This window comes from Zingiber officinale, chromosome 3B (genome assembly GCF_018446385.1).
Source record: "Zingiber officinale cultivar Zhangliang chromosome 3B, Zo_v1.1, whole genome shotgun sequence".
Lineage (NCBI taxonomy): Eukaryota > Viridiplantae > Streptophyta > Magnoliopsida > Zingiberales > Zingiberaceae > Zingiber > Zingiber officinale.
Genome location: NC_055991.1, coordinates 6,645,253 through 6,717,341, shown reverse-complemented (window position 1 = coordinate 6,717,341; position 72,089 = coordinate 6,645,253). Strand labels below are relative to the sequence as shown.

The 72,089-nt window shown below is 39.3% G+C and overlaps 3 protein-coding genes across 3 annotated transcripts; 2 read left to right on the top strand and 1 right to left on the bottom strand.

The window, feature by feature from the left end:
- Positions 1 to 36,295: 36,295 nt before the first annotated feature.
- LOC122054644 (putative pentatricopeptide repeat-containing protein At3g13770, mitochondrial) lies at positions 36,296 to 37,282 on the top strand. The gene has a single exon (XM_042616092.1). The coding sequence runs from the start codon at positions 36,296 to 36,298 to the stop codon at positions 37,280 to 37,282; it is 987 nt and encodes a 328-aa protein (XP_042472026.1).
- Positions 37,283 to 37,363: 81 nt separating this feature from the next.
- LOC122055702 (pentatricopeptide repeat-containing protein At5g40410, mitochondrial-like) lies at positions 37,364 to 37,968 on the top strand. The gene has a single exon (XM_042617255.1). It carries the CDS (start codon positions 37,364 to 37,366, stop codon positions 37,883 to 37,885), a length of 522 nt encoding a protein of 173 aa, XP_042473189.1. The 3' UTR covers positions 37,886 to 37,968.
- Positions 37,969 to 66,145: 28,177 nt separating this feature from the next.
- On the bottom strand, positions 66,146 to 66,756 carry LOC122054643 (spidroin-1-like). Its single transcript, XM_042616090.1, has 2 exons — positions 66,712 to 66,756; positions 66,146 to 66,655 (listed from the first exon to the last, which is right to left on the bottom strand). The coding sequence occupies exons 1-2, from the start codon at positions 66,754 to 66,756 to the stop codon at positions 66,146 to 66,148; spliced, it is 555 nt and encodes a 184-aa protein (XP_042472024.1).
- Positions 66,757 to 72,089: the final 5,333 nt, after the last annotated feature.

Genomic DNA, 72,089 nt, shown 5'->3' with positions numbered 1-72,089 from the left:
TGAAGGTCGTTCGGAAGTCCTTGAAGCTAGTGATGGATCCGTCCGGCAACCTCCGAAACCACCGTTGAGCCGATCCCGAAAGGGTTGTAAGGAAGACGCGGCACTTTACTCCATCTGTATATTGATGGAGTGTAGCTGTGTTATCAAACTTACCCAGATGATCATCCGGGTCTGTTGTTCCATTATACTCGCCGATCGTCGGAGGCACGTAGTGCTTGGGTAGGGGGTCTCGTAGAATAGCCTCCGAGAATTGGCGATTGATCCGCTCGGGAGATGAGTCCGCCCGAGGAGCTTTCCCTTTTCTGTCATCCCGCCTTGGCATTTCGTCTGAAGAAGAGCCTCTATCTCTCCGAGCTGGTACGGCTTCAGGGGTGCGAAATAAGGCCCGGTGGAATGCGACGGTGGCCTGAGGTGCTTCCGCTCGGCCACCCGATGCAGATGTTGCTTGTTGCTCCGGCCGCTCGGCCGCGGCTTTCTGTTTTTGCTCCACAAGTTTGGCGGCCCTCATCTCGACCAGAGCGTCGAGTTCTTCTGTTGAAAGCGCCACCGTGTGTTGTCGTCCAGCCTCATCCATTGTTCTTGTTCGAATGCAGGAGCGTTCCCACAGACGGCGCCAATTTGATCCTGTCCGAACCAGGAGTCAACGGACACTGGGCACGTGGCTCTCCCTGCTGGATCCTCGAGCGCTCCGGCGAACCTGCAGTAAAACCGAGCCGGGAGGGGTGTCCCGGCGACGGCCCTCCGACGCTCAAGTCAGGCGAGGAATAACGAATAGGTGGCCTCAAGATGAAGATTTGCATACCTCCGGTGAAGAAATGGAGGCCTTATATAGACCTCTCGAAGAAGCCTGGGCGCGCCAGTCGAAGCAACCACCTGCCTTTGACCATGCCCAGGTATGGGTCTGTCAGAAGGGCCATGCCCAGATATGGATCTGTCAGGAAGACGTCCATGAGGCCATACTGCTACTGTATCAACCTTCCCATGATGTGACGGCAAGATCCTCCATCGTGTAATCTTGTGTACGGCCTAATCATCAGACATGCTTCTGCTGATATCCCATAACCCGAGCTGAGCGCCTAGGCCGCTCGGCCACCTTTGTACCCTCGCCCCTATCCTGGCCGAATGGACCACCCGATCGGCCCTTCGGTCCCAGCCGAGCGGACTTCCGCGCGGCCCTTCGATCTTCCTGCCTTGGCGTCGGAACCCCAAGCCCATGGATGGGTTATCTCTAGCTCCGCTCGGACCATTACCCGCTTGGCCAGCCCTCCATCCGTCCTTAGGTTGAGACCCTTCAGAAGGTGGGCCCCGCATTCTTACCGCCGGATCACATATCAAATACAACAATAAACCTAACTTAAACCTTTGCCCAAACATCAAAACCTAGGGTCACTAGATTGCTCCAACAATCTCCCCCCTTTTGATGTTTGGCAAACCGTTTAAGTTAGGGAAATAATATATCAATAATAATGCAAATAAACATGCAATCTACACATGCATAAATCATGGAACCTAATCCTAGGCTCCCCCTTCACCTAAGCTCCCCCTTGAGTTAGGATTTCTTGCAGAGGTAAACTTCTCCCCCTTTGCTAATAAATGAGCAATCGCTCCCCCTTCACCTAAGCTCCCCCTTGAGTTAGGATTTCTTGCAAAGGTATGTAGGTTTCCCACTTAAACCTAAATTTCTCCCCCTTTGCCATACATCAAAAAGAGCTCCAACAATATCCCAATTATCGGACTCTTTGACCTCTAATGACCATAGACATCATGTATTAATTTCCCATAAGATTACATACATGTTCACCTCTCTTTTAGTCATTTTCTAGTGCTGAAAAATATTTTTAGACCGTATCAGTCGACTGCAAGAAGTACCAGTCGACTGCCCCCATGAAAACGAGCTTACAGAGACATTCTGTGCTTGTGAACAGTGTTACCAGTCGACTGGTACACTATTCATGAAAAAAATCAGCCTTTTCTGGCCAACTTCAGAAATGCGCCAGAAATTCCACAGACCTCCAAAAATCCCCAAATTTTGTGGAGAGGTCTATTATATCAATATCTACTTGGGAAAAATATATATAAAAATATATCTATCACCAATCCCAAGATTGATATAAAACACATAACTAGCTAAAAAGTTCAATTGAACCTTGACCTAAAGTCCTAGTTTTGGCTTCCTCTTGATATATTTGCCCATACTAAACCATAATGCATCACTAGAATTAGTTTATATGACATCTATACATCAAAAACTAATTTTCATGCAGTATGAACCCAATTCATATTTCTATGCATGAAACTCAACTCAATTGTGTCAACCCACTATGTTAGAGACTTAAGTCCGTCTCCTAACCACTTGGCACATTTGATAACCCATCTACCATGGGTCCCAAAGGCTCTTCCTAACCTTAGGAATCTTAACCTTAGTCACCTCCCTTGGTGACTCATCCACTATGGCTACGTCACTTCGATGCACCTCGGGTGACACTTGGCCTACTAAACTCACCTTCTTAACCTTAGACACATTGTCTTTGATAAATTTCTTCTTGTCCTTAATCTTGGACACCTCATCCTTGCTATAATTATATGCTACCCTAGCATATTCCTTCTTATTGGCCTTGGATGACTCTCCCTTGTCCTTGGTAACACCTCCTATACCAATGTCATGTGCTACCTTAACATTTGACGTCCTTTTGGTCTTGGAAAAGATTTTTATGTTTTAAAGGAGTAACTCCCCCTAAAAACATGGTTAAACTTCTATCATTGCACCAACAATGACTTGGGGTTCCTAAATAATTAGGAAAACCAAAACTTGAAGTTTTGAGGTTAAAAATTCAATAATGAAACTAACCTCAACCGAAACTTCACTTTGGTTTTTCTTAATCAAACCATACTTGTTTTCATCATGAAAACTCATGTAGACATTATTTAGAGTATACTTTATCAAGGAAAAATAGTTTTCTATGAAAATACTTCCTATTTTCAAAGATTGACACAAATTTGAAAACTCTTGAAAATTTCAATGTTTTCTCCTAGTTTGTATCTAACTTTCCAATGATGATTACTATCAAAAGATAGTCTTCACCAAGGTTTTTCAAAAGTATTTTGAAATCATTTTTAAAACCAATATCCAACCACGTTCTTTGGGCTCAATGCACATGACTTGTACATTAGCTTTCTCAATGATTGGAAGACACATAACTATGTGTTTTGATGAACCTAAAACTCAACAAGATGCACTAGATCAACATCTTGAGTTTAGTTCACCATCTTAACATCTCACTTGTATCTAACGTGTATTAAAACACATACAAGTTACCTTATAGTTCTTTGTGAGATGTATATTTGGTCTTGCCCTAAACTAAGGGATCATGCATCTCTATCTAGGCATTGTAAAAATCATGATCATCCATCTAGGATGCCACTTGATATAATCCCTCTTATTGGGATATTTACCATTTATAATAGATGCCATTTGTCCTTAAATAACAAGGGAATTAAAGTAATGCATGATGTTACATGGCATACATCAAAATAAGCAATTTTCAAAATGAAAAGCAAGCTATAGCTACATGATGTATGTATGACATGACATGGTATTTTTGTATTTTTCATAATAAAATATGAATGCTAAATATAAATATGATGTCATGACATATGATAGGCAAACAAAACATGGCAAGTTAGCATAAATAAAAATTTACCTAGATTACCTATCTAAGTATTCTTAACCCTAGCTAACTCAAAATTTAACCCTAAATTGCCCATGATTTTCCATGAAAATGCCAAAACCCAATTTTGACATTTATTTTTCCTTTCTAAATTTGTGTCATTTTAACTTAAACAAATTTCTCAAAGTATGACACATTTTACTCTTTCCAAGAGTAAATGAAATCAAATTAAAACTTAGATTTGCCTTTTACCTTTTAAGAAAATATCAAAACCCCAACTTGGCATTTCTTATCCTTTTCTAAATGTGTCAATTTAAATTAGATTTAACTCCTCAAATTTTGACACATTTTACTCTTTCAAAGAGTAACACTTATCATCCTTTTCATTTTCAAAGGTTAACAATCACCTTGAAAATTCTCTCAAGTGTCAACTTTCCCAAGGTTGGGTTAACTACCTTTCCAATTGGAGTTGACACTCTCTAAACCCATCTAGGGTGTAGAGAATATGTTCCTAGGAACCCAATACCTATTGGTGCTCCTTGGATGCTCTAGGTACTCACTAGGGATGACTTCCCTAGATACCTTCCTAAGGACCTTTCTTGGCTTCTTAGAAGCCTTGGTCACTTCCACTAGGTCACTTCTAGGGTTAACTCCCTTTGTAACCTTATTTGTGACTTTATTAGTCCTTTTTGGAGCCTTAGTCACCTTTATTAGATCAACTTTAGGGATGACCTCCCTTGTGACCTTCTTTGTGACTTTATTGGACTTCTTAGAAGTCTTAGTCACATTGGTCTTGCCAAAAATACTCTTAGGGATTCCTTCCCTAGTATCTTTAACTTGACCTCTAAACCTAGGGTTGGTCCCATAACTATATGGAACCCTATGAAAGGAAGTCACATCCTTCTTGGCTTTAGGTTTGTATCCCAAACCTCTATAGCCATTGGATGGCTCTTGTCTAGATTTTCCTAGGTTATGCTCATTTTGACCCCTAAGAATATTTTCCATTCTTGTTAAGGTCCTTTCTAAATTATCAAGTCTTGTCCTCAAGACTTGATTTTCACCCCATAAATCCCTAGATTTTGGTTTTTCATTGAATCCTTGAGCATTTCTATTTTTAGGCATATATCTAAAATCCTTGGTGTTATTGCCTAAGTTGTTATTTACCTTCCTAACCTTAGGTGTGGCAAATCTAGCATGAGGAGGAATATATTTATCCTTAAGGTTATCATGCCTCCTATTCTCATGATAAATAACATTAAGATGATAAGAGTTGTTTCTAGCATGCTTTTTATCATGTGTCAACGGAATGAATTCATTAAATGATACCTTGGTTTTTACCTTGGAAGCTCCCTTCTTCTCCCACTTCTTCAAGTACGCCAATTTCATGAGCTCTCCTTTCCTTGGGCACTTTGTGTGGTAGTGACCCCACTCACCACATGTAAAGCACCTAATGTGCTTCTTCTCCTTCTTCTTCTTCCTACAACTCACATTAGTTTCTAAATTAACTTTAGTGAGTTTAGGGTTTACCTCCTTTACCTTCTTGAGTGAAGGACACCTACTCTTGTAGTGCCTCATCTTACCACACTCAAAACATTTGATGCAGTCCTTTGTGCTCTTCTTGGTAGTTGAGGTGGAGGGTTGAGCTTCCAAGATCTCCTCTTCCTCGGATTTCTCTTCTTCCTCTTCACTTGAAGATGTGGATGATTCCACTTCTTCCTCCCTTGAAGATGTGGATGATACCTCCTCATCTTCCTTCTCCTCCTCGAATGTTGAACTTATGTCAACATTCGATTGGTCCTTCTCTTCTTGGATCAATGAGCCCTTCTGCTTGGGCTTCTCCTCTTCTTGGATTTGTGTAGGGTTCTCATGATGGACAATGATCTTTTTCCAAAGATCACATGCACTTGTGTATTCACCTACACTCAAAAGGATGTTAGAAGGTAATATATTTAACAAGATTTTTGTTACCTTCTTATCGGCCTCCGCTTGTTCCCGTTGCTCTTTGGTCCAATGCCGAGGTCGGAGGCGTTTACCCTTCTTGTCCGTAGGAGCTTCAACTGGGTCACTCAAGACAACCCATTGGTTCCAATCCATTTGGAACCATGTATCCAACCGCTTCCTCCAATAATTGAAGTCTTCTTTGTCATACGGAGGTGGAATTCGGATATCCCATCCGAGCGGTCCTTCGGACTCCATCTTCTTCTTCCTCTAGCTTCTTGCTCTCTTGGCGGTTAGTCCGTAGAAGAGCGCCCTCGCTCTGATACCAAATGTTAGGACCGATGTGCCCGCTAGAGGGGGGTGAATAGCGGCTCACCCAAATCGTTCGCTTCCTACGTTGTTAGCTTGCGCAGCGGAATAATACAAAAATAAACAAGCTAAACAAAATACAAGACAAGAAAGAATGCAAACCAAGCTACACGATCATTTACGTGGTTCGGAGATAAAGCTCCTACTCCACGGCGTGTCCGTAAGGTGGACGATCCCTATCCGTCGGTGGATTACTCCCCGGAAGACCTCCGGCTAGCTCAAACTCCTTGTGGGTGGAGAAACCTCACCACAAACTCACCAAGACCTCTTGGACACAAGGAAAACTCTTGAGCACTTGTAGACTACTAATTAGACCTTAACCAAGTCTAATTTCGTCAACTCAAACCAAGCTCCCAAGCTTTGGTTTTATAGCCCGCGGGTTGAAAACCCCGCCTACCAGTCGACTGCTAAAATATGCAGTCGACTGTCCTCTGTGGAAATTCGGCCGTTACACCCCCAACGGCTCGATTTCACACATTCTGTTCGCTGCCAGTTGACTGCCCCAGTCGACTGCACTAGTCGACTGCTAAAACATGCAGTCGACTGCTACAGTACTGCTACAGTAGCGCTACAGTACTATTACAGTAACTCTACAGTACTGCTACAATAAACCCTAATCTTGTATTTTACTCCGAGTACAATCTCTCAGCACTCGTCCCTGCCCGACCAACCTAGACCTAGCCTTCTAGCCTCCTCCATCAGCCTTGCGTCCCTCGGATGCTTCCCCATCCTTCATGTCTTGCCTTCTGGAGCTTCCATCGGCCTTGTCATTGTTGTCGGGTCTTCCTTTGCCAAGAGGTCGCGCCTCCGGGACTTTATCCATTGCCAATTTACACTTGGACTTACGTTGCCAAGACTACATGCTTGGACTTACACCGCCAAGACTCATCCTTGGACTTTCCTCCTTTGCCAAGATCACACTTGGACTTCCTTGTTGTACCTGTATCCTGCACACTCACAATGCATATCAAATACAACAATAAACCTAACTTAAACCTTTGCCCAAACATCAAAACCTAGGGTCACTAGATTGCTCCAACATACACTTCCACTAACCTTTTGATACACACAAGGTTCGTCTGGATTTTGTGAGAAATCAAACTATTTGATTGCCTTATTAAAACAGAAATTCCAACTCTTTGATACTTTCTTTAGTCCATAATTGGACCGTTGAAGCTTGCATACTTTATTCTTATTGACAAATGTGAAGCTTCAGGTTGTGTCATAAATACATCCCCGAGCAGATTTCTATTAAGAAAAGTTATTTTCACATCCATCTGTCATATCTCATAATCATGATAAGTAGATATGGCCAGGAGTATCCGAATGGATTTAAGCATGACAACAGGTGAGAAAGTTTCATTATAGTCAATGTCTTGCCTTTGACGATAGCTTTTCACCACCAACCTTGTCTTGTAGGTAATAATGTTACCATTCATGTCAATTTTATTCTTGAAAACTCATTTTCACCCTATAGGCGTAATGCCTTCAGGTGGGTCCACCAAGTTCCTGTTGGTTGCTACTCGGAAAGCCTAGAGGTTCCACTGTACAAAAATTTTGTACAAAGGTCTGAACCTTTTCCTAGCTACCATGTGTTCTTTTAAATTAAATTTTGGATCGCCTGCGGAACTTAACACGTTTGATCCAAAACTTAATCTATTTGTTCTTTTAGGTTTTGACTTGGATCTCCTGCGGAACTTAACACGTTCGACCCAAATCACCTTAAGTTATTAATTCCATTAAATATTAATTTCCATAATTGGTTCCCAGTACTGACGTGGCGAGGCACATGGCCTTCTTGGATATGGGAGCAACCACCACCGACTAGACAAAACCTTTTATAGAAATCTAATATTTAATTTCCTAAAATAACTTTAGGTTAATCGAAAAGAACAATCAAATCACAAGGAAAAATAAAACAAAAGAACACAACTTCGAAAAACATATTCGAAATACTAGAATCGTAAGCCTCTTGTATTTGGTATTATTTCCATAAATAACTAGCATGATGCGGAAAGAAAAATTACTAGTTATACCTTTTAGAAAGACCTCTTGATCTTCTACCGTATTCCTCTTCTAACCTCGGACGTTGTGTGGGCAAGATCTTCCGAGATGAGAAACCACCAAGCACCTTCTTCTCCTCCTAGCTAGGTTCGGCCAACACAAAGAAGCTTCACCAAGGACGAAGAACAAAACACCAACCAAGCTCCAAGGGATACAAGCTTTCTCTCCTTCTTCTTCTTCTTCTCCAAGTAGTATCCGGCCACCACAAGAGCTCCAAGCCAATAGAGAAGGTTCGGCCACCACCAAGAGGAAGAGAGGAAGAGAGGTTGGCCGGCCACAACACCAAGGAAAAGAGGGAGAGAAATAATAGAGGTTGTTCTCCATGAAGCCTTCTCTACCCCCTCTTTTATAATCCTTGGTCTTGGCAAATAAGGAAATTTAATTAAAACTTCCTTAATTCTTTTGCCATGAAAAGGAAAATTTATTTAATTAAAACAATTTTCCTTTTCTCAATTTACATGGTCGGCCACACCAAAGCTACAAACAAGGAGAGTTTTAATTAATTAAAACTTCCTAATTTGTCTCCAGAAATTTATAAAATTTCTTCAATAATTTAATCCCTTCATGATTGGTTTATAAAAAGGAAATTTAATAAATTAAAATCTTTCTTTTAAACATGTGGATAAAAAGAAAGTTATCTCTAAAAATTAAAATCTCTTTTAATCTACAAATAAGGAAAGATATCAAATCTTTTCTCAATCTTTTGTAGAAACTAATAAAAGAGAATTATTAATTTTAAACTTTCTTTTAAATCATGAACGTGGTTAAAAGGAAAGTTTTCTTAAAATTTAAAATCCTCCTTTAATCAACAAATAAGGAAAGATTTCAAATTTTAAACTCTTTCTTAAACATGTAGATGATTTACAAATAAGGAAAGTTTTTACCAAAAATTAAAACCATCCTTTTAATCTACAAATAAAGAAAGAGATTAATCTCTTCTCTTAATCTTTTGTAGAAAGTTATAAAAGGAAATTTTTAATTTTTAAACTCTCTTTCAAAATCATGATATCCACATAAGAAATAATTTTAATAAAAATCCTTTTTAATATTCTAGTGGCCGGCCACCTAAGCTTGGGACCCAAGCTTTGGCCAGCCACCTACATGACTCATCCACTTGGTCTTGGCCGGCCCTAGCTTGGGTTCCAAGCAAGCTTGGCCGGCCCCATTGGATGGGTAAGAAGGTGGGTATACGGTGGGTATAAATCTCTATATACTAGAGGCTACGATAGGGACCGAGAGGAGGAATTGGTTTTGGTCTCCTGATGAAATTAAACATCCCGTGTTCGCCCCGAACACACAACTTAATTTCATCAATAATAATTCATTCCACTAAAGAACTATTATTGAACTACCGCACCAATCCCAAATTACATTTTGGGCTCCTTCTTATTATGAGTGTGTTAGTCTCCCTGTGTTTAAGATAACAAATGTCCACTAATTAAGTAAGTTACTGACAACTCACTTAATTAATATCTAGCTCCAAGAGTAGTACCACTCAACTTCATCGTCATGTCGGACTAAGTCCACCTGCAGGGTTTAACATGACAATCCTTATGAGCTCCTCTTGGGGACATTCTCAACCTAGATCACTAGGACACAGTTTCCTTCTATAATCAACAACACACACTATAAGTGATATCATTTCCCAACTTATCGGGCTTATTGATTCATCGAACTAAATCTCACCCATTGATAAATTAAAGAAATAAATATCAAATATATGTGCTTGTTATTATATTAGGATTAAGAGCACACACTTCCATAATAACTGAGGTCTTTGTTTCTTTATAAAGTCAGTATAAAAGAAACTACCTCTAATGGTCCTACTCAATACACTCTAAGTGTACTAGTGTAATTATATAGTTAAGATAAACTAATACCTAATTACACTACGACCTTCCAATAGTTTGTTTCTTTCCATTATGGTCGTGAGCTACTGTTTATAATTTATAAGGTACTGATAACATGATCCTCTGTGTGTGACACCACACACCATGTTATCTACAATATAAATTAATTGAACAACTTCATTTATCATAAATGTAGACATTTGACCAATGTGATTCTTATTTCTAGATAAATGTTTATACCAAAAGTCAGGCTTTTAGTATACACTCTAACAATCTCCCACTTATACTAAAAGACTAAGCTGCCATATCTGCTGCCATACATCTGATTCCCAACCCTTCAACATGTCCATCAAAAGCTCTCGCCTTAAGGACCTTAGTGAAAAGATCTATAGGTCATCATCTGATGCATTCTAGGCAGCAACAACTTCTCCTCGTTTATACGATTTCTCGTATTAGGTGGTACTTGCGCTCTATTGTGTTTACTTGCCTTTATAGACTTATGGTTTCTTCGAGTTTGCTACTGCACCAATATTATTACAATAAATTGTAATAATCTTTGGACAAACTAGAAATCATATCTAAGTCTATCTTGAGGTTATTGAGTCATTCAGCTTTTATGGCTACCTCAGAGGCTTGCCATATACTAAACTTCTATGGTGGAGTCCAGAAAAACACCTATGCTTATCACTCTTCCATAGTTATGACTTTACCTCCTAAAGTAAACACAAAACCCCGAGGTTGACTTATTATTGTCCCTATCCGATTGGAAGTCAAAATCCATGCAACCCACAAGGACCAAATTAACTGCCTTGTAAGCTAGCATATATTCTCTAGTGCCTCTAAGGTACTTTAATATATGCTTTACTGCAATCCACTGTCCTTGTCCAGGGTTACTTTGATATCTGCTAACTATGCCCTTGGCAAAACAGATTTCTGATCTCGTGCATAGCATACATTAGGCTTCCGACAGCCGAAGCATAAAGAACTGCCTTTATTTCCTTTATCTCCTTTGATGTCTATAGAGACATATCTTTAGATAAAGTTACTCCATCCTGAAAAGGTAAGAAACCTTTCTTGGAGTTTTGCATGCTTAAAACGAGCAAGGATTTTTCTGATATATGAAGCTTGGGATAAGTAAAATATTCTTTTCTTGCGATCACTTATTACTTTGATCTTAAGAATATATACATTCTCCCAAGTCCTTTATATCGAATTGTTTGAACAACCATACCCTTACTTCTGACAACATTTTGATATTGTTTCCAACTACCAAAAATGTTATCTACGTATAGTACAAGAAATACCACCACGTTCCATCACATTTTTGTATACACAAGACTTATCCGGTTACTAAATCCATAGATCTGGATTACTTTGATAAACCGGATGTTCCAAGACCTTGAAGCTTTGCCTCAGTCCATAGATCGATTGAGCTTGCACACAAGATGCTCTTAGCCCTTTGTAATGAACTCTTCTGGTTGCTTTATATGGATGCTTTCTTCAAGACTTCCATTAAGGAAATCTGTCTTGACATCCACTTGCCAAATAGATAAAAGAATCCGGATAGACTTAAGCATGGCTACCGGTGAAAAGTTTCCTTTTTCATCAAGTCTTGCTTTGAAAGTTACTACCTTCCTGTCTATCCCTCTTTTCCTATTATAGACCTAATGGCTTTTACACCATTTGGTGATTCTACAAGCTTCCAGATTTTATTAGAATACATATATTCTAATTCTATTATTCATTACTCTTTGCCAAGATGCTGCATCTTTATCTTGGAGTGCTTCATCATATGACCGGAGATCAGGTTCATGTCCTCCAGGGATCGAGTCCAAAAACTCTCCCAAAATATGAATCTTTTTAGGTTGCCTAACAACCCTCCCACTACGACAAGGCACTTACTGCAATTGTGTATCATTTGTGATACGTGTTGCAGTTTTCATGTGGTATCTCATCTTGTACAGTTGGTACTAGGTTAGACATGTCCTTTATTATTTCCTTAAGAACAAATTTAGTTATGAGCATGTGGTTCATTATATAGTCCTTTTCTAAAAAATCAGTCATTGATGCTAACAATGACCTTCTGATTTTTAAGACTATAAACCTACTTTTGTTTATCTAGGATAGCTTACAAACAAGTGAACTCCTATCCAACTTATCATTGTCTCTCTTTAACATATGTGCTGGATTACCCGAATCCGAATATGCTTCAAAATAGGTTTTCACCTATTCAGCAATTCTATATGAGTAGAGAGTTCTAACTTGGAAGGTACTATGTTCACTTTCGTTTTCAGAGTTTATCCTTAAAACAAATTTGGTAATTTTCTGAATAACTCATCATCTATCTAATTATTCCATAAGAGTCCTTTACCTTATTTCTACTACACCATTCTGTTGGGGTGTACCAGATGCAGTTAGTTGGGATTGAAATCCAACTTCTGATAAGTGACTCCTAAAATCTCTCAAGAGGTACTTGCCACTACGATCTTCCATAGTGACTTTTTACTTTAACATTTCTCCGCATCAACCTTGTACTCTTTGAACTAATCAAAGTACTTAGTCTTGCGGTACATTAAGTAAATTTATTTGTATCTTGAATAGTTGTCTATAAAATAGACAAAATATTCAATACTACCTCTTGTCTGGATAGTCATAGGATCACACAAATCAGAATAAACCATTTTCAACATATCTTTGACTCCATACCCCTTGGACTTAAAAGCTTCTTGGTTATTTTCCTTCCAAGTAAGACTCGTAGGTTGGAAAGATTCCCACTACCAATGAACCCAAAAGTTCATCAGCTACCAATGAATCCTACTCAAGTATAACCTAGCTTTAGATGCCAAAGATATAATTGGTTCATTTCCGAAGGTTGCTTTCTCTTAAAATTAGAAGATGTGTTACTAATTTCCATTTGTTGCATCGTGGGAGTTATTGGATTATAAATTGTCAACCATCATACCAGAATAGATAACTTCCCTATTTTTCTTGATAACAACTTTGTTATCAAAATAGACACTATATCTATAATAGTTTAGAAACTGAAATCAGGTTCTTTCTAAACTTGGTACGTAAAGACAATTACTTAAAATCCATATTTTATTCTTATCAAAGGATAAACATCTCCCATTGCAACAGCTACCACTTTTACAGTAGTGCCCATGTGGACGGTGATTTACCTTTCATTTAGTTGTCGGGTTTCCTGGAACCCTGCAATGAATTGCAGACATGATTAATGGCATCTTGTATCTACACTCCAGGTTCTGGTAGATAACACCACTAAACATGTTTCAACTAATGAATTAAATACACCTAAATTGTTCTTAGTTCTTAGAAGACAGTCTACCTTAATGTCCAAGTCCTATTTCAAATCATTACAATTGGGACTACTAAGTCTTTTCTATAGTATGACTACTAGGGAATTGACAAATATTTAAATCCTAAGAATCACAAAAAAATATTTGGTCAAGATCAACTCCTTAAAAATCCCCATGAATTTTGTATGCCACGTTAGTGTGGACGTATACAAAATCAAAGAGGAGATTTTATCCATTAATTTTATTATCTTGTCAACTTTACTTTATGACGAATAAAATTAATAGTTGATCTGTCTTTGATCAAATATTTGGTCAAAAACTTTTGAATTTTTTTTTTAAAAATATTGATTCCTCAAATAATATTATTTAAATTCACCAACACCTCAAACACCGTGAATTTTGCATGCCACATTAATGTGGACGTATACAAATTCAACATTTGTAAAAGGAGGGTTTTAACCCATTAATTTTATTATCTTGTCAACCTAACTTTTTGACAAATAAAATTAATAGTTGGTATCATTTGGTCACACAAATAATAGCAGTGACTCTGATGGGGAGGATACTTTTAAATGTGTCTAAGTGTATACCATTACTTGACACTAAGTCCATTAATAAGATTATGCCCCTTCCGTTGGGGAAGATCACACGCTCTTAATTAACTTCCTATAGTCATCCAAAAATGGAAGTCTGTTCTAGTGATCCACAAACAAGCTCATCCGTTATGGAGGAATGCACTCAGAGCCAACGCGCAAGCTTGTTTGCATCACTTACAAACCAGTAATGGAGACCATGGGATTTACTTAAAAATCCCTCTCCCACTTAGTTATTTATAAATGAGGAATTTTAACTATGCTAGCCTACTAAATATGTAAACTAACATGCACACACAGCACAATATAAAAGCAATAAATAGAAAATCTAATTTTCAACTATTATGGCTTTTATCTCTAGTTGTCCTCCGTGTGTTGTCATCCCAAACTGCTGCCATATTTGGCCACTACCACCGGGTCTAGCCATCTTGCTCCTAGTTCCACTGCGCCTCTGGTCCTTAGAAGGTTCCACGCTTTGCAAGATTCGATCCGCGACATAAATAGAATTTTACATTTTGATCCTATATTCCATAAAAGGAATGTACATGTATCTAGATCAAAAATAAAATCCTAATAAAACTAAATACAGCTCCTGCTGTATTTTATAATACAATCATGCACATACAATAAAATGCCCTTGACATGTCCAAGGGTCCAATCACACACATAATAACTATAAGCCATAATAGTTGGATCCTGCATCCACAAAGTTAGCACATCCTACTATTATCCTGCCTAAATTATGTATGACATGTGCATAATTAAACTAATACCAAATACACAGAGGCAAAACCCTAGCTCTGATACCAATTGTTGGTTGCTACTCGGAAAGCCTAGAGGTTCCACTGTACAAAAATTTTGTACAAAGGTCTGAACCTTTTCCTAGCTACCATGTGTTCTTTTAAATTAAATTTTGGATCACCTGCGGAACTTAACACGTTTGATCCAAAACTTAATCTATTTGTTCTTTTAGATTTTGACTGCGGAACTTAACACGTTCGACCCAGATCACCTTAAGTTATTAATTCCATTAAATATTAATTTTCATAATTGGTTCCCAGTACTGACGTGGCGAGGCACATGGCCTTCTTGGATATGGGAGCAACCACCACCGACTAGACAAAACCTTTTATAGAAATCTAATATTTAATTTCCTAAAATAACTTTAGGTTAACCGAAAAGAACAATCAAATCACAAGGAAAAATAAAACAAAAGAACACAACTTCGAAAAACATATTCGAAATACTAGAATCGTAAGCCTCTTGTATTTGGTATTATTTCCATAAATAACTAGCATGATGCGGAAAGAAAAATTACTAGTTATACCTTTTAGAAAGACCTCTTGATCTTCTACCGTATTCCTCTTCTAACCTCGGACGTTGTGTGGGCAACGATCTTCCGAGATGAGAAACCACCAAGCACCTTCTTCTCCTCCTAGCTAGGTTCGGCCAACACAAAGAAGCTTCACCAAGGACGAAGAACAAAACAGCATCCAAGCTCCAAGGGATACAAGCTTTCTCTCCTCCTTCTTCTTCTTCTCCAAGTAGTATTCGGCCACCACAAGAGCTCCAAGCCAATAGAGAAGGTTCGGCCACCACCAAGAGGAAGAGAGGAAGAGAGGTTGGCCGGCCACAACACCAAGGAAAAGAGGGAGAGAAATAATAGAGGTTGTTCTCCATGAAGCCTTCTCTACCCCCTCTTTTATAATCCTTGGTCTTGGCAAATAAGGAAATTTAATTAAAAACTTCCTTAATTCTTTTGCCATGAAAAGGAAAAATTTATTTAATTAAAACAATTTTCCTTTTCTCAATTTACATGGCCAGCCAAAGCTACAAACAAGGAGAGTTTTAATTAATTAAAACTTCCTAATTTGTCTCCAGAAATTTATAAAATTTCTTCAATAATTTAATCCTTCATGATTGGTTTATAAAAGGAAATTTAATAAATTAAAATCTTTCTTTTAAACATGTGGATAAAAGAAAGTTATCTCTAAAAATTAAAATCTCTTTTAATCTACAAATAAGGAAAGATATCAAATCTTTTCTCAATCTTTGTAGAAACTAATAAAAGAGAATTATTAATTTTAAACTTTCTTTTAAATCATGAACGTGGTTAAAAAGGAAAGTTTTCTTAAAATTTAAAATCCTCCTTTAATCAACAAATAAGGAAAGATTTCAAATTTTAAACTCTTTTTTAAACATGTAGATGATTTACAAATAAGGAAAGTTTTTACCAAAAATTAAAACCATCCTTTTAATCTACAAATAAGGAAAGAGATTAATCTCTTCTCTTAATCTTTTGTAGAAAGTTATAAAAGGAAATTTTTAATTTTTAAACTCTCTTTTAAAATCATGATATCCACATAAGAAATAATTTTAATAAAAATCCTTTTAATATTCTAGTGGCCGGCCACCTATGCTTGGGACCCAAGCTTTGGCCGGCCACCTACTTGACTTATCCACTTGGTCTTGGCCGGCCCTAGCTTGGGTTCCAAGCTAGCTTGGCCGGCCCCATTGGATGGGTAAGAAGGTGGGTATGCGGTGGGTATAAATCTCTATATACTAGAGGCTACGATAGGGACCGAGAGGAGGAATTGGTTTTGGTCTCCCGATGAAATTAAGCATCCCGTGTTCGCCCCGAACACACAACTTAATTTCATCAATAATAATTCATTCCACTAAAGAACTATTATTGAACTACCGCACCAATCCCAAATTACATTTTGGGCTCCTTCTTATTATGAGTGTGTTAGTCTCCCTGTGTTTAAGATAACAAATGTCCACTAATTAAGTAAGTTACTGACAACTCACTTAATTAATATCTAGCTCCAAGAGTAGTACTACTCAACTTCATCGTCATGTCGGACTAAGTCCACCTGCAGGGTTTAACATGACAATCCTTATGAGCTCCTCTTGGGGACATTCTCAACCTAGATCACTAGGACACAGTTTCCTTCTATAATCAACAACACACACTATAAGTGATATCATTTCCCAACTTATCGGGCTTATTGATTCATCGAACTAAATCTCACCCATTGATAAATTAAAGAAATAAATATCAAATATATGTGCTTGTTATTATATTAGGATTAAGAGCACACACTTCCATAATAACTGAGGTCTTTGTTTCTTTATAAAGTCAGTATAAAAGAAACTACCTCTAATGGTCCTACTCAATACACTCTAAGTGTACTAGTGTAATTATATAGTTAAGATAAACTAATACCTAATTACACTACGACCTTCCAATGGTTTGTTTCTTTCCATTATGGTCGTGAGCTACTGTTTATAATTTATAAGGTACTGATAACATGATCCTCTGTGTGTGACACCACACACCATGTTATCTACAATATAAATTAATTGAACAACTTCATTTATCATAAATGTAGACATTTGACCAATGTGATTCTTATTTCTAGATAAATGTTTATACCAAAAGTCAGGCTTTTAGTATACACTCTAACATTTCCAAACTTGGTTTTCGTATATGGAATCCATTTCTAACTTCATGGTTGTAAACCACTTGTCCTTTTCTAAATTATTCAAAGCCCCTTCGTAATCAGTAGGTTCCTCATCCTCAATGAGTAACATATCATTCGATTCTCTTACAAGAGATCCATATCTCTCAGGAATATTGCATGTCCTACCTGATCTACGAGGAGGTTGTGTCATAATCGATTGTGGTTCTTGACTAGGCATCTCATTAGTGTTTATTAGAGTCTCTTGAACTTCATCAAGTTCAACCATACTTTCACTTACTTTCTGTAAGATAAATTCTTTCTCTAGGAAGGTAATATGCCTTGAAACAAACACCTTTTGTTCCAACGGATGATAGAATTGGTAACCCTTAGTTTCCTTAGGGTATCCAATAAATAAACACTTATCAGACTTGGCATCCAACTTGTCTGATATAGTCCTCTTCACATAAGCAGGACATCCCCATATCTTCAAATAAGATATGAGGGGTTTCTTACTAGTCCATACTGTTGGTTGCTACTCGGAAAACCTAATGGTTCCACTGTACAAAAATTTTGTACAAAGATCTGAACCTTTTCCTAGTTACCATGTGTTCTTTTAGATTAAACTTGGATCGCCTGCGGAACTTAACACGTTTGATCCAAAGTTTAATCTATTTGTTCTTTTAGGTTTTGACTTGGATCTCCTGCGGAACTTAACACGTTTGATCCAAATCACCTAGGTTATTAATTCCATTAAATATTAGTTTCCAAAATTGGTTCCCAGTACTGACGTGGCGAGGCACATGACCTTCTTGGATATGGGAGCAACCACCACCGACTAGACAAAACCTTTTAAGGAAAGCTAACATTTAATTTCCTAAAATAACTTTAGGTTAACCGAAAGGAACAATCAAATCACAAGGAAAAGAAAAAACAAAGAACACAACATCAAAAACAAATTCGAAATACTAGAATCGCATGCCTCTTGTATTTGGTATTTATTTCCAAAAATAACTAGTATGATGCGGAAAGGAAAAATACTAGTTATACCTTTTAGAAAAATCTTTTGATCTTCTACCGTATTCCTCTTCTAATCCCGGACGTTGTGTGGGCAACGATCTTCCGAGACGAGAACCACCAAACCACCTTCTTCTTCTTTCCTTCAAGTTTCGGCCAAGCAAGACTTTCAAAGGAAGAAGATCCTTTTCCACCAACCAAGCTCCAAGGGATGCAAGCTTTCTCTCCTTCTTCTCCAAGCTAAGATCCGGCCACCACTTGATCTCCAAGAGAAAAGAAGGTTTCGGCCACAAAGATAGAGAGAAGAGAAAGGGAAGGGCCGGCCACACCAAGGAATAAAAGAGGGAGAAAAATAATAGAGTTGTTTTCCATGAAGGCACCTCTACCCCCTCTTTTATAATCTTTGGTCTTGGCAAATAAGAAAATTTTAATAAAAACTTCCTTAATTCTTTTGCCATGAAAAGAAAAATTTATTTAAATTAAAAAATAATTTTCTTCTCATTAAAATAATGGCCGGCCACTAATCTCCAAAACAAGGAAAGTTTTAATTAACACAAGAATTAAAACTTCCTAATTTGTCTCCGGAAATTTATAAAAATTTCTCCAATAATTTTTCCCTTCATGGTGGATTATAAAAAGGAATTTTTATAAATTAAAATCTCTCTTTTAAACATATGGATGATTTACTAAAAAAGAAAATTTTTATCAAAATTTAAATCATCCTTTTAAAACATGTCTTCACAAAAAGAAAGATTTTAATTAAAACTCTTTTCCTTTTAATTCCATGTGATCACGTTGACACATCAGCATAGGCAAAGCTTCTCACATTGACTTAATTGGCAAGCAAAAACGTGAATTGCTAAAGCTTCTCACGTTGATTTAATTGGCAAGCAAAAATGTGAATTGCTAAAGCTTCTCACGTTGATTTAATTGAACGTGAATTGCTAAAGCTTCTCACGTTGATTTAATTGGCAAGCAAAAATGTGAATTGCTAAAGCTTCTCACGTTGATTTAATTGAACGTGAATTGCTAAAGCTTCTCACATTGATTTAATTGGCAAGCAAAACGTTCATAAGCTTCCCGTGAGTTGCCATTCTGTTCACGTTGATTTCAACAATGGGAAGCAACACCAACAACATGAACTAGAAGATAAGCTTGGATGGATAAAATTCTCTATATACAAGAGGCTACGATAGGGATCGAGAGGAGGAATTGGTTTTGGTCTCCTGATGAAATTAAGTTTCCCGTATTCGCCCCGAACACACAACTTAATTCCATCAATAATAATTCATTCCACTAAAGAACTATTATTGAACTACCGCACCAATTCCAAATTACATTGTTGGGCTCCTTCTTATTATGAGTGTGTTAGTCTCCCTGTGTTTAAGATGTCGAATGTCCACTAATTAAGTGAGTTACTGACAACTCATTTAATTAATATCTTAGTCCAAGAGTAGTACCACTCAACTTCATCGTCATGTCGGACTAAGTCCACCTGCAGAGTTTAACATGATAATCCTTATGAGCTTCTCTTGGGGACATTGTCAACCTAGATTACTAGGACACAGTTTCCTTCTATAATCAACAACACACACTATAAGTGATATCATTTCCCAACTTATCGGGCTTATTGATTTATCGAACTAAATCTCACCCATTGATAAATTAAAGAAATAAATATCAAATATATGTGCTTGTTATTATATTAGGATTAAGAGCACACACTTCCATAATAACTGAGGTCTTTGTTCCTTTATAAAGTCAGTATAAAAGAAACGACCTCAAATGGTCCTACTCAATACACTCTAAGTGTACTAGTGTAATTATATAGTTAAGATAAACTAATACCTAATTACACTACGACCTTCCTATGGTTTGTTCCTTTCCATCTTGGTCGTGAGCTACTGTTTATAATTTATAAGGTACTGATAACATGATCCTCTGTGTGTGACACCACACACCATGTTATCTACAATATAAATTAATTGAACAACTACATTTATCATAAATGTAGACATTTGACCAATGTGATTCTTATTTCTAGATAAATATTTATACTAAAAGCTAGGCTTTTAGTATACATCCTAACACATACCACATATGGAGCAGTTGAGATTACCTTCGTCGGGATTCTGTTTAGCAAGTAACAGCTGTCATGAATGCATAACTCTAAAAGGTCCTAGGAAGATCTGCATGATCCATCATTGATCTAACAATGTCTAACAATGTTTAATTACGTCTTTTCGATACACCATTATGTTGTAGTGTATAAGGCAAAGTCCATTGAGACAATATGCCATTATCCCTTAGATAATTAGAAACTCTTGCTTAAATATTCATCACTTAGATTGGATCAAAGTATCTTAATATTTTTACCATGTTGTTTCTCTACTTCACTTCTGAATTCTCTAAACTTTTCAAAGGTTTCAAACTTGTGTTTCATTAGATACATATACACATAACGATAGTGATCATCAATAAAAGTAATGAAGTAGCTATAACATTCTAATGCATGAGTTATCATTGGTCCACATACATCGGTATGTACGAGCCCAAGTAACTCATCAACTCATTCACCATTTTGAGAAAAATGTAACTTTGTCATCTTATCTTTTAAACATGAATCACATGTATCTAATTCAAATGATTCGAGAACTACAATCTTTTGCAATTCGGACATCCGTTTCTTGCTTATATGGCCAAGGCAACAATGACACGAGTAAGATATTGTTGACACGAGTAAGATATTAATTGATTATCTATTCGGGTGCGTTTATTGCTCTTTTCGATATTGAGTACGCCACTAGATATATCTAACGCGTAGATGCCATTGCATAAAGTTTCAGTGCCATAAATAACGCCATTTAAGGTTATATAACAATAATTGTTATTAAAGTTAAATGAAAACCTTTTCTATTTAAGCAAGAAATAGAAACAATGTTCTTGATTAATGCTGGAATAAAATAACAATTATTTAATTCTAAAACAAGTCCACTAGGAAGCTTTAACAAGTATGTTCCGATGGCAACTGCAGCAACCTTTGCTCCATTCACAACTCGTAGGCTTATTTCTCCCTTGACGAGTCTTTTGCTATTCCTTAGCCCCTGTATGTCATTACATATATGTGAGTCACACTCAGTATCTAATATTCAAGTATCTAAGGAAATAACATGACAGTTAATAATGAAAATACCTGAAGAGGATGGGGCATCAGATGCCTTATTCTTCTTCACAAACTCAAGATAGATCTTGTAGTTTATTCGCTAGTGTCTCATCTTGCCACAATGATGACATGTGCCCTTTTGTGTCGGTTCTACTGTCTTGGCCATTTTGCTCTTCCCTTTAGCCTGATGTTTTGACTTCCTCTTAGAACCTTTCTTAGAGGAGTCTACTAACATCACAGTTTTCTATTCACCCTTAACAAAAGGCTCCATAGTCTTGAGCATATTTATCATCTTAGGGATGGTCGATTTCAAATTGTTCATCCAATAGTTCATTATAAATTGTGAATGACTTTTCGGTAAACTATGTAGAATTAAGTCAATACTTAACTCATGATTCATTGTAAAATTGAGTGATGCTAAACGCTCTATGTAGTTGTTCATCTTTAATACGTATTGTACTGCAGACGAACCCTCCTGCATCTTTGAACAAAAGAGAAGCTTGGAGACCTCGAATCTTTCAGATCTAGCTTACTCATCAAATAGCTCACGAAGATGATAGACAATATCATAAGCATCCAAATGCTCATGTTGTTTCTATAATTTAGGAGTCATAGTGGCTAGCATGATGCAACTAGTAAGTATAGAATCATCCTTATGTTTCTGAAGGGCCAACAGTTAGTCTGTAGTTGCATCGACATCAAGACAGGTGGGAAGAGGTTGATTAAGGACATAAGCTAGCTTCTCAGCTTTGAGAACAATTCTCAAATTTCGAAACTAGTCCAAGTAGTTTGGCTCAATCAGTTTGTTCGAGTCCAAAATTGAATACAGATTAATATAAGTCATAATTAAATAATTAACCTAGAAATACAAAAATTAGAATGTATAAGAGACATGATTTTATTTATGTAAATAATTTACAAAAAAATCCGATTATTTATCAAATTCAAATACCTTTATTTTGAATTAGGGAGATGGTATATTTTCTCTAAGTGAGTTGATATCCACCGTAGATAAGAATAACCTTGACTTTGGCCAACAAGTCATTCTTAGCTATAGCAGTAGATAACATATTTATCGATTGCATATCACTTATATGCAACTATTACATTATGCTAGCAATTAATTGTTCTTCGCAAAAATATCGATTGTTAACACATTAACAAGTATACATCAAATGCACATCACCCAATTTCACCTCTATCCACATTGATCATGGCTTTGGCACAACAAATCAACGCTTCAAGTTTAAAACTAACCCGTTAATCATGAGATTGCATCTCTATGGTTTGAACATATTTAATTTTAAGTTGAGCTTAACTTTAGCCAACAACTCAATAAGAACTTAAACTCTAATTCTTACCATATTAACAGAAGGTGTAGATTTTAATATTGAGTAAGGTATTTAGGTCGCATCTACATCATGCAAAATTCTATCTACATGACATTACACGCATGACATAAATGATGACATGGCACGTCGCACGCATGACATAAATGATGACATGACACATCACACGCATGACATAGAATGACACATCATACATATGGTAAGATCTAAACACATCACACGCATGATTAAATCTAATCATGTCATAATTAATGCATCTATATAACATAAATTTATATATGTTATAATTCTATTTTACAAATAAAAATATGTTATAAATATGATTTTAATAAATAAAGATTTATCTATTCAAATTAGGAAATCAATTTTAAAATTTAATTTACATATCTCATCTAAAATAATTCTATCAATCAAAATCTTTAATTATTTTGGAAACAAATTTCCAATTAATTTCCTAACCATTTAAGAAATAAAGAATTAATATTTCTTAATTTATTATAGAATAATTCAAATCTAGATTTTGTTGTGATTTTTCAAATCTTTCCAAGTTTGGTATTTCCTCACAATTTAGGAAACTTTCCAAAAATAGAATATTTTAAAAAATCTAAAAATTTTAAAAAATATTAATTCTATAATTTAATTTAGAATATCTCAAATCTGGATTTTTTATGATTTTTAAATCTTTCCAAATTTGGTATTTCCTAACAATTTAGGAAACTTTCCAAAAATAAAATATTTTAATAAATCCAAAAATTTCAGAAAAGATTAATTCTATAATTTAATTTAGAATATCTAAGATCTGATTTTTTTTAAAAAAAATTCAGAATCTTTCCATATTTGGTATTACCTACCAAATTAGGAAATTTTATCAAAATAGAATATTTCTTAGAATTTTAGAAAATTTCTGAAATGACAATTTCTAAATTAACAAAATATTTATAAATTTAATTTTCTGAAATTATATCAGAAACTTTCTAAAAATAGAATTTTCTAACAATTTAGGAAACTTTCCAAAAATAGAAAAATCTTAATAATTCTAGAAAAAAACCAAAATTAATTACAACACAAATTATGAGCCATAAAATAATTTTACGATCATGTCGAAGTACGATCAGACTCTGATACCACTGTAGGCATATGCCCGATGCGATGTGTGCTAAAACATATTTCGTAAACATGCGTAGCGGAAAATAAAATAAGAATAATTTCTAAATTATTATATCACACGCATACAAGGATACAACATCCCAAACATGATAGTATAATTAAATTTTTATGGAAAGTAAATTTATGCTAGGTGTACCTTACGGATGACTTGTAACGAGAATGGCATCAACCATAGTAACGTTGTCGAACCTCGCCTCTATTCGTATCCATCCGAGCTCCTCAAGACAACTTCTTGAGTATAAGCCTCTCCTTCAGAAGTTACTAGCCATGAGTGAAGAAGAGAGATCAAGAGGAAGAGAAGAACACAAGGGAGAGTCATCTCCCTTGTGGTGGTCACGACAACAAGGAGAAGAATTCTCCTTGTTGTGGGTGGCGACAAAGAGAGAGGGGAGAGGGAGAGGAGAAGAGAAATTAAGTTAAGGTTTTCCAAAAACCTTACAAGCCAATTAATGATCTCATGTGTATAATTTTCTCTCAACTATATCAATATATAGCCCGAGTTGGATTAGAAAGTCCAAATCCAACATATTATTCCTTAACAAAAAATTAGCCCATTAACCCCTTGGTTTGGTTCACAACTAAACCAAGTTAGTTCATGACTAATTCATGATTAAACGAAAATATGGTCCAACTCTTCCATAAGAGATGTGGTCCATCCGTGTTTCCATTGAGACAAATATTTCCATATTTGTCTTATGTATGGTCCAACCAAGCATTTATCTCTTGATCTAAGAATCTTATTCTTTAACTTATTTTACGTCTTTTAGAGACTCGTTAGTGTGTGTGACTTAATAGGTTCTCGGTTTATCTTGGTCGTCTATAATTAACTACTTAATTATAGAACGATCATGAGTGGCAGCTAGTAGTACCTCATGATCCCGAATTAGCCGAAAAATTATAGTTGATCTTAGAATTAATTCTAAACCCTTCAGCAGCTACAGTGAGTCGTGCCTCGTTCCTTTTACTCGTCATATACCCACTTAGTTCGGGACATGGTCTATGTGTCTTGTCCTCACTAGGCTGACTATGTCACACCTAGCCTAAGTAATACTTCCTCGTTCTGCAGATTCAAATTACTTGTACATTGTACAAGAGTCTCGCACTCTTAATATGTGATGTTTTGGCCAAAAACTTTGAGTAACAATCTTAATGAGTGATCATAGGATATACGTCTCCTCACAAGGAGCGGTGAATCCTCTGTGGGCTATCCAAACACCTTCAGACACTTCAACATATACGCAATCATTTCGAGTCCACATCTCAATGAAATGTTTGCTTAAGATGTCAAGGTATAAGTCTCCATGACCAAGATGACTTGTATACCTCAAGTCGAAGGAAACTTGCACTCGTGTTGTAGTAAGAACTTCACAGACACATCTATATATATGTAGAGAATCATATGAAGTCTTACAGTGAGTCACTCCAATAAACTAGTTACCATAACCAGCATCCACGTTTAACTCTCGACATCTCAATCTCTTCAGCCAATGAGAAAACAACTTCTTACCCGAACTAAGGAGTATAACTCATGCTAGTCTTACATAATTGATGATGTCCGAATACATCAATTCAATGACTAGAAAAATTTCAATATACTCATAATTGCATATGTAGAGATAATCATTAGTTGCGATCCAATCACAAATTCTCTCATGTTATGAATTATATTACGGACATTCAGTAAATGAGTTTAAGATAATCAAACATATAATATGCACTCAAATAGTGAATATATATACTTATCAAATAAATAGAAAACCATAAAGTTATTACCTTAAGACATCCCTCAAATTCTAACATCAAGGTCTGTCGACCTAGAGAGAATGTACGGGGAACTCCTATTGGTAGAAGGAAGGTTCCGCTCTCAGGGAGTAGCAGACCACTGGAATATTCCCTGACATCTAACAGTTATTCTTTGACAGGAGGTTACGATTCTTTGACATTGTTGTCGCTTAGTGCTTTTTTTCCCGCCCAGGTTCAGCTACAACCAGCTCGGGATGACCGCTCAGATGTGCTACCATGACTGAGCCTTGATAAGCTATGGGCTTTATCTGAGACTGTGGCGAGCGACCCATCTTTTACGATTTGACCGCTGAAGAGCTAATCGGGAGTTGTCTTAGTAAAAGTACCAGGACCATTTATAAAGCCTGAGCTGGGGAAATCTGATCAGTCGGGAGCAGGCCAGGAACTAGTCCAAGCTTCATCTTATGTCTCAAATCTAGGGACCTGTCCTGCCTGTGACCGACCAGGAATTATGTGGATGATGACGTGAGGCGATCTAAATTCCGCCTTCCCTTGACTGTTAACTGTCATGTCCTCTTGACTATTGACTGTCACGTGCTCTTGACTTTTGACTGTCACGTCCCCTTGATTATTGACTGTCACATCCTTTTGACTTTTAACTGTCACATCCCTTTGACTTTTGACCTCCTGGCCTTATCAGGCCCCTCCATTATGCACCGTATCAATCATGAAAGCTCAACTTGGGACATTATTAGGTCGTTTGCACAAGAGGAAAGTGATCTTGATGCAGGCAGGTGGAAGCAAGAGGATTTGGAGAATAATGAGGACGAGGGGATTCATGTGGTAGATGAACTTGTGCAAAGTGATCTTGATGCAAGTAGGCGGAAGTCAGAGGATTTGGAGAATAATGAGGATGAGAGGATTCATGTGGTAGATGAAGTCGGTGAGGAGGAGTTGCGGGAGATGTGGTTTGGAGATTATGATGATGAGTCATGCATAACTACTGAGACAATTAATGCTTGCCATATCACCAAATATATCCCCAAATGGGAGGTTAAGAAGAGATATAAAGTCCTGGACATGTGGTGTTCTCCTGGGAAATGGTTCCTATGGCATGGTGTATGAAGGGATAAGCGAGTAAGTATCGATGATCAATCAGCACCTCTGCAACTCCTTGTTAGCTTATCTATAACTTAGATCTTTGATGCTATAATTCTTTTACTGCATGATTATGACGACTTGCATGATTATGACGACTTCCAGTTGGATATATGTTCATTAAGTAAGTTGGTTTTTGTGAAGAAGGCCTTTTTATCTATTGCATTTGCTTATGATTGTTTTAACAGAATTCATTCCATTCTTGATTTTTGTTAGAAATGTCCACACAGTTCTTCCTTTTTGTAAGTTGTGTTCAATCTTACATATTGATCAACTTACAATTTAACCCAATAGTTTGCTCACCAATCTGTCTATGACTATTATCGGGTCTAAGTGGTTATGAGTTATGACTATTTTCATGCCTCAGCATATCTTAGTTGTTTAATTTGAATTATCATGAGTACCATCTTGTTTGAATCATGTGTATTGACCCTTTGCTTATTTTCTATGAATTAGCCATGCACTTAGGTTCTTTTACTCATGTTTATGATTGTTAAGTTATAGGGTTAGGATTTTTTTGGAAAACGACTTTACTTTTGGATGTCAATTCCTTTTATATACCCATGAGATAGAAGGGTTCCCTTGTTCAATTTTCTTACATTCACTCATGATAAGAAGTTACTGGTAGAATTGGAGGCTAGTTTTTTAAAAAAAAATTGCAAACCAAATGGCAAGGCAAGTCAAGTCTTTCCTAAGCGCGCTATGCTGAGGTGCGTCTGAAGTAGTAATTGTGCCACTTATCCATAGACAGAGTCCAACACGATGGGAAACTGCTTTTATTTATGGGAAACTATGTACTTTGATAAAAAAAAATTACATGTTAATTCATTTCTATTTTTGTTTCTTTTTGGAGTAGTTGTGAAATTTTGGTAGCTTGAGACTTGCTAATATTTGACTGCTCTTTCAACATGAGCCAACTTAAAAATTTGAGTATTTGCAAGTGTATTTGGTTTTCAGATGCCAATTTTTATGTAAGAGGAGGTTGTAGGCATAACCTTTATCTCAACTTGCACTTGAATATTATTTTCACAATTTTAACTAGTTGATGGCCTTATCTTCTACACCAAAGATCATTTTCTTTCTCATCTACTCGGTCTCCTCTCTCCATCCAAGTCAAGGATTCTGTGTGGTTAATCCGTCTTTGTCTCTTTGTGGGCTTGCAATTTAGCTTTTAATCATCCAAATCTGGTTGTACGTTTATATTCCAGCAATGTATTTTTCAACTTGAGCAGGTGAGTGGATGCTAGCTGGAATCGACGTTTGTTTTCTTTTCTACGTTTATATGTTCTTCGTGGTGTTGAATGTAAGCGAAAGTTTACCTAACAATTCTTTCCGTGTTATCATTTTGATTTATCTTCCAGGAGATTGCACTTTTGAGCCAGTTCGAACATGAAAATATAGTTCAGTATTATGGCACAGACAAGGTATCCTGGTTCTCCAATCCTGCTCTTTCACTTTCTCAATTCTCATGATCTTCTCTTCTGATTGATACTTTGCATTAATAGACTAGTCAATGAACAGATTCATCAACAAAAGTTTCTTTTCTGAAAACTTTTTTTTTTTAAATCATGAATCTCATTCCTTTTACTTTGCCTTAATTATGAGAAGTATAATATTGCTGTAAGAAAATCATATTAGGTAGTGGAAATCTTTTTGATGCTACTAATCATATTAGGTAGTGGAAATCTTTTTTTTTTCTTCCCTTGATGTGGATAGGTCTTAAGGGCAGGGCAGGGCAGGGCAGAGTGAGAATTAGCAGGGGGAGGAGAAGCAATTTGGTCATTTCACTATTTAGGAATTAAGAGGGAAAGGGGGAGCCAGGTTGAAGGGGATTCTCCGCCGCCGTTCTCTCTTCCGCCTGAGGAACATCACCACCTCATGCACGCCGTCGCTGCCTTCCTTAGCTAGCCGTCGCCTCTCTCTCTCTCTCTCTCTCGCTTTCCCTCTTCACGCTGAGGCCACGCCATCGACTCCCCTTCGCCGCCATTTCCTTTGGCAAATGGGACCGCTGCCTCCTTCCTTCCCCGCGCCAACGACGCCGGATTGACGCCGCCATCGTCGCCAATCACGTACTATCGTCTCCCCTTCTCCTTGCCGACGCCATCGCGAGCAGCCTCCTCTTCTTCCTCCACGGGGATGCTACCGACTCCTCCCCCTTTCTCTTCTCCACGCTGCCGCTAGTACTGCTTCTCCCTCCCACTGGCGCCGTCGACCATGAGCGGCCATGGTTGCCTCATGTCGCCGCTCTCCCCCCTTTTTTACCGTTGCCTCCGTGCCGCTGGTCTCCAGTCAAAGCGCCGCCTCCCCTCTCCATCTCTCCTATTGTCACCTTCGTCACCCTACAAAGCACTCCACCCTCTCCTATGGAGATAGACATTGCATCCTCCGTTCAGCGCTACCTCCTACACCCCATGCTTACCGCCGCTATAGACGATCTAACCGTGTTCCACTTCCTCTGTGTTCCAGCCTCCGAGTCGTTGTTGTGTTCTGACTATCTCCAACCTTCGAACCATTATTTCTGTTCCAGCCTTCGCATCATTCTGATCTGCATGTCGTTGTTATATCTCAGCTTGCATGCCGATGTTGTGTCTTGGCCTGCATGACATGTCATATCCTGACCTACGTTCCAATGTCATATCCCATCCTGCATATCGATGTCTTATCCCGACCTGTATGCTGAGGTTGCATCTGGTTTCAGGTCACCGCGTCCAACTCCGCGTCGTTAGATCCAGCTCTTCATCCTGTTCAGTGACATCTACCCTTCCGAGTCAGGGCAACATGAGAAGCATCTCGACTAGCTCACCAATCCACCCAAGGGCGCCCCCCTGGGCCAAGCCCTCGAGCATCGGGGTACTAGGGACTGGGGCGACCCGATCGCTGGCTGCAAGTAACGTTAACCAAAAAACTTCTGACAACTTGGTCAACATAGAAGTCATCTCAGCATACCCCCCACCACCTCCAGGACATTGTGATTCAGTCAATATTCCATCCACCTCACCCAGCGGTCCGTCTGACTTAGATTCTGGACAGGATTAGTTTGGCGCCGTCTGTGAGAATCTTCTCCACCTATTCTGGAACGTGAAGATGGGCGACATCGGGAGGTTCTATATCGTTATCACAATCTCGGGGGATCCTGATGAACATATTATCTTCTACCCTCACTTCACGGGTATTCGGAAGTCAAGGGATTGACTTGGAGCTTCATCTGGCCGGCAGGTTAGTTTTTCTATTATATTTTTTCCTTAACTCCATGGGTATTCGGGAGTCAAGGGACTGAGAAAAACCCTCAGCTAGTTGGCATGGCTCCTCGATCAGGTATGTTACGGGCTCTGCTCCCTTTTTACGGTTATAGGATTTGCTATAACTCCCTAATAATATAGTAAGACCCTAGTTCCTTGATCAAAGACTAAGACCTTCGATCTTTGATCGGACACTGTGGGCTTAGCTCCCCGATCAGACATTATGGGCACAACTCCTCGAGCATACACTAGGGACACAGCTTCCTGATCAGTGACTCGCAGTACAACTTTCCGATCAGGATGTAGGGGCGTTGCTCTTTGATTACAGGCTAGGGGCCTTACTCTCTGATCAGGGACTAGGGGCCTAGCTCCCCAATCAGATGTGTTATATGCTCTGCACCCTTCACCATGGGGCTCTACATCCTCTTACTGCTATAGGCTTACCATGGGATTTTGCATTCTCTTACGTCTATAGGCTCTGCACCCTTCACCATGGGGTTTTCAATCCTCTTACATCTATAGGCTTTGCACCCTTCACCATGGGGCTCTGCATCCTCTTTGTGCTACGGGCTCTGCACCCTTTACTATGGGGCTCTACATTCTCTTACTGCTATAGGCTCTGCATCCTCTTACTGTTATAGGCGTTGTACTCTATTACTACTATATGTTTTACATCCTCCACCTGTTTTGCATCCTCTTACATCTACAGGCTCTGCTTCCTTCTATTGCTACGGAATCTGCTCCCTTATATGGCTATGGGCTTCACTCCCTTTGGCGGTCAGGGCTCAGATTATTCTCTCCCTGATTCCGCGAACATTTGGGAGTTAAGGGATCGACACTATTTTTCTCCCCGACTTCACGGACATTTTGGAGTTGAGGGATCTAGTCAGATTCTCAGACGGTTGACACCACTTCACGATCAGGTATGATAAAGGCTCGGCTCCCTCATATTGCTACGGGCTCCGCTTCTATGGACTTCAGGGCTTAACCTCCCTCGTTCAAGGTTGAGCGATCTGTACTGGTCTCGAACCAGCTTATCTGATCCCTTATCTCCCCCGATCGGGGTCGAGCGGTCTTCACTGGTCTCGGACCAACTTATCGGATCTCTTATCTCCCCTGTTTGGGGTCAAACTGTCGCCACTAATCTCGGACCGGAGTATCGCCACTAGTCTCGGACCGGAGTATCGCCACTAGTCTCGGACAAGAGTATTGCCACCGGTCTCAAACCAGAGTATCGCCACTGGTCTCGGATCAAAGTATCGCCCCCAGTCTCGGACCGGATATCACCACCGGCCTCAGACCGGAGTATCGCCAATGGTCTCGGACCAGAGTATTGTCACCGGTCTCGAATCGGAGTATCGCCACTAGTCTCGGACTAGAGTAACGCCACCGGTCTCAGACTGGAGTATCGCCAACGAATTCTCGGTCGGGATTCCAGACTCTTGCCCCAACGCGAATTATAAGTGAGCATACTCTCACGCCTCAGCACGAGTTATAAGTGAGTCTGCTCTCACGACCAACGACCTCACGGTCGGGACTCCAGACTCTCCCCCCAGCGCGAGTTATAAGTGAGCATGCTCTTACACCTCCAGACTCTCGCCCCAATGCGAGTTATAAGTGAGTCTGCTCTCACAACCAATGACCTCTCGGTCGGGACTCCAAACTCTCGCCCTAGCGCGAGTTATAAGTGAGCATGCTCTCACGCCTCCAGACTCTCGCCCCAGTGCGAGTTATAAGTGAGCAAACTCTCGTGCCTCCAGACTCTTGCCCCAGCTCGAGTTATAAGTGAGTCTGCTCTCACGACCAACGACCTCTCGATCAAGACTTCATACTCTCACCCCAACGCGAGTTATAAATGAGCATGCTCTCACGCCTTCAAACTCTCACCCCAGCGCTAGTTATAAGTGAGCAAGCTCTCACGCCTTTAGAGTCTCGTCCCAGTGCAAGTTATAAGTGAACATGTTCTCACGACCAACGACCTCTCCGTCGGGCTCCAGACTCTCGCCCCAGGGCGAGTTATAAGTGAGCATGCTCTCACGACCAACGATCTCCCGGTCAGGCTCTCACGATCAACTACTAGTCGGTCGGGTTACTTCGTTGTCAAGGGCTCGCTTCACTCGCCGCTCTGCCCGACACTCATCGTTCGCATTTCGCTCATCGTTGTTGCTCGGTCGACACTCACCGCTCACTCGCAGCTCTCCCTGGCACTCATCACACTCGCTTCACTCGTCGCTCTGCCCGACACTCACCATTGTGTTTCGCTCATCGTTGTTGCTCGATCAGCACTCATCGCTCACTCGTTGCTCTGTCCGACACTCATCACACTGGCTTCACTCACCGCTCTGTCCGACACTCACCATTCGTGTTTTGCTCATCGTTGTTGCTCGATCAGCACTCACCGCTCACATGTTGCTCTGCCCGGCACTCATCTCACTCGTTACAGCTTAACACTTGCGTCTCACTCGCTGCTCGGCTCAAGGGCTCTGCTCCCGTTCGCCTTCAATTTCATAGGCTTTACACTCGCTCTGCTCACGGGATCTGCTTTCGCTCACGGGATCCGCTTCTATTCGCCATTGACCTCTTGGCTTGACCTGCTCGGCATTCTCCCTATTGCCTGATCGACATTTTTCGGTCGCCTGATCCCGATTACTGTCGCTCGATTGACATTTTCTTGATCGTACGCTCAGCTTCGCTCGCCCGTTCTCATTCCACCCGATTGACGTTATCTTTGGTGCCTGGTTGGCATTTTCTCGGCCGTGCACTCAGCTTCGCTCGCCCATTCTCATTCCACCCGATCGACATTATCTCTGGTGCCTGGTCGGCATTTTCTCGATCGTGCGCTCGGCTTCGCTCTCTCATCGTTCCACTAGCTCAAGTTTCTTCCTATTGCCCAGTCGACATTGTTCGATTGGCCGGTCGCGATTTACTGTGGCTCAGTTGGCATTTTTCTCGGTCGTGCTCACGGCTTTGCTAGTCCATCATTTTCTATCTTGCCTAGTCGTGATTTATTGTCGCTCGGTTGATATTTTTCTCAATCACGCTCACGACTTTACTTGTCCATCATTCTCTATATTGCTCGGTCGCGATTTACTGTCGCTCGGTCGACATTTTTTTAGTCACGCCCTCGGAACCCCTTGCTTGTTGTCGTTCCACCAGCTCGGGTTTCTCCCTATTGCCCAGTCGACATTGTTCAATTGCCCGGTAGCGATTTACTGTCGCTCGGTCGGTATTTTTCTCTGTCGCACTCATGGCTTTGCTCGTTCATCATTCTCTCTATTGCTCGATCGCGATTTACTGTCGCTCGATTGACATTTTTCTTGGTCGCGCTCATGGCTTTACTCGTCCATCATTCTCCGTATTACTCGGTCGTGATTTACTATTGCTCGGTCGACAATTTTCTCAGTCACGCTCATGACTTTGCTCGTCCATCATTCTCTATATTGTTCGGTCATGATTTACTGTCGCTCGATCAACATTTTTTACATCGCGCCCTCGTAACCCTTTGCTCGTCATCTTTCGACTCGCTCGGCATTCTCCCTATTGCCCGGTCGACATTTTTGGGTCGCTTGGTCGCATTCTCCGATCACCTGGTCGACATTTTTCGATCGTTCGGTTGACATTTTCTCGGTCGTGGGTTTGACACTGCTTGCCCATCGTCTTTTGACCCACTCTGTGTTTTCCTTATCGCCTGCTTGGCATTTGCTCGATCCCCTGCTTGGCACTTGCTCGACATTGTTTTTCGCCGCTCGGTCGACACTTATTTTTCTCGTCGCTCTGCCAGGCACTCGTTGTTCGTCGTTATTCGTTTAACGTTATATAATAGGTCCAACGATTTGACTTTGCATTCGGCAGCAATTTCACTTTATGTTAGGCTTGGTCTAGTCTGTCGGACTTGCGCCTCCTTCGACTAGACTTGAGGGGGAGGCTTGTGATGTGGATAGGTCTTAAGGGCAGAGTGGGAATTAGGAGGGGGAGGAGGGGCAATTTGGTCATTACACTATTTAGGGATTAAGAGGGGAAGAGGGAGCCAGGTTGAAGGGGATTCTCCGCCGTCGCTCTCTCTCCCGCCTGAGGAACGCCTCCACCTCACGCATGTCGTCGTCGCCTTCCTCAGGTAGCCGTCGCCTCTCTCTCTCGCTCTCCCTCTTCACAGTGAGGCCACGCCATCGACTCCCCTTCGCTGTCGTTTCCTCTGCCATATGGGACCGCCACCTCCTTCCTTCCCCACGTCAACGTCGCCAGGCTAACGTCGCCATCGTCGCCAAGCATGCACTATTGTCTCCCCTTCTCCGCGTCGACGCTATCGCGAGCATCCTCCTCTTCTTCCTCCACGCGGATGCTGCCGACTCCTCCCCCTTTCTCTTCTCCACGCTGCCACTAGTACTGCTTCTTCCTCCCGCTGGCGCCGCCGACCATGAGCAGCCACGACCGCCTCATGTCGCTACTCTCCCCCCTTTTTACTGCTGCCTCCGTGTCGTTGGTCTCCGGTCAAAGTGTTGCCTCCTCTCTCCATCTCTCCTATTGCCGTCTTCGTCACCCCTACAGAGCACTCCGCCCTCTCCTATGGAGATAGACGTTGCATCCTCCGTTCAGCACTGCCTCCTACGCCCCATGCTTACTGCCGCTACAGCCGATCTAACCGTATTCTGCTTCCTCCGTGTTCCAGCCTCCGAGCTGCCGCTATGTTTTGACTATCTCCGGCCTTCGAACCACTATTTCTGTTCCGGCCTTCGCATCATTCCGATCTGCATGTCGTTGTTGTATTTTAGCCTACGTGTCGTTGTTATATCTCGGCTTGCATGCCGACGTTGTGTTTTGGCCTGCATACCGATATCATATCCCGACCTGCGTGCCGATGTCATATCTCGACCTACATGCCAATATCTTATCTCAGTCTACGTGCCGAGGTTGCATCTGGTTTCGGGCCACCGCGTCCAGCTCTTCATCCTGTTCAGTGTCATCTACCCTTTCGGGTCAGGGCAACGCGAGCAACATCCTGACCAGCTCACCGATCCACCCGAGGGCGCCTCTCTAGGGTAGGACCTCGAGCATCGGAGTACCAGAGACTGAGACGACCCAGTTATTGGCTACATGCAGCATTGACCAGAAGACTTCTGACGACTCGGTTAACATAGAAGTCATCTCTACATACTCCCCTCCGGGACATCGTGATTCGATCAATATTCCATCCACCTCACTCGGATTCCGGACATGATCAATTTTTTATTGCAAAAAGTGTTTCTAGCATGCATAACAAATATTGTAGTAAAGAGTATGTACTCATATGTTTGTTTTGCAGGAAGTTCATATCAGTAACCAAGTCCAAATAGAATAAATGACCGGAATAGAGAGAAGATTTAGTTTTGTTTAATGGTCGAGGCTATTGTAATGTTAGAATGTAACCAACAAAATAAGTTATATTATGACTGTTAAAATAAGAAGATAGTCTATTGAAGCAATTGGATACAGCTCTATGATAAAATGAGGGGAAAAAGAACAGCTTAAGATGGACAAGATGCATTTGAAGATGACGATAGATTATATAGCTTTTAAAATGCTTTAGATCAAACCACTTTGCTAATAGTTTGGTGACATTTTTCTTCACCTTCTTCTAGTTATCCAATAGCCTATTTTATCTAATGGGGCATGTGATTCATTGGAATATCTAATCTATTCCTTATAAGTTCCCATGCAATAAACATTTTGTTGTGTCTGGCTGTGAAAAAAGAACTTGAAAGACCAGAATTCTTATGCTTGGTTCATGGACGATGTATTCTTGGACTTCATCAAATTCACTGACTGGAGTGAAATCTGATTACGACCTTGTGTTCCATTCAACTAAATGTCTAGTTATCTTTGTCTTCAGTTTGCAGTTTACAAGCTTTATTTAGAAAAAAAATATGAAACCGTCACATCAACGGTCCCCTAAAATCGGTCCCACGGATATGGAGGGAGGTAAATGTAGGTACACAGGTGAAAAGTGCATAGCGTAGACGTTAACCCCAGACAGTGACACCCCGAAGATCGACCCCTAAACCTTTCAACCACAAAACCATGCACTTTTCATCTGGGCTACACCCCGGGGATGGTACAAGCTTTATTTAGGATTGGCCATGCGAAGCACCTACAATACGATCCACCTGTTTAGCGACACTGGGATAACGGCTTAATCGCGAGGGTGGCCAACTGCACGACCATGCTCGAGTTCGGCTCAACCATTTTCTCCTCCAGTGTTCCACCTCGCGCCACATGGTCAGCTGAGCCTCGGCTCTCCACACGTGTAGTGGACTACGTGGCGTGTACGGTAGCTGACGTGGGCCATCGCGCCGCCGCCTCCACCTGGCGACGCCCTCGCGACTGGCTTCCTGACGATGCTGCCCAGGACGTCCCCTTTTCTACCCTCTTCAACTGCTGCGCCTCACTCGGCGCCGTCCGGCCCGGCCGGGAATTGCACGGCTACATGATAAGACGTACCGGAGGGAATGCTCGCACCTGCTGCTCGGAGAGCTCCCTCGTGAGTTTCTACGCGAAGTGTGGGTTTACGTCGCAAGCACGGAAGGTGTTCGATCAAATGCCTGAAAGAGATATTGTTGCCTGGGCTGTGATGCTGAAGGCCTATGCTGACGGAGGGCACTACCGGAGCGAAATGATGCACCTATTTGTAGAGATGCTGTGCGAAGCCATCGCACCGAATTCCCACACCCTCAGTTTAATGCTGAGCAATGCTACGCCTGATCTGGGTGAACAGCTCCATGCATCTGCAGTGAAGTGGGCATTGGATTCTGATGCTTTTGTTGGGAGCTCCTTGGTCGATTTCTATTCTAGAAATGGGAGCCTGGGTCTCGCCCAGCTGCTGTTCGACAGAATTCCTCAGACAGATGTAGTCTGCTATAACTGTTTGATATCAAAGTATGGAGGAGCTGGGATAACAGAGGGCCTCATATCTTTGTACTCCGAAATGTGCTCGAAGGAATTGATGCCGAATCAATCTACATTTGTTGGACTGCTTGGCGGATGCGCACATTCTGGTTTGATTGGCCTGTCAAAGCAGTTTCATGCTCAAGCAATCGTGCAGGGATTCGGTTTCGATGAGGTTGTCCAAGTGATCCTCGTTGATATGTACGCAAAGTGTGGCGACATTGAATCTTGTCGCATTGCCTTCGATATGTCTACCGTTAAATAGAATATTGCTATTTGGAACTCACTAATTTGCGGCTACGGAAAGCACGGGCGCAGTGTGGAGGCCCTGCGGGTTTTTGATTTCATGGAGTCTGCCTCTGTTCATCCTGATCACATTACTTTCACCTGTCTCCTATCAGCTTGCAGCCACTCGGGCTTTGCAGACGATGGACGGAGATTGTTTTGCTCGATGCAGGAGCGATATGGAGTACCAGCCAGAGAGGAGCACTATAGTTGCATGGTGGATCTCTTCGGGCGAGCGGGAATGGTGAGGGAAGCCTATGAACTTATAAGTAGATCGGCATGCAAGTTGGGACCTTCTGTATGGGGTGCGCTACTCAGCGCCTGTAAACTACATGGAGATTCAACTATCGGGGAAATTGCCGCGCAGAAGCTCTTTGAGCTAGAGCCAGAGTGCTCCGGATCATATGTCGCACTGTCGAACATCTACTCTGCAGGGAAGCAGTGGCGGGAGGCGAATGCCGTCAGAGAGTTAATGGATGAAAGGAATATATCGAAAGATGCCGGTCACAGTTGGATCGAAGTTGGTGGAATGGTGCACAGGTTCAGAGCAAGCAGTGGAAGCTTGGATCACCAAACTGTTTGAATGAAGTATATTTGGTTTGTAGAGACTCGACTTGCATGCTTGTTTGTGCCTGTGATAGATACAGAGAGAGTTACATTATGCAATCCATTTCTTTGAAACCATAAGTATCAAGCTTTCGAGATTGCGGTAACTGATGTCAGTGGCGGATCCAGTAATTCAAATATGGAGGGGCAGATCACGATAAACAAGGGGTAGTATCCTCCATCTTCACCGGTGGAACCCCATAATACTAGGGGTTCCACCGCCGGCAAGAGGGGGCGACCGCCGATGCCGTTCCCCCACTGGATTCGCCCCTGACTGATGCGAGCTTTTAACATGGTGCCAGAGCTTCGTCGCGACTGAATTATAGTTCGCACTCGTATACTTCCAACCTATTTGTGAGGTTCTTCACATATATAACCTCACTTCACATCTGACCGTAGATTCCAACGTTGCTCTGCCAACGGCCGTCGAAAGCGTTGAATCGATCATCGGCAACATTCTCAGCCGTCGAAAGCTCCGAAAGGAAACACAAAATGCGACCATTTCCACCGTCCAATTGGAAGTAAATCAAAGCCCTGATGCCTGGCCGAATCCTCAAGATCGCAAAGTGCGGTTCAAGGATAGACCATTTTATTTATAGGTGGGACTTTATAGACCCCATCTGTTATACATATAGGATCTATGAGATCCCACCTATTAGCAACCCCTGGTTCAGGAACGGACCAGGGTTGCAGTCCCATCTATTATACAAGTAGGGTCCATGAGATCCCACCTATTAACAACCCCTGGTTTAGGAACAGACTAGGGGTTGCGGTCCAGAGGATCCTGACTGGAAGAGGGCCGAGTAGCAACCGGGATTCTCTGGACTGCAACCCCTGGTCCGCTCCTGGATCAGGGGTTGCTAATAGGTGGGATCTCATAGACTCTACATGTATAACAGGTGGGGTCCATGAGAGCGCAGATCCTTTGGACCGTAATTTGCTGTCTAGAGAATAGACCACTATATCCATTGGTTGATGAGGATGGATCCCAACTATTAAATAGGTAGGATTCATCCTCATCAACCAATCAACTTGTGTGGTCCATTCTCTGGATTGTAAATTGTGGTCCAGAGGATCCTAACTGGGTTCATGAGATCCCATTTATGAATGAAATGGTCCATCCTTTGAATCGCACTTTGCGATCCAGAAGATCCGACCTCTCGCTTTTCGTCCCAAGTCTCTCTTGTTTTGGATCAAAGGTCGTCTTTCGGGAGAGTTGCCTTCGGGAGAGAGATAGATGTGAGCTCCCTTTCATATCCAGTTTCTTTACCTCTTTCTAATTCTTTATTTCTTGAATCGTGTTTTCTGTTAGGGTTAGTTTTTTCATATGTTGGTTTTAAGGCGTTTATCGGTTGGATTTCTCCTCTAACTTCGGCGGTGGTTTTCGGTGCCAGAAGCTCGATTCTAGTTTCTCTTCTAGGTTAAGGCGAATGGATATTTTCCCTTCAATTATAAGCCTCAGTGTAAATATTTCCGACAAGATGATGCATAAACGATTGATGAATAGTCGTACGTAGATGGCATCATGTTATCTAACTTTGATAACAGTAGATTGGGGAGGCAGCCGAGTGTAAAGAGTAAAGAGTAACTTGTTCGCATGTTTTTGTATAAGTACTTATGGTAGTTTTGATGTGATCAATCAAGTCAAGTTAGATTCTATTGTGGTTTGATCCTTGTATCTAAGTGTGCAGGAACTTAGAAGCACAAGAAGCGAGAAGGAAGGTACGAGAAAGAGTCGACAGACTTGGTATGTCGAGGGACGAGACGCTGAGGAAGAGTATGCTAGGGGACAAGAAGGAGACGCGTGACGTTTCCGAGGGACGAGAAGCTGGAGCGGAAGATTGCTCGAGAAACCGAAAAATGGGTTCAGGTGAGCCCTATTCCGGATGACCGAAATCACCCAAGCGAGCGGAACCGGAGCGAGAGAACGGACCGAAAAGTCAACAAGGAGGTTGACTTTGGTCTGGGCGCCCGGACCCCCGGGGCCAGCCAGGGCGCCCCGGGTTCGTGCCTTGGCTTGCGAGCCGGCTCGAAAAATATTCGATTCGTATTCGAATTTATCGAATTCAAGCCGAACTCGAACATATTCGAACTTTTTTTCGAGCCGAACTCGAGCCCAAATTATATTGTTCGAGCCGCTCGCGAGCCTTAATATTTATTAATATAAGTTAAATATGTATATGAAATAAATAAATTTCGAGCCTTTTGAATCTATTTTCGAGCAATAATTCGAATAGTTCGCGAACATGTTCAAATATTTCGAACCGAACTTAAATCCGAGCCTTAATTCGAACTGAATTCGAACCAAACATTTTGAATTTTTCGAGCTTTGAATCAAGCTCGAACTCGAATATACCTATTTCGAGTCGAATTCGAGCCTTAAAATTTTCTGCATATTCGGCTCGATTCGGTTCGTTTACAACCCTAGTTCAACCCAGTCTGGGCGCCCGGACCTGGTCCAGGCGCTCGGACCACAAAAGTTATCAACTCGCCAACTATCACGATCCGTTGCGACGCGGATAGAATTCTATCCATACTCAAGCGCTCGGAACACTTCTAGGCGCCCCGATCAGGGCTATAAGTACAGCTCTGATCCCAATAGCTAAAGACTACACTTATAAATGTTCTATCTTCTGTTTAACTTTGTAATTCGGTGCTTTAATTGTTGTAAGAGAATTCTCTGCCGGAAGGAGATTTTGTTAGTGAGCTTTCAACGTCTTGGATTAGCAATTCCCTGATTGCAAACCAACTAAAAGATCTGTACCTCTTTCTCTTGTTAATTTGCTTGCTATTCCTTTTTGTACAAGTGTTTATGTTAATAAAGCTATAAGTCGAGAAAAGTATTTCTGATTTTTGATTTCAGACTATTCATCCTCCTCTAGCCGACCGCAAGGGACCAATATTTTGTCCATGTGGATTGTAAAACGTTGATTATTTTAGTAATCATAATATGAATGCCTGTGGAGGCATGTTAGGTATTATGGACAATGGCTGAATTACAAACATGAAGCTTGAAAGGTTCAAGCGTTAACAATTAAAATGTTGATGAAGTTGTAAGCTAATAATTAACTATTGCCTATAGATGGATGTGTGATTTTAAATTCCATATGAAAGGTTCAAATCACAAATTGACTTTCTTATGGTTAGGAAGAAGGATAGAAAGATTTGTAAAGATTGCAAAGTCATCCCTGGAAAAAGCTTAACTACCCAACAGAGGATAGTAGTGTTGAATATACGCCTCAAATATAGTATCAATAGAAAGAAAATATATACAATTCCTAAAATTAAGTGATGGAAGTTAAAGGATGGAAAACAAAATATATTTAAGGAGAAGGTAGAAGTACAAGCATTAGGTGAAATATACGATGACTCTAATACAACATGGGATAAGATGATATCAAGTTGAAAATAGTAGCTAAGAGTGTACTCGGTGAGTCAAAGGGACATGCACCACTAAGTAAAGAATCTAGGTGGTGGAATGAGAGAGTACAAGAGAAAGTGAAGGAAAAACGAATAGCTTATAAGGAATTATATATTTGTAAGAACGAGGAAAACTTAAAAAATATACAATAGCCAAGAAAGAAACTACAAAAGTAGTGAGTGAAGCAAAAAATGAAACTTTTGAACGGTTATATCGAAAATTGGATACAAAAGAAGAGGAAAGAGACATTTATAGAATAGGTAAAGTGAGAGAAAGGAAAACAAGAGATCTTAGCCAAATAAAATGTATTAAAGATAAATGTAATAGGGTATTAGTAAATGATGGAGAAATAAAAGAGTGGTGGAAGAGGTATTTTCATCAACTTTTTAATGAAGGTTTAGGTGACCAACTTAACTTAGGTAATTTAATTAGGTCAAATGAGCATAGAAATTTTAATTTTTATCGTAGAATTCAAACATCAGAAGTAAAACAAACTTTAAATGAGATGCACAATGGAAAAGCCGTTGGACCAGATGATATTCCGATAGAGGTATGGAAGTGCTTAGGGAAACAAGGTATTGAATGACTTACAAAATTATTTTAACATGATATTGAAAACGAAAAGAATGTCTGATCAATGGAGGATAAGTACTCTAGTTCCCTTATATAAGAACAAGGGAGACATACAAAATTGTGCAAACTATAGGGTATTAAACTAATAAGTCATACTATGAAACTTTGGGAAAAATTAATAGAAAAAAGATTAAGGAAGGAGACCACAGTGACAGAAAATCAATTTGGGTTTATGCTTGGAAGGTCGACAATAGAAGCTATACATCTCCTTAGACAATTAATTGAAAAATATCGGGAGCAAAAATAAGATCTATATATGGTATTCATTGACTTAGAAAAAACTTACGATAGAGTCCAAAGAGAAATTATATGGAGAATTTTAGAAAAGAGAGGTGTTAGCGTAACATATATTGAACTAATTAAGGATATGTATGAGGATGTAATGACTAGAGTAAAGACTTCAGGCGGAGTAACTGAAGCATTTCTAATAAAGATAGGGTTACATCAAGGATCAACCCTAAGTCCCTATCTTTTGACACTAATTATGGATGAACTCACTGCGCACATTCAAGACACAATATCGTGGTGCATGTTGTTTGCAGATGATATTATTTTGGTAGATGAGACACGTGAAGGAGTAAATGCTAAGCTAGAATCTTGGAGGGAAACACTAGAAGGGAAATGTTTTAAGCTTAGTAGATTAAAGACAGAATATATGAAATTTAAGTTTAGCAATATTAGAAGTAATGAAACAATTGTTAAGATAGGAGAGGACGAGTTGCCCGGAACTGAGAGATTTAAATATTTAGGATCATTTTTACAAAATGATGGAGGGATTGAGAGAGACGTCTTACATAGAATACAAGCAGGATGGGTGAAATGGAGGGGAGTGTCGGGTGTTTTTTGTGACCGTAAAATACCTTTTAAACTTAAAGGTAAGTTCTATAAAACTACTGTTAAACCTGCTATGTTATATGGAACTGAATGTTGGGCTATGACTCGAGCACATGAGCATAAGATGAAAGTTGCAGAGATGAGGATGTTAAGGTGGATGTGTGGACATACGAAGATGGACAAAATAAGGAATGAGAACATTAGAGAGAAAGTCGGAGTTGCATCTGTTGAGGACAAACTCCGAGAGACACGTTTAAGATGGCACGAATATGTACTTAGACGACCAATAAATGCTCCAGTCAGGCGATGTGAAACTATGATAAACATGCAAATCAAACGAGAAAGAGGAAGACAAAAAAAGACTTGATTAGCAATAATAAAATAAAATAAAATTTATTTAAATATAGATGATGATATAATAGGAGATAGAGCTCAATGGCGTAAAAGGATTCATACAGCCAATTTCACTTAGTGAAAAAAGAGTTAGTTATTATTGTTGTTGTATGATTTATACACAAAACAATATGTTCTAGTTTTACCATCATAAGCATGTTCTTTTATTGCATCAAAAAACATAAGCAAGTATCGCAAGCAACATGATCTAAATCCTAACAATGAACAACCATCCAGTTAGATAACTCGAAAGAATGGACATTGGGAATTGCACCAGCATCAACCAGTCAAACCTCAGATTAACAGATATTAGTCAAATCAAAACTTTTTTCCCTCAATTGTTTTTCCAATGAACTGTCCAAAAATGTAAATCATCTCTTTTTTTATCTCAAAAAGATGTTCTACCTCAAATATTATTAGAGCATCCACTTAAGTGCTCCCACTATCACGTAGCTCCAATGAAGGATATTTTTTTTTAATATTTTTTTCATTATATATTTTTATTTTTGATTTAAAAAATAAAATTAATAAAATGTTAAAAAAAAAACTAACTGATATTTGAATAGCTCGACCATGGGGAGAGGCTGTTAATTTTTTTAATTATTGACATTGTTTCATGCTAATAATTTGTGAATTTAAATTTTATTAAAATTTAATTATATATAATGTAGAATAGAAAGGTGAGAGAAATATATATAATAAAAAATGTGGGACTCATTAAGAAGAAGTTGAGAGGTTTTTTTATAGTGAAAAGATATGTGAAATTTTTTACTTTTGACGTGGCATAGATATAATAACGAAGGAGTTTGTGGAGAGGTTCCACAACTATGGATGCTCTCCACAGTGTGAGCTCTTTCAGAGCTCCCACTGTGACATGACAACAATTAAAAACCTCTCTCCCATAGTGGAGAGAGGTTTTTCCCATTAGCACGAAGAAGCGGCTCCGTGATCACGGAGCCACTTCTTCGTATTTTTTATTTTTATTTTATATTATTTTTTTAAATAATTGTAAAATAAATGAAAAGAGAACAACGGCTAAATTAGCCGTTGTATGCCGTTGAACAACGGTTAATTTTCAGTCGTTGTTCAACGTTTTAATTTAATTTTTTAATATATAAAAAAATTTATAAATATGAGATCTATTTCATTAATTTCATTGCAATCTTTACTCTCAATTCATTTCTTCCTTTCGTTCCCTATTTGTATTCGAGATGGATGAAAATCTCAATACTTCCTTTACGAATCTTTTGAATTCTTCAAATACAGAAGAAAATACATCATCTCAAAATACTCGCACTCCTCCAAATATCCAATATCCTCATATTTTCTCTCACACACAATATCCTCCAAATGTTCAAAATATTTTATATGTTCCACAATATTCTCCAAATTTTCCAAATTCCCAAAGTTCTCAAAATTTTTTACAGACGTGGAATCCAAGTAACACCGCCCCAGCTCCATTTGGTATGTATCCATCACAAGATTGGTCAGCAATGGGTTGCCAACTTGGGATGCCTTATCCTTACGTATTTTCTCCTACTCAACCACCTGTCATACTTCCGAATAAATCAAGAAGGGCAACTATTGATCCATCTATCAGCGACCAAGAATCTCTCCCACCATCATCTGTTCCTCTAACACCATCATCTGTTCCTACAACTCAGTTGCCACCACACTCATCACAAGAAGAGCGTGAAGTTGAGCTGGAGGAAAATGAATCGAAACGAAGATTTTGGTCTCTCGATGAAGATATGGTCCTCGCGAAGTCATGATCAACTATAAGCACTGATGCAATCATTGGTAATGACCAGAAGGATCAAGCTTTTTGGAAACGTATAGCTGATTACTATAACAAACATCACCCCACTGGATCTATGGCGAGAAGTTATCAGCGGCTGAAATCACATTATTATAGGTTTGCACTGATGGTAAATGAATTTTCTGTAACTTATAATAATTTGTATTCTCATCGGCAAAGCGGTTGGAGTGACGAGAATGTGTTGGAGAATGCACTGAATATGTATAAAGCCAACAACAAAGGTAAGGATTTTAAGTATATGCATGTGTGGAGGGTTCTCAAAGAATATGAGAAATATACTCCACAATCAGTTGCTCATTACTCTAACAAGAAGGCAAGGACATCCGAATCAGGGGGAAACACTTCGACATCAAATCCAGGTACAAGTGTTGATTTAGATGACTCTGAAGTCCACATTCGTCCGATAAGACAAAAGGCAGCGAAAAGAAAGAGCAAATCTAAAGCCAGAGAGGGTGACACAATGGAACATAACATCGACAAAGAATGACAAGATATTAAGGAATATCAAATACAAAAAATGACTTTGCGGGAAACCGAGATCTTTCATAAGGATTATGAAATTCTTATGAAGGATACTAGTGAGATGACACCAGGATAACTTTATTTACATGAGAAAATGATGGAAAAAATTAAACAGAGACATGGCTTGGTGTAGATGAGTTTAGGTTTATTTTTATATATTATTATAATTTATGTCTTTTTATTTGATGCACTGTAATATTTATGTATTTTTTTAATTATTAATGTTATTTCATGTTCGTAATTTATAAATTTAAATTTTATAAAAATTTAATGATGTGTAATGTAAAATATGAAGGAGAAATGAGAATTATATATAATGAAAAGTGTGGAACCCATGAGAGAGTTGTTGAAAGGTTTTTTGATAGTGGAAAGAGGTATGAGGTTTTTAACTTTTGATGTGACACAGACGTGGCAACGAAGAAGCTCACAATGGGTTCTAATAACTGTGAATGCCCTTAGGGCATCTACAGTGGGAGGTTTATAGCATGTAATTTATGCTATAAATCTCTCAATATAAACCCCTCCCCCACTACATAGGTGTGGTTTATAGTTTTTTTTTATAAACCTATATCAAAATCTTGGGACCAGATTTATAAAAAAATAGTAGAGAGAGGATAAAGAGAGAATTTAAAAAAAATGGAATTTTTAAAAGAGAGAGGTTTTATGATAATATAGAGTGGTTTTTAAAAGAAGTAAGGTTTTTAATTTTTGAGATGACAATGATGTGACAGAGCATAAAGCTCTTTAAGAAGTTTATGACTACGAATGCCCTTAGGACCCAAGCTTTCATTGTGCTGACATGTCAAATGGAAGCTCCCTCTCATTGGGAGGAGCTCCTTGTGCTCTCTTTGTGCTGACATGTCAAATAAAAGGAGCTCCCTCCTACAATGGGAGAGAGCTCTTTTAATTAAGGTTTGAAGCTGGAGGCACTCCTTTTTATTTTTTTTTTTAAATTAAAATTATTTTGACCCTTTAATAATAGTTTTTTTTTAAAAAAAAAAAAGATGAGTGAGACTCAAATACAAGTTGTTGGGAGTTTTTTTTAGATAGTGGAGAATAGCGAGGTTGGGAGGTTTTTTTTGTAAGGTTTTTGGTGGCACTTCATTTCATTCTTTCATATTCCATAATGTTAAATTTCCCAATTTTTTGATAAATAACATAGCTTAACAAGAGCTGAATTGTTTCTTATTTTAAAATTGCTCGGGGCTAAACATATATCTCAATAAGTTAACTTATGCTGCACATTAAAGATCTATGTCCTACAAAGAAAGAAAACATTTAGCGAGAGAAAGAGGATGGAAAAATATTTATAGGAAAAAAGTTCCTTTTCTCCTCTTCTTTTAGCCAAAGAAAGCAGAGTGAAAGTGACACTGGAGATATATTTCTATCAATTAATTTCTGTTGTTTATTTCCTTCCCTCATTGGAAAGTTTCCCTGAGTGAGAGGATATCAATCAACTCCAAAAGACTAATCTATTAAATCTTACTTCCAAAGCATAGCATTTTTCTCAGTTGCAGTAGCATTTTTCATCAATTATTACTTCCTTCTATTAAATCTATTAACGCTTTTCCCAGTTGCAGTAGCATTTTTCATATATTACCTTACATTTTATTTTTTATTGCATAAGAAAGGCACACTCCACCCACTCAAGAAAGAAAAAAAAATGGTTATAACTTACAAGTATAAACAACACAATTAAAAATAAGGACAGGGGTACATATTCTGTTAGATACTAAAGAAACTTCACAACTATAAACCTGTACCTTTTTTTTTTTTAAAACTATTATAAGCACCAATTGTAAATGTCTAGAACAAATAACTGTGTACATAATCAAGGGATAAACAGATTTTATATGAGTTACTTAGTAAATCATTTTCCAATGCAGCATACCATTAAATCACTCATGCACTGGAATAGAAGAGGATGAGTACTCTATGGACTCTTTTATTGCTCTTATCAATAAAGGTATTCTCCAAATCTACCTTTTCTGTTTCCAAAAGAAGCATATCAGTGAGAACAGAGCCATATGAAACAAATCATACTAGTTCCATAGAGGTAATGTTTAGTAGCAAGTTCATTCTATTTTGATTTTCATCAAGTTGAAATATGAACCCATTTTTTTTGTTGTTGTTGATCACCCTCAATTTGCTCTATTATTCATTAGATTGTTCTATGTATTTTAGGAGAAATACATGAAACAACCATTTTTGGAAATCAAATTTGTTTCGTATCTGAAAATCAACATATGGATGTTGTCCGTTTAATAACACGATTAATGGGACAAAAAAGAATATGGATTTGTATATTATTTTTATTTGTTTGGAAAAAATTTATGAGAGAATCCGTAGACAACCTATGTGGTGGATTTTGGAGCAGAAAGGAAAATTGAATAATTATATTGATGTAATTGTTACACACAAATAGTCTGCCAGAGATTTTAGGGGACTTAGTTGAATTTAAATTATACATGGAATTTAAATTCAACTTACAGTCGAAATGACCTGAGCAGATAATCTCAGGCTGCCAGCAGGGGCTGATTTCCGTAACGCAGCTGAGCTGAGCGACATGGCAGGTCTGCAGAGCGGAAGAGTAGGTCTGTAGAGCGGCAAACTAGAGCTGCAGAGCGGTAGAGCAGGTCTGCAGAGCGGCAGAGCGACAGACCAGAGCAGTAGAGCAAGTCTGCAGAGTGGCAAACCAGAGCGGCAGACCAGAGCGGCAGACCAGCGCGGCAGAGCAGGTCTGCAGAGCAGCAGACCAGAGCGGCAGAGCAGGTCTGCAAAGCGACAGACCAGAGGGGTTGACCAGAGCAGCAGACCAAAGTTGCAATGCGAAAGACTAGAGCAGCAGGACAGGTCTGCAGAGCGACAAACCAGGTCTGCAGAGCAGAATGACCATGTCTGTCTGAACAGATCTACAGAAAGGAAGACCAGGTCTGTCTGAGCAGAATGACCAGGTCTGCAGAGAGGAAAACCAGAGCAACAGGATAGGTCTACAGAGCGACAGACCAGGTCTGCAGAAAGGAAGACCAGAGCAGTAAAGCAGTCTCGACAAAGCAGTAAGGTCGGGCAAAATCCCGACCTGGCAAGCTGACCGAGGCTTGCAAGTAGCAGTTTCCTTGAAACAGATTTGCCCACCTCCGGCTGTGCTTCGAGGTTTACTCGGGTCGTCTGTTTCCCATGATACAATGGTCGACCGTGTACTCCGCCAAGTACTGATGGTCACGGCGAACTGAGTGGTACCCGATTGCTATCACGGGCACTCTGCCGAACAGGAATTGTGCGAGAGAGGAGGGGAATAAGGTGGAGAGCTTCTGCTTGCTTCGCTGTGTTATCTACGTAACCTTTTGCCTGTGGTCGCAGCCTCCTTATATAGGAGCTCAAGACCAAAGGACAAAGACCGGCTCTAGGGGGGCCGCTGATGTGGCGGTTCCATATTTCAAGACCAAAGGACAACATTAATGATCATTACTCAATGTTAGCATTTCACTTGGCCGTTTTTGATTCTGCATCAATCTTTCTTTAATGCATCCGTTACACAAGCAGCAAAAAAATGGTTGTTCTGTTTGGGCAAATTTTTACCCCGACCGGTCCGATATTCGTGTGCACAGGTCGCGCACAAATCAACTTGGTTCAATGCAATCCGGGCTCTGGATTTACACCCCTCTGTGCACCCACGCGTGAAAGAGAATCTCTCCCCATGCATTTGTTCACATCCTCAATGTATGTGAATCAATATAAACCAACAAACTTGTCTTGAAACTTCCAATGTGGGACTAAAGTCCCATTCACAATGGAGCTTCTTTTCTTCCACCTCTTCTCCATTCACACTTATTCAACAGTAATAAATGAAACAAAAGATAATGTTGTATTAGTTTTAGAGCTACTAACAATGCAAATTGCCAATGTAAGTTTACATCTAGGGTCCACTTTAATAGTGTGTTTCCTATGAGGGAAGGAAATAAGAAGACAAAAAGACATCTCTTGTGGCGCTTTTTCTTTCTTTCCTTTTGGCAGAAATGAGAGAGAGAGGAAGACAAAATATTTCTCCTAATTTATCTACTATATTGTTTCCATTTGATTTGGATAAAAAAATTCACTTTTGCAAATAAATGAAGCTGAATCTAAACTCAAAACAAATTAAAAATACTTTTTATTTTTAATCCATTTTTTCTATGTTTTCAATAAACCTTGTTACATTTTAAGTTATTGTCCACCTTTCCTTCTTTTCAAAGTAGTGGTAGGATAGAAAGTATTTTACAATTATTTTCCTAGGAGTTTTTTCCCTACCTTTTCCTTTCACTAAGTCCTTTTCTATCTATATAGTATTCAGATCAAATGACCAATCATATTGAACATAAGCTTTTTTGGTACGACCAACTTGTGAATGTTATAGTATTAATTGATAAGAGCATGATTGGATTAATTCAAAGCTTAAATTGTGAAGAAAAAATTTAGAAACTAAAGGTTTTAAGATAAGTAAAATATAACTTGAAATATGAAATGTAGTTAAGAGGAAGAGGAAGGCAATAAAGGAAAGGGGAGAGAGAGGAAGGAAGCTGGACTGCTGGAGTTACATATTATGTTAACTTCTGAAGAAGGAAGCTAGAGGGAGAGAAAGGAGAAAAGGAAAAAGGGTGAGACAGGTGGTAAGAAACTTGTTTACCTAGGTAATTGAAAGTGACAGAGGGAAGGGTATTGGGTGAAAATGCACAAATTAGCCCTCATCCTCTTGCCGCCCTGCTCGCCTGTTAGCATCCTTGAGCTTGAGCATGCCTCCTTGATTATTCCTTTGTAGGTGCTCGAAGGACAGATCCTCAATATCATTCTATTAGAAATATACCCCTGCAAGCTTGTTTTCACCGAGCTTGGCCTCCTCAGGTTACTCTCCCTTGAACTGATCTTCTCCTAAGCAACTTGCAAGCTATGTAGTATGGGCACTCTAATTTTTTTTTTTTTTTTTTTAAAGTGTTGGAGACGGACACGACATGTAAATACATGTGTCGGATATGATAAAAATTATGTCAATGACATTTTAAAAGATTGACCAGTCAGATACGGCAATGACACAGCTAAGACACAGATGAGATGTTTTCGGATATTTTTGGGTTCAATTGCAAAATATTAAAGAATTCAAGTGTTAAATTGAAAAATAATAAATTTACGGGGACTAATTAATAAATAAAAATAAATTTGGCCTAAAAGCCCTAAATTCTTTCTTCTCTTGATTCTTTCCCGTTCTCCTTCTTCCGTCAAACAAACACTTTCTCCTTCCGCTGAACAAACAAAAGGGCAGCCCCTTTTTGTTTCTATCGTCGACAAAGGATGAACTATTGTCGTCCTGCCTCCCTCCTCCTGTTTGCGCCGCCAGATCTGCTATTTTACATTTTGTTATGTTTATTTTTTTGTTTGTAATGGATATTATAATTGATGTAGTATGATTTTCCATTCTATGATTTTTAAAATTTTTAATAATCGCCGTATTCTAGCCGTATCGTGTCTTATATTTTTAAAATTTTTCATATCGTCGTATCCGTATCGTGTTCGATACGATACTTGTACCGTACCTATGCAACATAGCCTGAAAGGCTTATTCTAGCTAGCACTAGTGGCAAACAAATGGTCAAAGAGGATCTCAAGTTCATGTGAAGCTTGATTTGCTAATACAAACACTAGAGAAGGCGATTTTAATATTTCAAAGTCGAACTCAATCTCTCCCTTCCTCTCAATTTTGGGTGGACATGATTTGAGAAAATTTCTTCCATTGAGTGTTGTGTGCGTCCCTTTCTTTGCAACTTTGAAAGATGCAAACAACAAAAAAACAGGCGTATTTACCACCAACTTTTCATATAAACAGCTTATTCGTCAAGCAAATTGACTCACATTTTTCATTTTTTAAGTAAAGATGATTACGTTTATCTTAGACATTTCCAGATTATATGAAGAAAGATAAATCACAAGGTTAATTTATAGCTAAGAGGTTAGGAGGTGGGAGGAGTTTTTTCTCGAGGGCATGCGTCCGCTGAAAATTGATCCCTACCCCATTATAGCAAATCTCATCCACTCACATTTATCTTGGATCTATCATACAAGGATGTTGATTAGGAAATTATTAATTAGTAAAAATGTATGATTGAAATTGAAAGGAATTTTTACTCAATCATATGCTATTGTCATATGCAAAAAATGAAATATAGTTTCGTGCCGCCCGGTATGGATAGTTTTTACTATTCCACCGGGCAACCAAAATCGGTACAAGAGGCGTCCCCGTCTCAGCAACGCCGAAGGAGTTGTGGACGCCTCCGGCGACGCCTCTAGCGGAGTCACGGGATGTCTCTGGCGACGTTGGAAGCGTCCCCGATGCCTTCGGCACCAAAGGCGTCCCGCGATGCCTTCGGCACCGAAGGCTTCCCGTGATACCTTCGGCACTAAAGGCGTCACGCGACCTTTTGCGGCGCCGAAGGCATTGCCAGAAGCGTTTGGCGACGCTGCCCGTGCCATCGAACGCGTCCGACGACCCTTCTGGTGCTGTCGGATGCATTCGGCGATGCCTCCGACGCCACTAAACGCCCCCTGCGGCGATCTCGGGCGATCGACCACGGATGGTTTCTTTTCCCGATAATTAATTATTTTATTTAATTAATTTAAACAATTCATTATGATGTGTGATATTTCGAACATGCTTTTTTAAACTCTAATTAAATTATCTTAATAAAATATATAAAAAATATATTCAAAATTAAAATAAATTTAATAAATTTTATTAATTAATATTCTGAATTTTTAATGTTTTAAATTTCATTTAAAATTTTATAAAAATATAATAATTCTTATTTATATTCTAATAATTTTTTATTATTTTGTATTATTTTAAATTTCATTTAAAAATTTTCAAAAATTCTTTAAAAATTCTAATAAATTATATTTATATTCTGGTATATTTTTTTATTATTTTATATTTTTTATTTGATATTTTTCCTATTTAAAATATATTATTTAATTAATAATTAATTAAATGAATAAATAGTTAATTTATATAATTATTATTATATACTAGTGATCGTGCACACGTCGCCGCGTTTGTAATATAATACATTAAAATCATACTGACCCTTTATAATGAAATTATATTAATTAAAGTATTTTAGCATTAAAAATACTAAAGTAGAGTCATTAGGGTAAAATACCTGACTTTTGAAAATCTGAATTATTTGGGTCTTTGAAAATCCGAATTGTTTGGATTTTCGAATGTCACCCTTATGGCTTCCCTATGAAAAAAATTAATTTAATTTAATATTATACTTATCTTATTAAAATAAACTAAGAAAAGTATATTTTTTAACATTGTTGGCCTAAAATATTTATAGAAGATTCTTTGATCATAGTGTTGTCAATTCTAAGATGTGGGACTAAAGATAACTATATTTTTTTATATAAAACAACTAGAGAAAATTAATGATGAAAAAAATTCATAATAATATGCCGCAGCTGAGTCTCGAACTCTAAATCACTGATTGTTTCGCTTTTGAAATTGCTAATAAACATTGAAATTATTTTTAGTGTGAATAGAAAAATTGATATTAACGTAAATTCATTTTAGGCTTCACCAAAGTTAGTTACTAAAGGGGGGAGATTTTTAATAAAATAGTAAGATAAAGTAATAGCTTGTATTTATATACTTATTATTATAATAGATAGATCTATTTTAATTCGAGTTATTGATATATCAATTTTATTTAAATAAAATTATTTTTAATTATTTTTTCTAATAATATTAAATTGTTCAATAATTAAGAACTTATACAAAATCAATATACAACTTATTTTTATATACACCATAATCGTATTTATCTTATAATTATATATATAAATAAAAAAATATTAAAACTGTATCAGTACGGCACGATACGATACCGAACTCGTATGGTTCCAATCTGAGAATAAAACCTCGGTATAAGTTGAAATTTTAAACTTTACTCATATGACACTTGGACTAAAAAGAGATTTTATATTATTATGGTACAACCTATCATGCTTTGTAAATTAGAGTGTTTGTATATTGAGAAGATGACATGCATATAAAGTTGATCCAATGGTCATGGGAATGTTAAAATGAATGTGTAGAATTACTAAAATTGATCAAATAAAAAAATATACTAACATGGGCAATAATTAGGTGTAGCTTTAGATGTTAAGATTACAAAAAAATGTGTTACAATGGCATGGACATCTTCATAGATGGCAATTTATTATTGTTGGAAGAGTTGCGTTTAGTAAAGTAGGTGGTGTAAAGAGTAGTAGGAGACAAAAGAAAGCATTAGTAGCTGTAATAAAAAATAATTCAATTAACTTAATGTCTTGTTGTATAGAGCACTAGAAGGAAAACATTTATGTAGCCAACACCAATTGGGGCATACACTGCTTTATGATGATGATTGTAACCTCAATAATACTAGTGATATGGTCTTCCTTCATTTAATGGAGAGATAGAAAGGGATGTAAAACTATGGCATGGTAAGATTTTTATCTAAACCCTACAACCTTATAATTCTCAATTCAATGCAATAAGTGATTTGAAAATCTGCCAAAATAATTCATGGTGACAATCTGAAGCAGACAACTTTATTATAGTGCACTGAACATATGTTTCCTAGCTGAATAATTCAGATATTTTGAGTTTATAGATATACAATTCTTGTCAGATTCAAGCATTTCTAAAGAAAATTGTTTTTTTTTTCCAGTTTATAGATCATATTCTATACCTCTGATTGTTTGTACTAAGCTCCTTCCGCAATCAGGCAAGTATGGAAATTCTGGTAAAAATTGAAAAATTTTATCAAAGAAGATATTTGGTTAGCTAAGAATAGTAGAAGATGAAGTAATAATGAGAATGAGGGGATTCATGTGGCTGATGAATTCAGTGAGGAGGGGTTGCTGGAAATGTCTGTTTGTAGATACACCCGAGGATTTCACTGGGACTTCTTCTTACTCAACAATGAATGATGATGACTCATGCAGTACAACTACTGAGACAATGCTTACCATATTGCCAAATGGGAGGTTAAGAAGAAGGATAATGTCCTGGGCGCGTGGTGTTCTCCTGGGAAATGGTTTTTACGGCATGGTGCATGAAGGGATGAGCGAGTAAGTATTGATGATCAATTAGCACCTCTGCAACTCAACATATCTCTAGCTAACTAGCTTATATCCTTGATGCTTTTATTCTTTTACTGCATGATCATTGTTGGCTTCCAGTTGGATATATGATAAATCCAGTTCGTCCTATTGATTAGTCATGAAAATTATTAGCTCGGTCTTATGAAATTTTTCCAACTACCATCAGGGTAAATCGGAAAGCGTTCACAGTGGACGGTCAAGAAGTCCAACATCTTTTGGTTGCGTATCCCATTTAGAAGAAAAATTCCTGCAAATTCACCATATCTAGGGATCGAACCGCGGGTGCCTGGATAATAACTTAGATACCTTGTCACTGCACCGTAGTCTCGGGGGCTCCAGTTGGATATATGTGGCAAAAGAGGATTCGCTCGCCCCCGTGTCCCCGTCAATCCGTCCGTAGGCCAACATGGAGGAGGTAAATTATGGATGACTACTAACCATTAGTGCAAGTGGTCAAGACATGGAGAAGGACATGCTCAGATTTTATGTTTCATACGGCCATGTTCATTAAGTAAGTTGATTTTTGTGAAGAAAATCTGTGTTATTTATTGCATTTGATTATGATTGTTTTAACAAAATTCTTTCCATTCTTGATTTTTGCACATTTCTTCCTTTTTGTAAGTTGTTCTCGATCTTACATATTGATCAACTTAGAATTTAACGTAATAGTTTGATCACCAATATGTCTGTGACTATTGTTGTGTCTAAGTGGTTATAACTATGTTCATCCCTCCTCAGCATGTCTTTGTTGTTTAAATCATCTTGTTTGAATCATGTGTATTAACCCTTTGATCATTTTCTATGAATTAGCCATGTGCTTATGTTCTTTACTCATGTTTACGATTGCTTAGTTACAGGGTTAGATTTTTTTTGGAAAACGACTTTACTTTTGGATGCCAATTCCTTTTATATACCCATGAGATAGAAGGGTACCCTCGTTCAATTTTCTTACATTTACTCATGACAAGAAGATACTGGTAGAATTTGTTGGCTAGTTTAAAAAATTGTAAAATTGCAAACCAGGTCCAAATGGCAAGTCGAGTTTTCCTAAGTGCTATGCTGAAGTGCTATTCTGAAGTAGTAATTGTGCTACTTATCCATAGACAAAGAGTCCAACACGATGGGAAATTGCGTTATTTTTATGGGCAACTGCAACTTAGATAAGTAATAGATGTTATTTCATTTCTATTTTTTGTTTCTTTTGGAGTAGTTGTGAAATTTTGGTAGCTGAGACTTACTAATATTTCACTGTTCTTTCAACATGAGCCAAGTTAGAAACTTGAGTATGTGCAAGTACATTTGGTTTTCAGATGCCAATTTTTATGAGTTAGTGGAGGTTGTAAGTATAACCTTTCCCTCAACTTGCACCTGAAAAGTATTTTCACATTTCAACTAGTTTGATGGCCTTATTTTCTACACTGAAGATCATTTTGTTGTTCATCTGTTCGGTTTCCTCTCTCCATCCAAGTCAAGGATTCTGTGTGGTTAATCTGTCTTAGTCTCTTTGTGGGCTTGCAACTTAGCTTTTAACCATCCAAATCTCGTTGCATGTGTATATTTGATATTTCATTTTGTATATGAGATCTATTTGTTGTCAAATGAAGTTTATTTTAGTGGGTATTGTTACTATTTTTGGTAAACGCCATAATGATGCTATTTAGTGGATCTTGCTGCATTTGGAATTTTTTTTTCTTTTTGTCCTTCCTTGGCTAACATTTATAGTTATTCAGCACTAATTCTATGATTCTTCCACCAAGGCATGCATTTTTTTCCTTTTTTCACATATACAGAGAGGGTTTATTTTTCGCTGTTAATTAAAGAAGTATCTTTGCTTCATCAAGGAATGATTGCCCAGCAATGTATTCTTCAATTGGAGCAGGTGAGTGAATTTTAGTTGGAATCGAGATTTGTTTTCTCTTTTACTTTTATCTGTTCTTAGTGGTGTTGAATGTAAGTGAAAGTTTTGTAACAGTTCTTTTCTGTGTAATCGTTTTGATCCTTCCATGAGATTGCACTTTTGAGCCAGTTGGAACATGAAAATATAGTTCAGTATTATGGCACAGACAAGGTATCCTGGTCCAACCCTGCCTTTTTACTTTCTCAATTCTCTTGATTTTCTTTTCTGATTGATACTTTGCTTCAATAGACTAGTCAAGAAAAGATTCATCAACCAAAAAGTTTCTTTGCTGAAAACTTTTTTTTTATCATGATTCTCATTCCTTTTACTTTGCCTTAATTATGAGAAGTATAATATTGCTGTAAGAAAATTTTACAAGTTTATCTAGTGGTGAGATCTTTCACGTTCTATCTCGATGCCTCTCATTGAATTTGAAACTAATTGTGTGTATTCTATAATTATTTAATACATGTTTTTTATAGGAAGACAAAATTATTTATCTTCCTGGAACTCGTGACACAAGGCTCTCTTGCGTCCTTATATCAAAAGTATTCCCTGCAAGATTCCTAAGTTTCAGCATACACCAGACAGATTCTAAATGGCTTAAAGTACCTTCACCATCCGAATGTCGTGCACAGGTGATGCAACTTGTTTTTGTTTGTTTTTTTGGTTCCCGTAATATATAATGCTGAATTTATGACGGTAGAAATTAATGTCAAAGAAAAATAATCATCTTTATTGATGAATTCAATAAAAAATTGATAAAAAATAAAAAGTATAGAATCTTATATAGAGAATTATCAGAAAATTTAAATCCTAAATTAAAAAGATAAAAAATTAAATTAACTTAAGACTATAAACAAATAATTCTAATTATATAATCTAACAATGACAATTGTATTTCATAATAGTGTTTCTTGTAACGATGAGATTTAAATAAGCTATATTTGGAAAACTGATGTGTGTTATTAAAACATATAATATTTAAAGTTGGTATTAGATGTATGCATATCCATGGAATTGTCTCCTTTCCCAATTCCTTTTTGGTGGAATGCTACACCCTGAATTCCATGATTTCAACTTCTTACTTGCTGTTCTGCCAATTTTCCTGAAATAGCTTGAAATTTAGGACCGCATCAAACCGTGTTTGTGACTTTGTTCCTAGTATTTGACGCTGGCTATATAATCTGAGATACTGTAATAGAGAGATATTAGTAGCGTGCCATCACTTGGATCATCACGGAAATGTTAATATGGGTCCTAATATGATTTAATGACGTTTTCTTTACTTCTTCAGGGGCGGCCCTTGTGGTGGGCAGGCAGGGCACCTGCCCAGGGCCCCACTTTGGGTGGGGCTCATTAAACTTTTTTTTTAATATATTATATAAAAATATATTAGATTTTCTCGATTCTTCTATCCTCCTCATCGAACCGATTCAAGAAGCTTTCTTGCCCTAGCCCTCTCACTGATTCAAGCGAAGCTCTCTCTCGCCCTCCCTCTTGTCGCGTCCTCCCTCATCGCGCCTGACCTCCTAAGCTCTCCGCGACGACGTCGTCCCTCGCCGTGCCCTCCCTTGAGCCGCTCTCACTTGCAAGAGATATTTTAGGACTGATTATTTTCTTGTTGTGGTAGATATCGATCTTATCGAGTTGAGGAGTATGTTTGAACAATTGAATACTTTTGAAGAAATATTTGGATTCTTGTTCAATGGAGAACAGTTAATGACATTGGATGAAGATGATTTGAGAAAATATTCTATGAATCTTGAATCTTGGATGGCCATTAAAATTTTAGAGTTTGCATTGAAAATAGATATTTTCCCTATGATCGTGGTTGCCTATTAAATTTTATTGACTATTCTTGTGACTATAACATCAGTTAAAAAGAGTTTTTCAAAGTTAAAATTATTGAAATCTTATTTGAAAACTACAATGAGTCAAGAGAGATTGAATGGCTAAACGATCCTTTGCATGGAAAAAAGATATATTAGAGGATATCTCATATGACGATATAATTGATGACTTTGTTTCAAAAAAACACAAGAAGAATATATTTTAAGTGATATTGATTGTTAAATAAGTTATTTTGAAAAATCATGTAAAATGTTATCTAATATATAATTTCTTCAATTACATATTTTAATTTATTTTGATTATTATATTTAATTAATTTTTTAATATATATTTGATTTTTCAAATTAATACAAGAGGGAGGACCAAATAGTCAAATTTATAATTTTATCCCCGGTCCAATTTTTCCCAGGACCGCCCCTGAGTTACTTCTTCCAAGTGTTATTATGCTTATTTCTTGGTAAAACACTATATTAAATTTGATCCTTTTTCAGAGATATTAAATGTGCAAACATATTGGTTCATGCAAATGGCTCTGTGAAACTCTCTGATTTTGGATTGGCAAAGGAGGTTTGTCTATTTCCTATAGCAACATGCTCATTTGATTTTGTCATTACGTGTTCCATTTGGGTAATGCCATTATTTTTATTCATAATACTGCTTTTTTGAACATTTACAGATGGCCAAATTCAATATGCTGAAATCTTGCAAAAACAGTATATGATGGATGGCTCCTGAGGTTAGTTGCTGTACATTTTTACGAGAGTATACAGTTTGACTTTTCGCGAGAAAAAGTTGAGAAGATTGTCTTTTCTTTTTATTTCTTTTGATGCTACTACTCATGTACTCGTATGGTTGTTTTACAGGAAGTTCATATCAGTAACTAAATCCAAATAAAGGATGAATGACTGTAATAGAGAAGATCTGAGTTTTGTTTTATGGTGGAGTCTATTGTAATGTTAGAAAGTATCCTATAAAAAAAGTTTATTGTAATTGATAAAATAGGAAACTACTATATTGAAGCAATTAGATGCAGCCCTATGATAACATTTGGGGACAAAGAACAGTTTAAGATGGTACACATTCATTCCAAGATGACTATAGATTTTATAGCTAGCGATTATAGTGGGATTACAGTGGGAAGTCTACCGAGTAGTGAGAGGTTTAAAAAATACTAGTTGGTGGATAAATTATTATAAACATTTTATTTTATTGATTTTAATTTTAGTACTGATGATATTCTGAATGGAGGGATAAGAGTCACATAGCCGAGCTCAAATATTCGGGATAAAAACAGTTTGAAAATGATGATAGATTTAGGCTTGGTACTAGGGGAAAGCGTAGCTCTCATCTGATAGATGTTTACTATATCGTTTTCTCTTGATATTCATGTGATTTTTTGCTTCGTCTCCCTCTTTGCATGTTATAGAGTTAAATGGACTTTAAATTGCCTTAAAATGCCAAAATTTAGTCATTCCTATGCTCCTTGTAAACAAGTTCCTGTGGTTCGAAAATTACTCTTTGAAGTGGCTCAACTATCCAAGGCAGTATATGTTAGAAAAATAATAATAATTATAATAATAATTATTTATTATTTTAATGTAGGACTCATATGAAATATTAATTTAATTAAAGGACTTATTAGTCATTATGTATGGGATAATGGGAAGTTATTTTAACCTCCCAAAATTGTACGTAGCCAACTTGATGGAGGTTGGCTTCTTTATGTACATGGGTTCTGTCTCTCCCAGAAGTGTTCTTTCACCATAGCCATCAGAAAGGTGTGAAGAAGAAAGCGAAAGGGAAGAGATAGATTGGGACTTGTAGAAATTTCTTCTGCCGTCGTTGTTTCCTTTCTCATGGATCAAGGTATGTCATCAATCTTTCGTATAAATGAGAATCATGAATTTCAAGATCCTTCTAGTTTTCTGAATTATGAACTTTAAGAAAACTTCGATTTAACATGTGGTATCAGAGTGAGGTTGTGAAATTTATGATTCTCTATGTATGATTATCTTCCCTACTTTATATGAACTCTAGTTTGAGAATTTTTGAAATGCTTGTTCGCTATGCAATTCTCAATTATGATAAGTATAATGACTTGTTAAACAAAAATTTAGCAGGGATAAGAATGACTTCGGTACTGATTTCGGTTCAATAATTATTTGATTGTTTCAGTAATTATATTTTAAGATTAAAGAATGTATAAAAAAGATATTTAAAACTTTATGATTTCTGTAATTATGATTACAGAATGTATATATATATATATATATAATTATTATGATTTCGGTTACAGAACGTATAAAATTTAAGGAAATTTTATAAAACTTTATAAAAACAATTATATTTTAATTAAAGTGGTATATTATGAATTGCTTTTCTGTTATGTATCTTGTAGACTTACATATTTTATAATGTGCAATTTTGGATATGCAATTTCGGCTAGTATGATAAAAAAAAAATAAAAAATAAAAAAAAATAAAAAAAAAGAAATAGAAAGGAAACAATGCTTCAGTAAATGGTTTGTACGTGAATTATGTTTCCAACAATCCATTATGTTAAAGTGATAAAACTTTATGTTCACATACAAACTTAAGACTTGCATCCTGTTACAAAAATTATATATTGCATTCTTATGGTTTCGATTTATATGCTGTGCACTTTATTACTGTTATGCCGAGATATGCATGTTACGATTGAGAACATAATTGTTTATGAATTATTTAATATTTGGAAATTAAAGTATGATAGATTTGTTAATCACCAAAGTGGTCAAATCTGTAAGTTATTCAATTCCAAATTATATATTTATATTTCAATTACCCATAGAATTTGATGCTATACGTGATGTGATAATTATTGATTTATGGGTCAATTGAAGTTCATTGTTGTAAGGCATTTATGGATCACCCAAAGGTTGATTAATTGCGCTTATAATTAATGGACATGATTGTTAGTAGTGTTTGTGCACTATTAGTTTTATTTATATATCCAAAGATAGTAAGTATTTCTAATTAGTGCATATATCATTACTAAATAATGTTAACTCTATTAGCATCATTAGGATTATTATTGTATGTTGATGTATCACCCAAAGGAGAACATTAATATACATGAATGCTTATTTATTGTCTGAATCTATTTTATATATTAATTTATGACTCAAAGTATTAATGTTAAGCATGTGTTAATTGCAGTACATATTCCTGTTTCTTTACATTCGCATGCTACGTCTGTTCCGATTTTTCATGAGCTGAATTTCTTTGATTGGAGTGAACAAGTCCAATTTCATCTTGGTGTGTTGGATCTTGATTTGGCACTCCAAGTAGAGAAACCTGCTGCTATTACTAATGCTAGTGGCAATGAAGAAAGAGCTCATTATAAGGCTTGTGAAAGGTCAAACAGACTTAGCCTAATGTTTATGCGAATGAGCATAGCAAATAACATCAAGTCAGCTCTTCCTAAAACTGAAAGTGCTAAAGAGTTTATGGAATTTGTGAAAGAGCGCTCCCAAACCGCTGACAAGTCTCTTGCTGGGACACTGATGGGTATTTTAACCACCATGAAGTTTGATGGTTCTCGTACTATGCATGAGCATGTTATTGAAATGACAAACATTGCAGCAAGACTTAAGTCTTTGGGAATGGAAGTGGATGAAAATTTCCTTGTTCAGTTTATTTTGAACTCTTTACCGTCTGAGTATGGTCCATTCCAAATGAACTACAATACCATGAAAGACAAATGGAATGTGCATGAATTGCATAGTATGTTAGCTCAAGAGGAAACCAGACTTAAGAATCAAGGAAATCACTCCATTCATTATGTGAATCATCAAGGAGCTGGAAAGAAAATTGAAAAGAGACATGGAAAGGGCAAAGGACAGTTAAAGATCTGTGAGTCCTCTGCTAAAATCCAAAAGAAAGAATCAAACAAGAATAAATGTCATTTCTGTGGGAAATTTGGGCACTTCCAAAAGGATTGTCAAAAACGTAAAGCTTGGTTCGAAAAGAAAGGTAAGCTTATTGCTTATGTATGTCTCGAATCAAATTTGACTGAAGTTCCCCATAATACTTGGTGGCTTGATTCTGGAGGTACAACTCATGTTTCTAATACGATGCAGGGATTTCTTACAATCCAAACCATAAGCCCAAATGAGAAGTTCGTTCTCATGGGGAATAGAGTGAAAGTTCCAGTGGAAGCTGTCGGGACTTATCGTTTAATCCTTGACACTGGGCATCATTTAGATTTATATGAAACTCTTTATGTACCTAGTATTTCTAGGAATTTAGTTTCTGTATCTAAACTTGATGTTGCTGGATACTATTTTAAATTTGGTAATGGATGTTTCAGTTTGTATAAGCATACCTATATGATTGGATCTGGTATGCTTTGTGATGGTTTATATAAATTTAATCTTGATAGTATGTATTCTGAAACATTATTGACCTTGCATCAAGTTGGCACTAAACGTAGTTTAGTGAATGAACGTTCTGCTTACTTGTGGCATAAGCGTTTAGGTCACATTTCCAAAGAAAGAATGAAAAGATTGGTAAATAATGGCATTCTTCCTGATTTGGATTTCACTGACCTTAATTTTTGTGTGGATTGTATTAAAGGGAAACAAACAAAACACACAAAGAAAGGTGCCACAAGAAGTACCCAGCTTCTTGAAATTGTGCACACTGATATATGTGGACCTTTTGATAGTAGTTCTTTTGGTAAAGAAAAATACTTTATCACTTTCATTGATGATTATTCACGTTATGGTTATATCTATTTATTGCATGAGAAATCTCAAGCAGTGAATGCCTTAGAACTTTATATAAGTGAAGTTGAAAGGCAATTAGATAGAAAGGTGAAAATTATCAGGTCAGATAGAGGTGGTGAGTATCATGGAAGATATGATGAAACAGGACAACATCCTGGTTCATTTGCTAAATTCCTTGAGAAACGTGGTATTTGTGCTCAATACACAATGCCAGGTACACCACAACAAAATGGTGTATCAGAAAGGCGTAATCGAACCTTAATGGATATGGTTAGGAGTATGTTAAGTAATTCATCTTTACCCATGTCATTGTGGATGCATGCTTTAAAAACTGCCATGTATTTGTTAAACAGGGTTCCTAGTAAGGCAGTTCCTAAGACACCTTTTGAACTGTGGACAGGTAGGAAACCCAGTTTAAAGCACCTGCATGTTTGGGGCTGCCAGGCAGAAATAAGAATTTATAATCCACAAGAAAAGAAACTGGATGCAAGAACGATCAGTGGATATTTCATTGGTTATCCAGAAAAATCTAAAGGGTATAGATTTTACTGTCCTACCCATAGTACAAGAATTGTTGAAACTGGAAATGCTTGGTTCATTGAGAATGGTGAAACCAGTGGGAGTGAAGCTTCACGGATTGTGGAGATTAAGGAAATTAGAGTACAAGTTCCTTTAACTCGTACTTCTAATTCTTTAATTGTTGTTCCTCATGTTATTGAACCATGTAACAATCAAGAAGAACAACAAATTAATAATCCTGAGGTTAATAATGAACCTATAGCAGAACAACCACAAGAAATAACATTAAGAAGATCCCAAAGAGGAAGAAGATATGCTATTTCGAATGATTATGTGGTTTATCTACAAGAGTCAGAAGATGACTTAAATATTGATAATGATCCAGTTTCATTTTCACAAGCTATTGATAGTGATAATTCTGATAAATGGTTAGATGCCATGAAAGATGAGCTTAAATCAATGGTACAGAATGATGTATGGGACCTTGTGGAATTACCTGAAGGATGTAAGAGAGTTGGGTGTAAATGGGTCTTTAAGACTAAGCGTGACTCTCATGGTAATATTGAACGTCACAAGGCTCGACTTGTAGCCAAAGGTTTTACTCAAAAAGATGGCATTGACTATAAGGAAACATTTTCACCAGTTTCCAAGAAAGATTCTTTCAGAATTATTATGGCACTGGTAGCTCATTATGATTTAGAGTTACACCAAATGGATGTGAAAACTGTCTTTCTAAATGGAAATTTAGAGGAAGATGTTTATATGGACCAACCAACAGGGTTTATAGAAGAAGGAAAGGAACACATGGTGTGCAAACTTAAGAAATCAATATATGGACTTAAACAAGCTTCCAGACAATGGTATCTCAAATTTAATGATACAATTATGTCCTTTGGATTTAAGGAAAACATTGTTGATCGATGTATATATCTGAAGGAAAGTGGGAGCAAGTTTATTTTTCTAATTTTGTATGTTGATGACATCTTGCTAGCAACTAATGATCTTGGTCTATTAAGTGAGACTAAGAAGTTTCTCTCTAACAACTTTGAAATGAAGGATATGGGTGAGGCAAGCTATGTGATTGGAATAGAAATATTCCGAGATAGGTCACAAGGATTGTTAGGTTTGTCTCAGAAAACATATATTAATAAAGTTTTAGAGAGATTCAGAATGGATAAATGTTCATCATCTCCTGTTCCAATACAAAAGGGAGACAAATTTAGTCTTATGCAATGTCCACAGAATGATTTGGAACGAAAACAGATGGAGATGATTCCTTATGCATCTGTTGTTGGGAGTTTGATGTATGCTCAAACATGTACAAGGCTAGATATTAGCTTTGCAGTTGGTATGCTTGGAAGATACCAGAGTAATCCAGGATTAGATCATTGGAAAGCTGCAAAGAAAGTCTTAAGATACTTGCAAGGGACAAAGGATCACATGCTTACTTATAGAAGATCTGATCATCTTGAGGTGATTGGATATTCAGATTCAGACTTTGCTGGTTGTGTAGATACAAGAAAGTCTACATTTGGCTATTTGTATCTTTTAGCTGGAGGAGCAATATCATGGAAGAGTGTAAAGGAATCAGTCATTGCTGCATCTACCATGGAAGCTGAATTTGTGGCATGCTTTGAGGCTACGGTTCAGGCTAATTGGTTGCGGAACTTTATTTCAGGACTTGGAATAGTCGACAGTATTGCCAAGCCGCTGAAAATTTATTGTGATAATTCCGTAGCTGTCTTCTTTTCTAAAAACGACAAGTATTCTAAAGGTGCAAAACATATGGAATTGAAATACTTTGCCGTTAAAGAAGAAGTTCAGAAACATAGAGTGTCAATAGAACATATTAGCACGAATCTTATAATAGCTGACCCTTTAACAAAAGGGTTGTCGCCCAAAATATTTTCTGGTCATGTTGAGAGTATGGGCATTATGTCTACTGGTGAATGTTAAACAGTAATGTTGTTTGACACTCTGAGCTCATTAATGTATAAGTTTCTGAATTTTCTGTTTTCAATCTTATGTGTATGCATGCAAATGATGATGTTGAAAACAGATTTTGTCTTTGATAAAGACATTATGTTTGAACCCATTATGGATTTCCCATTCTAAGATCGTGTGAGGAGAAGACTAATATAGTAGTACATGGAAGGGAATATATATGTTGTTATAATAACATATAACCGCCATGACTCTTATTAGTTCCTATCCTTGATTACGTTAATGATGGAACCAATATATGTAAAGTCTATTCATGCGCATTATGATTGTTCCGGATATGAATGTGGCATGGGAGGAATTAATGGGAGGTCAAAGGGCATTTGGGTAATTGAGGATTGCTAGGGCTGAGGGGTTTTTTTGGGGAATCGCCGTTCACAGCAAAGGGGGGGAGAGGCTTGCTCACGTTTTTTTTTGGGGGGGGGGGCTGGGTTCGTGGGAGAGAGCCGCCGCCGCCAAACAGAGCAAGGACAGAAGCATTTTCTCCCCTTCACGCTTCTCGCCGGCGCCGGCCACCACTGCCTTCCTCTCCTCCTGGCGATTCCGACCACCACCCTCCTTTCTCCTCACGGCATCACCCGACAGACCCGGTGGACGGCGACGAGGAGCGCCACCACTGCCGCCGTCAGCATGCGCCGCTGCCACCAGTGAGCGCCGTCGCCACCAGTGAGCGCCGTCGCCGCCAGTGAGCACCGCTGCCGCTAGCGTGCGCCGCCGCCCCCAGGGGGCTCCGCCATCATCTCTTGCGACCATCGTTGCCGGCAGCCACCGCTGCCTTCCCCCGCGGCCACAGCCGCCGCCGGCAGCCACCGCTGCCTTCCCCCGCTGCCTTCCCCCGTGGCCACAGCCGCCGCTGGCAGCCACCGCTGCCTTCCCCCCGCGGCCACAGCCACCGCCGGCAGCCACTGCTGCCTTCCCCCGCGGCCATAGTGGATATAGTCACCTTCCAGATAGCCGCAGCTCGATACTATTTGGGTTATTCCGGCCATCGCGCCGAGGTTGGGTTCGGCCATCGAGCCGAGATTGTTCTGGCCATTGAGTCGTTGGGTTTTACTCTGTGCATCTCTCTTATGATTACGAGCTATCTGTGTTATCCGGCCTGCGTGTCACGTATCGGCCTACGAGCCATTATGTCTCGGCCTACATGCCGCTTTCCGGATCCAGGGCCACGACGACTTGATCAGTAGCTCGACCAGCTCATCCATCCATCCAAGGGCGCCCCCCTGGGCCAGGGTACGTTCTCGTACCTTTTCTGCCTTTAGTTAATTATTCTGCTATACTATTATGTGGTTACTCATACATTTGTGGGATTCGCCTCGAGCACCGAGGTACCAGAGACCGGGGGAACCCGGTCGCTGGATACAGGTACAGTTGACCGGAGGAGGACTTCAGACGACTTGGTCAACGCAGCGGACAGATCATCAACCGGGTCATGGGGATGCGGTCAACCTTCCAGACACGTCACACCGGCAGGTTCGTTTTCTCAGCTTCCAGACAGGATCAAAATGGCGCCGTCTGTGGGAACGCGCCTGATCTGGAACGTGAAGATGGACGACGCCGGATAGTTCTGCAATCCTCATGACCACGGTCAGTTTTTCTGTTATTTGTTCTGTCAGTTATATGATCTGTACTAGTCCCGAAGACCCCGAGCCGTTTGGCCGGGCTGCGTATGGGATACGAGCGATGCTTGAAATAGAAGATCCCGAGCCGTTCGGTCGGGAAGGATATCCCGAAGACCCCAGGCCGCTCGGCCGGCTGCGTATAGAATATAAGCAGCGTTCGAAATCGAAGACCCCGAATCACTAGGCAGGGTTGCGTAGGTGATACGGGCTAGACGCTTGAAATCTGAGACCTCAACCATTCGGTTAGGTCGAGATTATCGTAAATATCCCCGAGCCATTCGGCCAGGAAGGGTATCACGAAGACCCCGAGCTGTTCGGCCGGGCTGCATACTATTATGGCAGGATGGGAAACCAAAACCCTGCGCTGTTCAGGATGATAGAGGGAGGTTATTGCCTTGTATTCTGAAGAGTGTCTTATGTTCTCCTAACTCCACGGGTGTTCGGGAGTAGGGAGCTAATACAGATCTCCGCTGGTCGCTAGGGAGCGAAGGCCTCAGCCGCTCGGCCAGGTACATTTTAGCTGAGTACTTCCTCAGGGAGCGAAGGCCTGAGCCGTTCGGCCAGGTACATTTTAGCTGAGTACTTCCTCAGGGAATGAAGGCCTGAGCTGTTCGGCCAGGTACATTTTAGCTGCCTCAGGGAGCGAAGGCCTGAGCCGCTCGGCCAGGTACATTATAGCTGAGTACTTCCTCAGGGAGCGAAGGCCTGAGCCGCTCGGCCAGGTACATTTTAGCCGAGACTACCTCGAGGATTATATACGAGCCAAGCGCTCGATGTGAAGGCCCGAGCCGGTCGGCCGGGTATATGGTTTTCCGAGCCAAGTGCTCGACGACGAAGGCCCGAGCCGTTCGGCCGGGTGTGTAGTCTCACTTGGAGACCGACGAGCACCGTCGTTAAAAATCGAGAGTCGGGCCGGCGACTATAAACCTCCCGGGCGACCGACCAATAGTCGGGACGCAGTCGGACCGGCAACTATAAACCTCCCGGGCTGAAGACCTCTGCACGGACCAGCATATCATATATTCTATCTCCCCTGTTCAGGGTCGAGTTATCACCGAAGGCCCCCGAGCTGATCGGCCGGGAGGTTTATATCCGAGCCACAGGCTCGAGGACCGAAGGCCCCCAAGCCGTTCGGCCGAAAGATTATTATCCGAGCCAAGCGCTCGAAGCCGAAGGCCCCCGAGCCGTTCGGCCGGGAGGACCAGTATATCGGACCAGTATATCATACATCTATCTCCCCCGTTTGGGTCGAGTAGCCGTCGTGAGCATCTATCTCCCCCGTTCGGGGTCGAGCAGTCCTCGCGGCCCGGCATCTATCTGACCGATCGACGTCACCACGGTCGCACGCGCGGTATCGTCCGCCCGGCATCTATCTGACCGATCGACGTCACCACGGTCGCACGTGCGGCATCGTCCGCCCAGCATCTATCTGACCGATCGACGTCACCACGGTCGCACGCGCGGCATCGTCCGCCCGACATCTATCTGACCGATAGACGTCACCACGGTCGCACGCGCGGCATCGTCCGCCCGGCATCTATCTGACCGATCGACGTCACCACAGTCGCACGCGCGGCATCGTCCGCCCGGCATCTATCTGACCGATCGACGTCACCACGGTCGCACGCGCGGCATCGTCCGCCCGACATCTATCTGATCGACGTCACCGCAGTCGCACGCGCGGCATCGTCCGTCCGGCATCTATACATCCGATCGGCAGCATTACGATCGTTCGCACGATAGCATTCGTCCGGCATCTATCCATCCGATCGGCATCATTCCGATCGCTCGTTCAGCATTGCCAACTCCTCGCTACTCGACTGCCGGACCAGCATTTTATGTTTGCTCGTTGACCATTCTCGATGCTGTTCATTCAGCACGTCAGGCCAGCATTTCATGATCGACTGATCGTCATTTTCTCTGTCGCTCGTTCGGCGTTGTCCGCTCGCCGTCTACTCACTCAATCGACATCTTTCCGATCATCCGTTCGGCCACACCGCTTGATCTAGGTCGCACGCCCGGCCTCGTGCCGGTCTACTCAGCGTCCCACGTGCCGCTCGGTCGGCTGTCAGTTTACATGTCGAGCACTCAGCGTGTTGTCGTTCACTCAGCATCTTCCGCTCAGCGTCTATCCACCCGATCGGCATCACTTCGATCGCCCGATCGGTATCTTCGTGGCTGCGTACTAGGCATTGGTCCGGTTACATATGTGATCCGCTCGGCACGAGTACTATCTCATGCGACACCATTATTATAGCGACCGGTCGCTGGAGACAGTATACTTTGGGTGCAGCGATTTGATTTTGATATCGTGAGCGGTTCACCCCTTTGCGATAGACTTGTCCAGTTAGTCGGACTCACGCCTCCTTCGACTAGACTTGAAGGGGAGGCTTGTGTTCCGGATATGAATGTGGCATGGGAGGAATTAATGGGAGGTCAAAGGGCATTTGGGTAATTGAGGATTGCTAGGGCTGAGGGGTTTTTTTGGGGAATCGCCGTTCACAGCAAAGGGAGGGAGAGGCTTGCTCGCGTTTTTGGGGGGGCTGGGTTCGTGGGAGAGAGCCGCCGCCGCCAAACAGAGCAAGGACCAGACATAGAAAACAGGATATGTGATCACATTCAACAGTTGAGTCCAACATAGGATAGCTAGGTTTTACCCTTTGAACCTTCCCTTGTGAAGATATTGTTGGGGTTGCAAGGTTGCAAACATAGTCCCACATTGAAAACACATGGGAAAGATCATGGGTTTATAAGAGAAAAAGATATCTCCATTGGTATGAGACCTTTTGGGTAGAGCCCAAGAGCAAAACCATAAGGACTTAGGCCCAAAGTGGATAATATCATACCATTGTGGAGATATCTAAGTTCTTTTCGATCCTACAATTGGTATCAGAGCCCGGACTACTAGAAGATTTAATCGCCGACTTTGCACAAGAGCTATGGTATGATTGAGCCATGTGGGTACAATATTGACCTCGAACAAATAAAGTGAGGGCTCCTATGTTCAAATCAAGAGGACCAGACACCAGGTAGGAAGTCCTAGTAGGTCGTGTGTGTAGGACCGTTAGATTCGATAGAGGGGGGGGTGAATATCGATTCGAAAAACAAGAGTTTAAACGCAGCGGAAAAGTAAAATAGACACAATGGTTTTACTTCGTTCGGAGCCTGTGACGACTCCTACTCGAAGGCCCGTGGTCCTTGACCACTTTCGTTGGGCAATCACTAGCAATTCGAAATGATGATTACAAAAGAACCGTACAGGGAATGCTAATGAAAACTGAAAACAAATACCGACAAAAAGGGAAAAGAACGGAGCGTAGTGTCGGAGCTTTGTTGGCGTCGCACTGAACGTCGAGCAGCAAGACCAGCAGTAGAAGAGTTCTCAGCTTGATTGATCCTGAAGCTCCTGCCCGGGGCTTCTTTTATATGCTGTTCCGGGCGCCTGGATCCCTTCCGGGCTCCTGGAATGTGACGTAACTGCTCAAACCAAGATGCTCCACGTGGCGACGACTTGGCTGGATAGAATTCGCCTTCCGGGCGCCCGGATCCCTTCCGGGCGCCCGGATCCCCTCCGGGCGCCCGGACCACCTTGTTCCAGAAAAACTCCTTTTTCCTGCAAAACAAAGTTAGTCCGAGGCAAATATACATCCTGTAAAATAGATTGTTAGCACAGTTAAAGTTCAACAGATGGATAAAAAGAGTATGACTTAGATTCCGTCTTTCCGAGACCGGAATCTAGTCACGATCTCGACTTAGACATCCGAAATGGATCTAAGCCGGATCGACGCCTAATGTCCCCTTCCCGGGAACGCGTCCTCACAGTCACTCCCCTCCAGTGACTTACCTCACTTACCTGCCAGACGTCCGGTCAGCCCATCGACCCGTCTGGACTTCTCGCCAAGCGTCCGGTCAGCCCGTCGACCCGCTTGGACTTCTCGCCAGCTATCCGGTCAGCCCGTCGACCTAGCTGGACTTCTCGCCAAGCGTCCGGTCAGCCCGTCGACCCGCTTGGACTTCTCGCCAGCTATCCGGTCAGCCCGTCGACCTAGCTGGACTTCGTGCCAGACATCCGGTCAGCCCGTCGACCTGTCTGGACTTCTCCTGCACACTTGATCAAAGTGTCAGACAACAACAAAACTAACTTAACCTATTTGTCATTCATCAAAACCTGGGTTAAATCGTTAGTGCTAACCGCACCAACAGTGTGGACCGACGGGCAGGAAGACCTGGTGGGTCGAGGATCAGACGTGGGAAACCTATGGTCCTTTGTTTGGGGAGAGGGATTGTTGGGGTTGCAAGATTGTAAACATAGTCCCACATTGAAAACACATGGGAAAGATCATGGATTTATAAGAGAAAAAGATATCTCCATTGATATGAGGCCTTTTGAGTAGAGCTCAAGAGCAAAACCATGAGGGCTTAGGCCCAAAGTGGACAATATCATACCATTGTGGAGATATCTAAATTCTTTTCGATCCTACTGATATGTTTGATAGACATGATGTCCTTGAACTGTCTGTTGGTGCGGAAAGCATCCGACGATCAAACCGTTGTTTTGATAATGACAAAGGAATTCAGAGTTAAGCTTATTTGTGATCTAACAGTTTGATTGATTATTTCAGGAAATACCTAGCTGAGGTTAGGCAGGTTGAAACCCCTAGGGGACGGTAACCCTAGGTCATAGGGGGCGGTAACCCTATGCGGAAAGTCTTGGCAGGTCGAGT

Coding starts and splice junctions, on each gene's coding strand:
- LOC122055702 (XM_042617255.1), top strand. CDS start 37,364: ATGGAGTCTGCCTCTGTTCATCCTGATCACATTACTTTCACCTGTCTC.
- LOC122054644 (XM_042616092.1), top strand. CDS start 36,296: ATGCTCGAGTTCGGCTCAACCATTTTCTCCTCCAGTGTTCCACCTCGC.
- LOC122054643 (XM_042616090.1), bottom strand. CDS start 66,756: ATGGCCGAACCCAACCTCGGCGCGATGGCCGGAATAACCCAAATA. Junction 66,656..66,711: donor TGGCCGGAATAACCCAAATA/GTATCGAGCTGC, acceptor CCGCGGGGGAAG/GCAGCAGTGGCTGCCGGCGG.